This window comes from Ruditapes philippinarum, unplaced genomic scaffold, assembly GCF_026571515.1.
Source record: "Ruditapes philippinarum isolate M1 unplaced genomic scaffold, ASM2657151v2 ctg720_1_1_1_1, whole genome shotgun sequence".
NCBI classification, from domain to species: domain Eukaryota; kingdom Metazoa; phylum Mollusca; class Bivalvia; order Venerida; family Veneridae; genus Ruditapes; species Ruditapes philippinarum.
This window is the reverse complement of record NW_026851871.1, coordinates 65,039-137,127: the sequence shown is the minus strand read 5'-3', so window position 1 is coordinate 137,127 and position 72,089 is coordinate 65,039. Positions and strand designations below refer to the sequence as shown.

Genomic DNA, 72,089 nt, shown 5'->3' with positions numbered 1-72,089 from the left:
ATTAACTGCAATAGAATTAAAAGATGCAAAGTTAAAAATAAAAACAACAGACATTTAATGAACTTGATCCCTTAAAAATGAGTGACTAGGCTAGGTAGTTATGGTATGAAATTGTTATTAGAATTACACGCCAATCTGTGCTGAAGGTTCATATCTTTGTTAGGTACTTTGAATTCATTTCTTAAATGAAGTTATCCAGCTAGCTTGAAGGTCGGCGGTTCTACTAAGGTGCCTTCTCATGCTTGAAAAATGGATTTAGTGGTATCTGTCGTTATCTGCCAGTAAAGCTTGAATGTCACCATATGTTCTTCCAGTTGTCAATGTGACTGAAAATCCAACTACATGTATGTTTGATTAGGTTTGAGTCACACCAACACAATAAAGTTCATGGCAATTTTCAAGCTTTACTGGTGGAGCCACTGACCTTTTGTAAGCTAGCTGGATAGCTTCCTCACATTAAAATAATCTAAAATCTGTGATGAGATTCGACCCCATAGCCACAAGGGGCAAGTGGTGTTAAGTCTGCTACCTTTACCACTTGCACAGGAGTACCAGATCCAACTGGGAAAAAATAAGAAGTGTTTTACTGTCTTTTTTGCTAGAAACTATGTGCTAGAAACTATGTAAGTTTAAACACAAAACAGATAATTTTATAAATGGAATGAATTTCTGGAAATATATCTCTAATTTAACTTTTTTATATAATTTCAGATGAAAACCACTAGGAGATTATACCACTTTCTTGCTCCAGACTTTAAGACTGCTCAAGAGTGGATAGACAAAATTCAGAGTTGTATACAATAGTTATATATATAGTCAACTTATAATTTATAAATTATTCAAAACCCGAAACAAGACACAAGTCCAGAGTGCAATATACACAGCTGTGTACATGTACTTTCTGGCCCGCAATTTGGGAGGTAACTCTTGTGATATGTACAGAGGTGAGAGTTGGAACTCTTCATGGAGGAGGTGAGAAAAGTGACAATTGTTTGGCTCATAGTTACCTCCCCTGGTGATTCAGGATGATGTCGAAGGTGACGAAGACGGTAACAAGTGTTGGGAGTAATACAACAACTTGGGGCTAGACTAGCAAGAAACTGTATATATTGAAAGGAGTTTAGGATAGTCTATTTATATACTTTTGTTCAAATTTTTCTTGTTGATAGAGATCTAGATTGTTTTTTTATTCGTCAAAATCGTTGTGTTCATATTTAGACAAAAGATGCGCATAGAACGGAGACAAAGGGCAAAATATGACCGGATGTGGTGACAGGTTTTTCTTACGATAGTGACATTTGGCAGCTTTGATAGACATGAGGGCACATTGGGGCTGTTTCTGTGTACATCTGGTCCCCATTGGCTTTTTTTTCTGAGGCAGACTAAATACCCTGATTAATCCACCATAAAGGTGGATTAAATACCAAAAAGTAAGCATAATTGAAATTCTTCAAAGTGCAGTGGTTTTAACCCTAGATTAAAACTTAGATTTGTAAAACATTTTTGAAATTTAGGTAAAAGGTTTATTTAAATTATTATTATTTTTCATTAAATAATGAAGCCTGTATGTTATATGTTTAAAATGTGTCACAGCATAGAAATTATACATGTTTTTAATATAAAAATAATCACCTGAATGGAATATTAAAGGCCATTATGCCTCAAAAATGCTTTTATGTTTATTTCTTAAAAGCATTTAATGCACATCGACTTCATTGGCTGACTCAGAAACAAATTTTTACTTCCTTAGAAAGGTCAAACATGAATTTCATAACTTTAAGATAATGGTTATAGCGAAAGTTGCTTGTTACCCTAAGAAAGTAGTGAAAGATGTGAAATAATTTGTCATAAATGTAGCAAAATATTTTGACCTCCGTATAAAATACTACTTCACTATACATGTAACTGTACTTATTGCCAAAAAGCAACAGATAAAAAAGATGGTTCAGATAATTGAACAGTAAGTAACTTTTTATACACAATAAAAGTACACCAAAATTAAAAAGCTTTGAAAAATAAAAACATTTCTGGGGCATAATGGGCCTTTAAACAGAAATCAGGGTATTTGGATCTGACCACAGAGTTTTAAACATGACAATGTTCGTTTTACTTTGCTCATTTCTTCGGCTTCCATTTTTGCATTTATTTTCATACTAGAATGTTTTGATCTCTGTATATGAACAAGGTTCTGATGATACTGCATGACTGTGTTATTAGTATAGCATTGCTTATAGAAGATTGTAAAAGCATGTAATGTGGCAAAAGATGTTAAAAGTAAAAGAAAGGACATGAATATAAGAAAAAGACTTAGAATGGTCAAGTTGTGAAAATAAATTCATTGAAAAGTCATGTGAAGTTAGAAAAAGCTTGTATTCGGAGAAAAAAAGCATGTAAACACAAATAGTAAAATAGAACTTAAAAAAGAGTTGTAAACGCGAAGAGAGTCAGTAAAAAGCTTGTAAATTTTAATAAAAAAGATCTTGTGAAATTTCAAGTGAATAAAAAAAAGCTTGTAAACTATCAGGAAATGGAAAAGAAATTGAAATTGCTATTGTTCTAATAGCTAAGGACATTGCTATTGTTCTTATAGCCAAGGAGATAGTTTTTGTTCTAATAGCCAAATACATGACTATTGTTCTTATAAGCAAGGACATGGCTATTGTTCTAATTGCTAAAGACAGAATGATCATGGTTATAAAACAACTATAGTTAAGGATGTTTGATGATTAGTCAAGTAAAACAAAATGGCATTGGTAAGGTGGAATTGTTTTTCTCAGACGAGTAGATACTGAGTAATGTTGCAAAGTTCATGATGTTTTAGTCATGGTAAGAATAGGTAAACAATATTCTATGGCAATGAGAGTGTATATAAGTGAGAGAGAGTGTATGTCGGAGAGAAAACATGGATTGAAAAAATGAAACAGATAGTGTAATGGTGATGAAAGAAGTTGAGTAAGAGGGGACAAAAAAATTGTGTGTCTTGATTGTGAATATGAGAAATAGAACATCACAAAAACCCTGTTTTTTATCATTGTTTCTGTAAATATCTGCTTTTTATTATTACATGTACATTATTTTGTGTTTGTATAAATTTTTTAGCGAAAAACCACTAATTATTAAAGCAAAACCACAAATTTTTGTGGCAAAAACCACTTATTATTATGGCAAAACCACTAATTACTGTTGCAAAAACCACTAATTATTATGGCAAAACCAATTTATAGGTATATAAATGATTTTGATGATATTTGAGAATAATACAGAACAACTTCAGTAGAGTGAACCCCTTTGAGAGACAAATATTTTGGTTGTTGCTAAGGGGTGTTACTGTAGAGTCTTAGAAATTGACTTTCTAGGAAGTTTTACTTTACTAGGATACAGTTGTTTTATAAAGGTTATTGCTTAATAGGGGGCCCACTCTGAAGAAGTGGCATGCTAAAATTTAGGCCAGTGCTCTTTGACCCATTCACATAAATACTACAAAATTATTATCATTCGGGGGGCACTAATTTTTGTGGTTTTTGTGGATAGGTCAATCCACAAATGATTTCCTTTTTTAATGCTGTAAGATTATTTTGCATCACATTATTTAGATTTTATTTTTAGGAAAAAAAAACTGCACAAATTTAAGAACCTACAAACAAAAACACAAAATTTCAATTCCACAAAATTAAGTGAATGTTTCAGTCTTTTGTCCTTGAAATTACTAATTTTATATTGTAGAGAAAAATGATTTTTGATGGAATGTCTTGCCATTATAAACTAATAGAGTGACCTTTTAAAGTTTTTGTTTTTTTCTTTTCATTGTCTCAGGATTTTGTTTATTTGCTTTTTATCCCTTTAATGTTTTTATATATTTTGGCTAAGGAGAAAAATGGAATAATGGCAACTATAGAAATTGTGTACAGTGTTATGTAATATATATATATGACATATAATAAAATGCTATGCTGTACATATTGGGTGATAATGTGCAATAAAACGTGTAGAGCCGAAGTAAAAAAATAATTGACGTCTGCTAGAAAATTGTTTTTGTGTGTGACACTAAAGCGGCTAATTTTACGACTTGTGCTGCCACCTGTCTTTGATTTATTATTATGACTGTAGTAAATTTTTGTGCAACAATTTCATAGATACAAAAGAGTGTTTATTATTTCATTACTGAAGATGATATGAGAAAAATTTCTGTTATAGTGTAGTAAGATGTGCCTCTATGTCATTACCTAAGTGCAGTAATGGGCTAACTCCTTATAAAGTTGATAGGAGTTAACCTGTTTCTGCACTCTGGTGGGAATTTATTCATAGTCTTATCAGAACGTATAAAGTTATTGCTGAAATTTAGTATTTTCACATCCATGTTCGTGCCTGAAATAATGCACGGAAGCGCATCTGAGGTCTCCTTCTACCAGTAAAGCTGGAAAGTCACCATATGACCTATACTGTGTTGGTACAACATAAAAATCTAACAACAACAACAAAGAAAGACTTCCATGTGTGTAAGATAAATGGAGGTTGGTTGTACTTAGGTGCCCCCTCAAGCCTAAAATAATAAATTTATGGAGGGGCACCTGAGATCATCCTTCGCATGTGAATCTGGAAGGTCGCTATACAACATTTTAGGTGTAGATGTAACTTAAAATGCAAACCTCCAAAACTATAATATATGCACATCTTGTTTAAACATACAATGGGTAATGCCTTATTCTAAGCAATCTTTCATATCATTTAAATTGAGGAAGGGAAAGGTTTAAAAAGTAGAGTACAAATTTCATATTTATCATCGTGAAGAATTTTGATTTTATCAAGCATTTAAAGGAATTATTAAACGAAAAAATCTTTTGTTTGTTTTATGACATTGTGGCTATATTTTGTACTATTGACAATGAAGATACAGATCTTCCGATGCCAGTTATTTTTTTCTTCGGCTTACTACACTTAAAACATTTTTAGAATATTTTCATCCCTGTTATTTTGGGATGGAGAATGGATAGCGAAGTTTGTTTTTCTATTGTTGCCGCATAATTCATGACTATAATTATTGTAGTGCATTTTATAAGTGATAATAAATCAACCTGTTACGACAGGATATTGCATTTCATAGAAAAGATATGGAAATTTTAATTTAAAATTGAAATTTTATTCATATTGTCATATGACTTTTATGTAAAGGCATTATGATTCATTCTGATACATTGTCAGTTGATTTTGAAAATGTTTTGTAACAATTTGAAAAGATTGTAGTAACGTTTTTGTTATTATTTTGAAATTTTGGTAATTTTTTTTCTTTTCTGAATTTTTGAATGATATAATTTATGTTTGGAAATGATGAAATATTAACTTATTGGGATGGTAATTCGAATTTGCGTTTATTGATTTTTAAAGAGCTTTCAATTTAATATTTACGTGAAATTTCTTACGATAAAAAAATTGGCTTTTTCTTTAAACAACTAGACAAAGGCTGACGTCTAAACTGGGCTTGCTTTCGTATAATTATTCAGATGAAATTTCTGTATTAGGGATTATTAAAATGACATTTCACCTTAATTGATGGTAAATTTTTACTTTTGAAGGCAATATGTACAGTTTGTGTAGGTACTATTATGTATATTGTATGCTGCAAATCCATTTTGATCATTGTTTTATGCATTTTGTTTAAACCATAGATGTATGCTTAACCATGATGCAATAGCTGTTCTTTGTTGTGTGCTTTTATATGCCTGCAAACATTTTTTTTTTCTATAAAAATCTAATCAGCTGCAAAGCATTGATACCATGAATTTCTAAATAAGCACCCCCCTTCAGTTGATTAAATCTCTAATAAATGCCCCTTCAGAAAATACAATCCCTAATAAGCGTTCTTTTAGGACAGTTGATCCCTAGTAAAAAAATTATGACCGTTCACTCCCTAATAATCACTGTTATGTCATAGTCCATTCAAAAAACGCCCAAATGATGTTTGAATTTTCTCAAAGAAGTGTAGGAGTAAACAGCTTTTATTAAATCACAATAAAAGGGAAATAAACATTGGTTTTATAAATATAAAAGTTGTACTCTGTTCATGAATTGCAACAATCAAAATAAAACAACAATGCAATAACAGGGCTTGTTATTATTTTCGAAGAAAAAAGTTTAAAAGATGACAAGTAAGGGCAGTGTTTGTAGGAGTATATTACAAAACATATTTATTATTTTACATTTTTTTAACTGTTTGAATGCTTTTGGCAATAATGCAAACCTGCAAAGGCCGCCCATACAGAGTCAGACAGTTCTGTATATAAGGCCTGACTGATAAGCCCCTAAGCTCAAGTTTTATTATTTAATACTGAAATCCTTTCTTTTACAAAATGGACTGTTCCAGGTTCATGGAAAACCAAGTCCATTTAGTAAATTTTGGTAATTTATAAAGTTTTTATTTGCTTGACTAGTTAATAAATGATATACATTTTACACAGAACTGTGCATAGTGTAAAAACATTTTGATATATATTCAGTGTTTTCTTTTCATCATTCAAAGTGTCAAAGCCAACCAGAACTTCCTATTACATATATGTATTCAGAGTTGTTTCCCTTGAGAAAAGATTTTTAGTTAAAATAATGATAATCAGATTCCATCAACAAAAATAGATATTCAGACATACAAGTTTGACTTTTTGATAAGCAGAATGGTTCTATAAATTAAGTGATCAAGTAAAAAAATTTATCTTTGAGGCAATTGAATTTATGGTTTTTTATTGTTGATTGATTCGAGTTTAGTACTGTTCACTATTTAAGGGAGATAGTGTGTAAGCAGCCGGATAAGCTCGATCAGTAGAGCGGAACCCTATTCTGAGGGTCTAGGATCTAGATTTTTATATTGTAGTAAACTTCTTTACATATTTTGAATCTGAAATCCCTTAAACTATAAATGGACTGTTCCAAATTGAAAGCAGAAGTCCATTTTTACAAAATTAGGAGGGTTCAGATTAAATTTAAAGTTTTCAAAAACTTATTTCTTTTGATTGTTTCTTTTGACTGTTATAGAAAATATTACAGTTAATGTTACTACTTGAAGAAAATAAGACCAAAGTTCATTTATACTTTATCTTCTGTATTATTAATTGTTGTATGAAATGATATTTGATTTACATAAAACCATAATACATCTAGTATTTTATGTTCAGTCTCTGTTATAATAGGTTTTATGGATGATAAACAATTTGGTGCATAAAAGATTTTCATACCATGACATTATTATAAAATTTATGAAATATACTCTTTATATTATTAGGTGTATGCTTTTTACTTGCATAGATTACTGCTTAACTAAATGCCAGTATTGCAAACGTGTATATTAACAGGTGCTTTTTTCTTTTCGGGATATTCTATTTTACGGGATGCAGTGCTAAGTGCCGACAGTTGGCGCCATGTATTACAGCTCGCTTTAAATCGACACTTCTTATAAAATCTGTTATTTGTTATATTCATTATTCAATGTGAAATCTGTTATTAAAATGTAGAATTCCTGTACGTTAAATTATAGACGTTTTGTAAATATTTCGAAACTGTAGGTGACTGTACAATACGACTAGCATAATTTATGTAACACACGGTTGTAAATTGTTCATATCTATGTCTTATTTATAATTAGGCCAACCAAACAAATATGTTTGTTTTCAATGCTTTAACCACTGTTATAGTGCTCTGACAAATAAACTACTGAATGGAATAGGTTAAAACTTCAAACACTTATTTAGGAGCATAATAGAAATTGACTCTTCAAGGCCCATAACTATAACATGGAATTTGACTGAGTTATGGCCCTTTTTGGTCATGCCTTCAGTATAGATAATTTTCTGTCAAAGCAATACTGTGGACAGGACTGGCTTGGGGGCTCCATAATTGCTACTATTATTCTTAATTTCTATCAAAAGAAAAAAGATTTTATTTGTTGCAAAAAAAACTTGTAACAAAAAAAGCCTCAAAATAAAAATTGAATGATTTCTAATTCCTTTTGAAGGACTCTTAAGACCTATAAGATGACAATGAATAATTCTGTATGTCAAATTCATGGTGAAAAGAGTGTTTTTAACAAACAATTAGTTTGGTTGGCCTTGTCTTTGTTGTTTTTCATATTTTTTTTCTCTCAAGATAAAAAAACCCTTATCATTATGTCAGTATTTCTTATGAAACTGTTGAATCATAAAACCATAAGTGTAGTAATAGCTGTTATGTAAGTGTAATAATAGCTGTTTTGTAAGTGTTATAATAAAAAGTTCTGTAAGTGTATTTATAGAAAGTTCTATAAATGTGTAAATGTTTTGTTCTCAAAATGTTTTAAAAGCTGTTTTCAAATTCAAATAGGTGTTCTCTTGGTGAAATTTTTAGCTATCCTCTAAGTGTAATAATAGCTACTTCCTAAGCATAATAATAGCTGTTTCTTTACAGAAGTAATAGCTATTCTTTAAGTGTAATAATAGATGTTCCCTAAGTGAAAGAAAAGCTATTCTGCAAGTGTAATAATTCTCCTGAGTGTAATTATAGCTGTTCTCTAAGTGTTATAATACGGATATTCTGCAAGTGTAATATTTCTCCTAAGTGTAATAATAACTGTTCTGTAAGTGAAATAATAGCTGTACTTTAAGTGTTATAATAGCTGTCATAGATAGTGTTGTAATAGCTAGTTTTGGCAGTGATTTTAGTTAAAAATCATTATAATCAATTAATGAATTTTCTATATTGATAGGATAAACAAAACTGTTAGATGACTTTTAACGTTTTGAATTTTCAATATTGGCCTGATAAAGAAATCTTGGAAGACTGTTATCTTAATTAGATAACATAGACTTGATTGTTATTTTGGCAGTCTTCCAAGTTTTTCAATTCAATGTGGAATAATGGTATTTTAATTAGGTTGGTTTACTTTGCCCATTTTTTACTTAAGGAGAATTATTATCAGATTTGTATATCAGATACCAAAAATAATTTTTAGGTACTGGCAAAATAAAATTTTGTTTGAAAACAAGGGTATATCTTTGTAACTTAAAAGAAGGTTCCCTTTAATACTTTCTACATTGTTGAATTAAATAATAACTGTGTGAAAGTGGTGTGTTTATTTCACTTAATTACCATGGTCTGTGACATGCACTGATAAATGCAAAAGTTTAAAGAGGCTCCGCTGACATCAAAGAGCCTAAAAACGTAAATTTTGAAATTTTTAAATAGATTATGCAGAACACTTAAATTGAAAGTTATTCAAAGGATTATAAAGAAATGTACTCAAAATTCAATTGAAGATAGATTTTTGTGCTGTTGTTCTTAGCTCGATGTTAGATGTAAAGAGTTTCAATGCTTTTTATTACTGGGTCTTTTTGTACAGTAAAACGTATTATTCTGGAAAAACGGGGTGAAGGAATGATCTGAAATTTTGGGCTAGACCTACATCAATTGGTACAAAAATTTCGGAAAAAAATTTCAAGTCCCGTCAAGTCAAAACACTTCAGTGTAGTCCCTTTAAGGTTTTATGTTTAAAGTTGGCTCTATTGTGCGAATATTGTGTGCAATTACAAAATAATTTAGGTGCAATTTCACCTCCAATTACTTGAGCAATTTTATTTTACATTAAGTGTAAAAGAAGAAAAACAGTGTCATAGTTAAAATTTGACGTGACACTTTTCTTCACGGGCTATTTGTAAAGTAAATTATATAAATTAAAGGATTGTTTATTATTATATAGGAATAAATAAACCATGAAGTATGTCTTTGTAATTTTGAAATTGCAAGGTCTTTTTGTAATTTTAATGATTTCATTGAAATGTCAGTTTACATTTTATATTGTGACATGGCGTGGCTCATTTATCAAATTTCTTTGATATTCTTTAAAAAAAATATTGTAATTTTTAAAAAGTACATGTATTAGAACAGTTATTTTTCAGTATTGTGTTAGAAGATAATTAAAATAACCCTGTATTTTTCAAATGTTACCGATGTGAATGTTTTAATGTGTTATATGTATGGTTTTTTATAAGAGTTTGTTTTTCTTGATGATAATGTCATTAAATCCCATATTTGTATCATTTCTAAACCTGCAATTATAGATTATGATATGTGATGGATAAGTCTTTGTGTTTTTTATCTCCTTTTTTAAAACAGAGGCATCCGTGGCCAAGTGGTTAAGGTCTTTGACTACCAAAATACTTGCACATCACCACTTGAGGTTTGAATCCGCGAAGGTACTTTGAATTCTTCTTTCAGGTAGTTTATAGAACATCGGTGGTTCTACTCATGTGCCCCTGTTCGTGGCTAAAATATGCACGAAGGAGCATCTGAGGGCAAACAAGTCTATATGCATAGGACAAACAAGGCTATATGCTTAGGACAAACGAGTCTATATGCCCAGTTAAAAAAAGAGTCTATTCTCCTAGGACATAAGTGTATATGCCTAGGACAAATGATTATATATGCCCAGAACAAAAAAGTGTATATGCCTAGGACAAACGAGTGTATATGCCTAGGACAAAAGAGTCTTTATCTCTAGGACAAATGAATATATATGCCCAGAACAAAAAAGTGTATATGTCTAGGACAAATGATAATATATGCCTAGGACAAAAGGGTCTATTCTTCTAGGACAGACGGGTATATTTGTCCAGGACAAAAGAGTGTATATGCCTAGGACAAAAAAGTGTATATGTCCAGGACAAATGCTTATATATGCCTAGAACAAAAAAGTGTATATGCCTAGGACAAATGAGTGTATATGCTCAGGACAAGAGAGTCTATATTATTAGGACAAATGAATATATATGCCCAGAACAAAAAAGTGTATATGTCTAGGAAAAATGATTATATATGCCCACAAATGATTATATATGCCTAGGACAAAAGGGTCTATTCTTCTAGGACAAACAGGTATATTTGTCCAGGACAAAAGAGTGTATATTCCTAGGACAAACGACTATATATGCCCAGAACAAAAAGTGTATACGCCTAGGACAAACGATTATATATGCCATATGTTCCTACGGCAAATGAGTATATAAGTGTATGCCCAGGACAAAAAAGTCTATTCTCTTAGGGCAAACGAGTATAAATATCCAGGACAAAAGAGTGGATATGCCTAGGACAAATGATCATACATGTATATGCCCAGGACAAAAGAGTTTTATTCTAGGATTAACAAGTATATATGCACAGGACAAAAGAGTGTATATGCCCAAAACAAGTGTCTATTCTCCTAGGGCAAACGAGTATAAATGCCCAGGACAAAAGAGTGTACGAGTATATACCTAGGCGAAACGATCACGTATGCCCAGAACAAAAGAGTCTATTCTCCTAGGGTAAACGAGTAAATATGCCCAGGACAAAAGAGTGTATATGCAAGGACAAACGATCATATATGCCCAGAACAAAAGTGTCACTTATCCTAGGTCAAACGAGTATATATGCCCAAGACAAAAGAGTGAATATGCTAGGACAAACGATCATATATGCACAGAACAAAAGAGTTTATTCTTCTAGGTCAAACGAGTATATATGCCCAGGACAAAAGAGTGAATATGCTAGTACAAAAGATTATATATGCCCAGAACAAAAGAGTCTATTCTCCTAGGTCAAATGAGTATATATGCACAGGACGAAAGTCTACTCTCCTAGGCCAAACGATCATATATGCGCAGAACAAAAGAGTCTATTTCCTAGGTTAAACGAGGATATACGCCCAGGACGAGAGTCTATTCTCCCTCCTAGGCCAAACGATAATATATGCGCAGAACAAAACAGTCTATTCATTCTCCTATGGCAAACTAGTATATATAACCAGGACAACAGAGTCTTTTCTCCAAGGAAAAACGAGTATATATGCCTAGGACAAAAGAGTGTATATGCCTAGGGCAAACGATTATATATGCCAAGAACAAAAGAGTCTATTCTCCTAGGTCAAACGATTACATATGCTTAGAACAAATCTATCTTGACACGGACAAACTTGTTTATATGCTTTGCAAATCAGTCTAGTATATGCATAAACATCAAAGATGTAAAATAAGAAAAAGCAAATGGCTCGAAGTCAATTAGTCTTCCAAATCTATATTCACCGTTAGATAGATCGTGGCTTATATTGGTATATTACTCCAATGGGCATTTAAAAGACACAATTCCCTTTCATATACACATGATTTCGTTATTAATGATCGAAATCTGATCCGATTTTAAATATCGTATCTTGCGATACTGAATAAAATTGCATGTCTGTTTACGAATTCCTTTTCAATAAAGAAACATTTGTTTGGGACATGTTCATGCCCTGTTTTGATTTTTGTGATAAAATATCAGACTTTTTATTGAAGAAGAAAATTAATTACTGTTTCCTTTTAAACGTTTTGTCAGTATTCTTGTTAAACAACAATAAACCATTTTATTTTTCCTAATAGACCATTCTATTTTTCCCAATATGTGCCCTTGTTCTTGACTGATATCAAGGTGTTTTAGTTTTTTATTAGATAACAGACAAAAATCTTTAAATACTTAGACTACGTTTTTCTGACATGGTAATTAAGATATTTAGGGCATTTTTGATAAAATCTAAATATTTTGAAATATATTTTTTATTAGAGGCCATCGCTATCAATATTCACTATCAATACATTCTTCTATGTGGTCGATGTGTCTATGATAAAACTATGCTACAAATGTCAAACCATCTTAACGGTTTGTTATAGAATAAGATTGTAAACTTATAAAACTTATCTTTTAATGTTTTGATTATTTTTGACAAGTCCATCTGAAAAAAAAAATGTTTTTGGCATACCCATTTTTTATAAACATAACGTGACGGGGCATGCAATTCATTTTAATAGTTGACGTAAATGTTCTCTGTAGTTAGAATTATCCGTAAAGGTCTATAGTTTTCAGTTGTTATCATCTCCCTACACAAAGAAGAGTTGACCTTACATGCCAAGTCGCCGTGTCCTCTTAGATTTCACGCAATTGGAAGTGTCGTCCAAAGACATGAACAATCTTGTGGCATAAAACGGATAACGTATTGTCAGATATTTAAGATATTTAAAACAAAAAAGTCATGGCATATTACAATCAACGCCATAGCAGAATTTTGAAAAACGACGTAGCATAACGATCAACGCCAATGCAGAAATTGAAAAACGTCGTGGCATAAAACGATCAACGGCAATACAGACATTTTACTAGTTAAAAGTTATGATTTAATAAAAGAATATAGTGATCAACGTTATAACAAATACCTATCAACGTCATGGCAGATATCGAAATACGTCATTGCAAGTATTTAACGCCATTGTAGGTGAGGTTTGACGTCATGGTTGATATCGATCAACATCATGAATGATATCAATCAACGGCATAGTAAAATTTAAGAAACTATATGAAAACTCCCGAAAACGTCCTTAAGTCGAATTGGCACAAGAAATTGTGTTTCTTTTTTTTTAATAGATAAAAAATATAAAAGTGTGAACTAAAGCATTTTTAAATCATTTCTTATCTGTTTAACCTGTAGAAACTATTAAACTCTAGAAACTATTTGCTTTCGGATTTAGAAAATGTGTCAGTTTGACACCCTTGGATTATTCATAACCCCTCATTAGACAGCCTGGATCAATGGGTTTTATTGAAATTTGTACAATAACCCACACATGTGTTGACCTCTTCATGACATGCAATACTTTACCTAGCACGCCTTAAAGATTTGAGATAATTTTTTATGTGGATGGCGATGAAAATGAAAGAGTTCTAGATTTGTTATAGGGACGAGGCTTTTAACGGCTAATGCACAACTTTTTTATCACATACCCGTACCGATTTTGCGACTCCGTTAAAATGATATTGCACAGCCGTGCATATAATTTGACGTGACGTCATTTGCATCATACAGTCATAGCGTAAAGACGCGCTAAATGTTAGCGTTATACTTTAGGCGCGTCAATGAAAAAAGGTTCTTTTTCACTCCAAACGGTCTTTATTCTTGGAATGTGATAAATAGAATATTAAATTCGTGTAAGTTCAAACTTTAAACTTACACTCATTCAATATCCTCTATATAACACACGTTTTCTTGCAAAGACTGTTATTTTAAATTTTGTTAAGACATTCGTTTAGTATGTATATTTTATATAAAAGTACACTCTAAAAGTACTTTTTGTTCGACAAAAAAACCATAATTTGCTAAAGATAACCAAAGCATAAAGTGCAACGAAAAAACATGATCGTTTATGATTCATAGTATAAATATCCGCATTAAGTGTTTGAACATGGCTGGTGGAGCCATGTTGTTAATTTGCTCAAAGATTTGTTACAAGATTTACAGTGTTACTTTATTTGTTACAAGATTTACAGTGTTACAGTGTTGAACTTTTATATTAAAGGTGCGATCAATTAAACATCTAATATTCTTTATCCTCGGTAATTATATGTTCTTAAAACATCTTTGTACACTTTCATTATCCTTCCAAAACATTTTTTTGCATTAATGCATTCCGTACCATCGCAACTTATGTAACGGGGAGTGCAGTATCTTTTATGACGTCATCCTTTATTTATTAATACGCATTGCATAATTATAAACTTATTGTGATTTAGATGACTCTCCCACCGTAGAGTTATAGATCAAATTCTAGTACATGTACAATAATAAAGAAATCATTCTGTTTAAGAAATTTTGATATTTTATTTCACAACTTTAAACCCTACGGTTTAAAGCGTCGCAGAACTAAAAAATGAGAAAAATAGATTTCATATGAAATTTAACGTCAGAGGCATTTAAATCAATCTGATCGCCTCGGCTATTATGGTGCGGAAAAAAACCTGTAAAGAACATAATGAGGCGCCAAGTTGGAACTACTTCAGTCACATGATTCTGTCATATTTATTTTTATGTTGTGACGTTAGTTGTAAAATTTGACTCGGGTCAGTTGAAAAGAAAAAAATACAGAAGAAGGTATCGCAAAGATAGATACTTTAATTTCTAAATACTGAGGTTGTTTGTCCTCGATTATAACCCGGGCGAATTGCGTTTGTATATATCCGTGTTATACGAACGAGGCCTCTAGCTTATCCGAAATATACAATATTTTGAGAGTGGTCAACGAAAACTGCAGCAAAAATGTTCCCTTATAGAGTAGATTTTTATAAAGGGGTGGGGGGTTGGGCTGGGATGTAGTGGGTGAATATCAAATTATTTTACATTATCATGGCATGCACTGTTCGCCATTCAGTCAGTACCTATTTTGAATTTTTCCTTTGTTCCAAAATGAAAGGTGGGCAAGTTCTTTTAGCGTGGTAAGTGTAAATGACGAAATAGCGATAAATACTGTTAAATGTTGTCTGAAATACATGTATATTAATGAAAATGCACGAGAAACATTATCCAATATCGGTCTTTACATATTGTTAACAGATAATTCGTACCTAATTACCAGTTAGCTTTACTGCGAACACGAGGCAACAGGTGCACTTATTTGGATTTTTTTCCAATGGTCATTTATCGATTTTTTGTTTCGAAGTTCCTGTTGGCGGTGCAAGGGGGGGGGGGTGCAAGTGGTTTCAAGTAAGCTTAACCACTCGTCTAAATAGGCTTCAGATAGTAATAATTATAATTCTATTTTTTATTAAAACTAAAATGTACGCTACGAGTGTGTTGAATTAAAATTTAAAATAACGACAAAAAATTAAAGACGCACTCAACAAATGAGCCGTGTCACGACAAAACCAACATAGTGGGTTTGCGACCAGCATGGATTCAGACCAGCCGGCGCATCCGCGCAGTCTGATCAGGATCCATGCTGTTCGCTTACAAACCCTATAACAAGTAGAGAAACTGATAGCGAACAGCATTGATCCTGATCAGACTGCGCGGATGCGCAGGCTGCTCTGGATCCATGCTGGTCGCAAACCCACTATGTTGGTTTTGTCATGACACGGCTCAAATTTAATATTTTTTTTATAATTTTGTAGCGCTTGTATACATATAAGCAAAGACATTCTGTGTCTCAGACTGATGTGCACCGTCTCCTAACCAACTGATCACACATTTTACACATTATATTACAAAACATCTTTATACATGTATATTATTTCGACCAGGTCAACTATCTCATCCATTAAACGTTTTGTTTTTGTTTATTTCAATTTTGAAAATGTTTTTAATAAAACAATCCCTAGAGCATATTTGTAAAGCATTGGTATTTGAATTTTACAATACAAATGCTATTTTAAGAAGAAAAAAACGAGAAAAAAGAAAAACAACAAAAATTCTAACAAACAAACAAACAAATTCCCCCAAAACATACATATACATAAACGTACATGTACATATAGTACATATACTAATGAAACTCAAAGAAGAACTGAGGGTATCACAGTCGCGGTATCTGTGTTCGGTTTGTGTCACACAGTTTCATATATTTGGCCTTATGGCGAGTTTCTCTTTTGTCGGAAACTATATATTCAGCGACCTTCGACTCCAAATTAACCTTAATTCCCTGCCTAAACGTGGCATGAAGTACATAATATTATACAAGTAGTTATCATGTAAATTGTAAATATTCTTGTCTTTTTATACTTCATCTTTTAACATGTCTAAGTTGTTAGAGATACAAGGTTATTGTGCCTAGCGATAATTTTAAAGAACATCGATGCCATTATTTGTTTTATCCAGCTTAAAACTTCAACAGTACTGTAAATAACTGTAAAAGTTTGACATCTAGTGATCCCTATATTTTGATAAGAGATCCTTGAGAGCGGAAACTTATGTTTTGTAAATTACGTTGACGGCATTTGTTTAGTATTTTAAGATTAAGTAGAAAGTTATCTCTATTTAAGGTGTCCTAGAAAATAAAATAGGACGTTACAAAGACCCTTTTAAAAAGATAGTATTTTGAACAACTTTGGTGAACATAGAAAAAAAGTATTTTCAAATTCATCAAAGAGGACAAAATCTTATTAGTATTCTCATTTATTGACAAGTTTGTTTTTGATTTGGCATCGTTTCAGTCTGTAAGGATATTTTCGGACAGTTACGTTAACATGTATATATATTTCTTTGTATATTTTGTTAAATATTTGTTCGTTTTCTTATTCGTAAGAAATTGATAGCCCTGGAAATCAGCAATAAAGTACGAACTTTGTTTGATATTGATATCTTAGAAAAGAAATACAGATGACGTGTCCAAGACTCGAACCCACAGGGCTACGTTTCGTAGAAACGGGCAAATCCGGGTTTCTTAAATTTACTTTTGGAATGTTGAAAAACACGACAGTACATGGAAACCACTGTTTGTCAGTCATTATTTTTCTTATCATCAGATCCGGATTATAAAAAAAAATGAATACAAAAAAAACTTCACCAGTTCCGTTAAGTTATCGTAAAGTTATCGTATATTTCCGGTAAATTACGTGCTTTTTTAGATAAGACAAAGCACTTTGCTCCTGTGCAAATCGTAATTATCGACAGGGCACTTCAAAAAAGATTAAACAGGATTTACATTATATGTACATAGTTAAATTTTTTGTAAAATGATTTTTTTTGTCTGTCTGAAACACTCATTTTTTATGCGCTGATAAGAAATCTCGACTTCAAATATTTGCACTGTATTTGGCAATGTATGAGGTGGTTTTTTGTTTCTCTTTTCTCTCTCACTTCAACTGTAATTTGTATACTATACAGTATTCGTATGACATCTCACAAAATTTTAATATTCTAAATCTGTTTTTAGTGCAATACTACACTGTAACATCTAAAACTAGTATCTTTACGAATACAATCAATGAAAATCCATGACATGAAATTAGATTGACAACAATTATATTTTAATTTATTTGGTATATTCGTTTTTAATGGCTTTTGGTAAAAAAGTTGTACTGATTCTTAATAAGAAAATGTTCCGTTTTCTATATGTTACTTGAACAGTTACAGGTAATATGTTTAGTGATCGGCGCGCTGTTGTAATCTGCGTTGCCTTTGAAAGAGCAGACGTGTTTGTGCGTCCGGTCGCGTGCGCAGCCGTCACACATTTCATCCTCGCTTCTATATTTTACGTTAGAGAATATTAATCTTTATGAGATCTTATTAAGGATGAACAATTTATATATGACATCAAAATAATCTATCACGAGTTGCTCTACCCCCGGGGACAGTAGACTTCAGTCTCCATATTAAAATAGGTTTATGAATTATAAAGCAAGCGTGAACCGCGATTTTCAATCGTTCACCTTTAATTGCGTTGTTTTCTATCAAACCTTATCGGGTGAAAAGTGCGTATTATAGGTGTTTGAATTGTTCAATTAATTCCCAATTCACAAATAATGCCGAAATAAATAGCCCAAATACAGCGACTGAATTGCAATTTTCTTTGTACATTAAACAGGGTAGATCAAAATAAAATTAAACCATCCCCCTTGCGTATTAACACATGCACACTACCGTGTGACGTAGGGCTGTTTACATATGTATATATATAAACAGCAGAGAAATTATTGTAATATCGAACTGACTCCAATAAACAAGTAATTCATAGACGGTGACCATTTACGTTAAATCACATTACTTCTGCTTAACTGCTTACTTATACGTACAAAAACATATTTATATAAAGTGATTTTGGAGATATATTGAAATATTAATAGACACATATAGAAATCACTGGTTTAAAACATGTACGTACAAGAGACGTTAGTAGCGACAGTGTCGGTTCTTGCTGGGTTTTACGGAGCACTGACGTTATACAGGTACCTCCAACACCGGAAGCAGCGGCGTTCCGAGGGGCCAGTCGGGTACCCTTTCTTCGGAATTCTTTCTCAGATTGGAAACTTTAATGTTATTCACAAAACTTTAACTGCGATCGGACAGCGGTATGGACGCTCGTTCCAGTTTAAACTTTTAGGGAAGAAAGTGGTAGTTTTACGTTCTGCGAGCATTGTGCAAACGGCATTTAACGATGCTGATCTTGTCGACCGGAAGGAAACATTTTTTCAGCAATATGTTTTCAACGGAAAAGGATTTGCGTTTGCAAATTATAAAAATTATGTTCCAGAGCTTCGGAGCGTTTTTCAGTAAGTCTGTTTTTTCTTGTTTTTCTTTCTAATACACATACAAGTAAACAAATAATTACATTAATTGTTTAAACTTGGGTCATGGCAATAAGATGCGATGAGTGGTCAACTTGTGACCCGAAATTTTCTGTTAAGGTTTAGTACTATAAGTAGTATCGATACTGCACCATGTTAAGGAAATTATCATAATTGTTCAGAACTTTAAAGGTCCATAAAGCCTAAAAATGATATTATTGTTCTTTCTCAAAAAGTGCTTTTACGTTTTTGGCGGCCGCCTGTTACAGTTTTTTGTTTCCATTTTTATCATGACAAATTGTTTCTTATGTAGTGATCTACTTTCTTCAGGTGATCAGCACCTCATTTGTACTAAATTCATTATTACAACATTATGAAATACATGTTTGTCCTTATACAGAAAAAAAAATATTTCTTAGGTTTGATCAAATAAGCCTTTGACAATAGCACCGATGTCGAATAAAACATGTTTCTTGATCCTGTTTTATTTTATTTACAATTTTCTCATTTTTACTAACAACACATTTAATTGTATAATTATATAAATCAAGACTCTGACTCATGGGGTCGTGAACCTCTCTCTATTCAGAAGACACTATAAAGTTTACCCTATAATACCCATAGGCAGTTAAAAAGCCGTTTTGTACAGTAATTACAATAACAATTTCAATTATTTTCGTAAGTTACCGTTTTGTACATAAATTACATATGCCCATGCTTCGATATTATAATTTGTCACTTTTCACAACTGAAATAAAAGCTTTTCTGATGTAAATGAAAAAATTAAGCACGGAAAAAGAAACATCTTTGCGTTTTGGACATAGGCGACACATGAACTCTAATAGAGCCAAAAATATAACTTACATAATATGCTTTTTATCAAACTTGCCAAAAGTCAACGTGTATGTAAAATCAAATACATATCTGAGTTCTTAAAGTCCGATATGTGCGTTAAATAAAATAGATATTCGAGTTATCAGAATTCGACATTGACGATTGTGTGTGTTTTATTTCAGTTCTGCGATATATTGGCAGCGTTTGGAGAGAGAGAAAAATGACGTCAAATTGCTGAAAGAAACAAATGTAGCAGTGACGCAAATAACCGGAATGATGTCAACAAACTTTAGTCCTGACCCGGTCATCAAAGACCTAATGACAAGGATATTCAGTATCGAGGTAAGATTTGATAACTTTCTATTCGACTTTTCAATTTTGGAACAGCCCATTAATAAACAGAAAGTGGCGGCGTGGCCGAGTGGTTAACGCGTCGGACTAGTAATCTAAGGATTGCTGACCGCATGGTTTCAAACCCTGTCAGGGCAAGTCGTTGTTTCCTTGAGCAAGAAACTTTTCATTAATTGCTTAGTACTGGTTGGTTCCAGGAGCGGATTCGTGAGTGTTTCTATAAGCTGATAGTTTCCAACACAATCGAACTAAAATAAATTCGTATAATCTTAACTAATAAACTTATAGATTTTAGAATTGACTGGCCAATAGTATAGTGTCTGGTCAGGCTTGGATATCACCATACTGTCCGGATGTTTAAACCGGCTCGGCTTTATACTGGTTGCAAAGGCTTGTCAAGCATTAACACAAAGAAATATGTTTTGTGATTTGAAATCGATTCTTTGTGGCTTTCTATTTGAAAACTTGAAAATGGTTTATACATTACCTGTCGTCTGCTCGGCTCGTGCTAAACGCGTGACTTTTCACCCTCTGCATCATTTATTAGGCATCGTTCTGCTACTTTAGGCATTAATAATACATGTGGCTATTACAATATCTAAGTGAAATCGCGGTTGCAATATGCTTAGCTCCAAATAGAAATCTAATTACTGTCAAACCTGTGAAAGGCCATCCAAAAGCTGGCCTTTATAAACAAATGGTCTCTCTTCGAAGTTTACTCTGTTGTATTTAAAGCAATGAAGGTTTGTCAAAGAGTGGTCTTTTTAAGAGTGAAGTCCTTAAACACAGGTTTGACAGCATACAAATGATAATTGTGTTTTATAATAAGCATGCAATTACTTCCATTTTGTAGGATGCACCCGAGCGGGTTTTTTTCATCTAATAAAGATTTTGTGTAAGGTTACAAAGTAATTCCATCATCTGTTAGGTCTTTTTTGTCTCATACATGCGTTATTATCAATATCACCTTATACATAAACAGATTCTTAAAAAAAAGTATATAAGATTCGACTTAGAACATGTGACATGGTGAAGTAGCCTTAATAAGTTTTTTTAAAATAATTTGATAATATAATTTTAATATTATCCCATTTTGATCATATACAAGAAGCAATCACTAAGTGAAGTTTTAAGTGCATAAAAAGCATTAAAAGTCGAACACATGCCTGTACTTATTAGATTGTGACTGAGCCATTAAAGAGATAGCACTCCAACATACCGCTTGTGGCTCGAGCCATAAAAGAAAGCACCCCAATATACCGCTTGTCGCGCCGTCTCCGACAGGGACACATAAAAGTACTTTTTATACGTCCGTGAAACCTCGTTCAATCCTACCTCTCAAACTTGTCGAACTAATTTTCTTTTGATTCTCATATCGGTGGATCATTGAAATACATAATTTAATAATCAATCATTACTTTGGTAAGCTTATATGATTTAATCAAGCTTGCACGGTATACGAGGTTTATTAACATCGATTCAACCTTGACAAGTTAGGCAAGAAAATTTAAAAAAAAGATAGAACTACTCACTGATCGATATGTTTGTGTGTGGTGACTTGTGTGGTGTTTTAATTTTGTGGTTATTGAGGTTAAATTCAGCGCGCTTTTTGTGGTTTTATTCAGCAGATTTCTGAACGAACCCTATAATCATGGGATTAAAACAGAAGACACATTTTTAATCATATCTCAAAATTACGGTGTCCTTATCGTGCCATTTAGAATGTCGTCCGTCGCGTCTAAGGGTAGACACACGACAATGCGAAGTGATATCGCGACAATGCGAAGCGACGCTCGACAACGCGAAGCGATATGCGACAATGCGAAGCGACGCTCGACAGTGTCAAACGATATGTCGCACTGTCGCCTAGAAATGTCGCGGTAAAAAAGGGCGACATTTAAGAAATGTCGCTTCGCGTTGTCGAGTGTCGCTTCGCATTGTCGAGCGTCGCTTCGCGTTGTCGCGATGTCACTTCGCGTTGTCGCGATGTCACTTCGCGTTGTCGCATTGTCACTTCGCATTGTCGAGTGTCGAGGTTGGTAGAAGTGCATACCACGACACTCGACAATGCGAAACGACAACGCGACAATGCGATACGACGCTCGACAATGCGAAGTGACACTCGACATCGCGAAGCGACATTTTTAAAATGTCGAGTAAATGTCGCGTTATTTTTATGATTTTTACACCGCGACGCTCAACATTGCGAAGCGACACTCGACAATGCGAAGCGACACTCGACAACGCGAAGCGATACTCGACAACGCGAAGCGACACTCGACAATGCGAAGCGACATTTGGAATAATATCGTATCGCATTGTCGTGCGTCTACCGGTGCTTGGTCAGAATTTACTAACTCACCGACAAACGGTGCGATCATGGAAGGGGTCGCACTAAACTGCTGACGAATTAGCTGACGATATAGAATATATAGGAAACTGCTGACCAGTTAAACAAAGAAGGATTATCGAAAACTGCTGACCAGTTACACAAAGAAGGGAAACATTGAAGGTGTCAAATTGCCGTTGGTGATATTACAGGCGAGGTCGAGAAATACTTGATAAAATGTTTTTTCAAGATGTCAATATTACAAATGATACATATTAATTATAAAAAATTCAATTGATATATACTGTATATTTCTCAATTTATTTTGATATAATATTTTATTTAAGTACCTTAATGAATTTTCTTCTATGTGTTATATATTGGTTAAAATTTTAAAAATGTAGTCAAAATATAATGTACGAAAAATCATAATTTGTTTCAAGTATGTATAAAACTATGCATCATAGGTTAAAATATATACATGTACGTAATGTATATTTTAACAAAAATATAATTATTATGTCGTATTTAGTGCAAATATGAAATAAAGTGATTTCTGTTTCCTTATTTGTTGTTCGTATAATTGTATAAGTAATATTGAACAAAAATTAATAATGTGCTAATTGTTATAGTTAATAAGCTTTTATTACATTATAAACAACATGTTTCCACAGATATCCATTAAACTGATAATTTATCGAGATCGATATGGCCAAGGTCATATTAAAATCGATTTCACACGCGACGTGTCATTCTTGATTTATCTATGACAAAATACAATAAACAGTCAAAAAATATGTTATTAAAATGCTGACCATATTGTAGAATCTGCTGAAAAGTTAGATATATAGAGAAAAATATATTTAAAATGCTACGAAATTGTTACTCATTATTTGCAAATTTAATATATTTTATAAAATAATGTCGACATTTAATTAAGTAAAAACACTGCTGACCAATATAATGTTAATTCAAATTGATTTAAAGCCCGTAAAACTCTCTTATTATATATGGTCAGCAAATTTAACGCTCTTTACATTCAGGCGAGAAAATACTGACCAGTTAAACATATAGTAGAATCTGCTGACCAGTTAGATATATAGGGAAACTGCTGACCAGTTAGATATATAGAGAAAAATATATTTTGCCGTGAAATTGTAATTCATTTTATAATGTATGCAAATTCAATATATTTTATAAAATTATGTCGACATTTAATTAAGTAAAAACACTGCTGACCAATTTAATATTATTTCAAATTGATTTAAGCCGTAAAAGTCTTCTTATTCTATATGGTCAGCAAATTTAACGCTCTTTACATTCAGGCGAGAAAATGCTGACCAGTTAAACATATAGTAGAATCTGCTGACCAGTTAGATATATAGGGAAACTGCTGACCAGTTAGAAATATAGAAAAATATATTTTGCCGTGAAATTGTTACTCATTTTATAATGTATGCAAATTTTATATATTATATAAAATCATGTCGACATTTAATTAAGTAAAAACACTGCTGACCAATTTAATGTTAATTCAAAAATTGATTTAAGCCGTAAAACTCTTCTTATTCTATATGGTCAGCAAATTTAACGCTCTTTCACATTCAGGCGAGAAAATGCTGACCAGTTAAACATATAGTAGAATCTGCTGACCAGTTAGATATATAGGGAAACTGCTGACCAGTTAGATATATAGAGAAAAATATATATATTGCCGTGAAATGTTACTCATTTTATAATGTATGCAAATTCAATATACTTTATAAAATTATGTCGACATTTAATTAAGTAAAAACACTGCTGACCAATTTAATATTATTTCAAATTGATTTAAGCCGTAAAAGTCTTCTTATTCTATATGGTCAGCAAATTTAAACGCTCTTTACATTCAGGCGAGAAAATGCTGACCAGTTAAACATATAGTAGAATCTGCTGACCAGTTAGATATATAGGGAAACTGCTGACCAGTTAGATATATAGAGAAAAATATATTTTGTCGTGAAATTTTTAATTCATTTTATAATTTAATTAAGTAAAAAACACTGCTGTCCAATTTAATGTTAATTCAAATTGATTTAAGCCGTAAAACTCTCTTATTCTATATGGTCAGCAAATTTAACGCTCTTTACATTCAGGCGAGAAAATGCTGACCAGTTAAACATATATAGTAGAATCTGCTGACCAGTTAGATACAGAGGGATGTCCGGAAAGTTTCATATACATATCTTCATTTTTTATTGTAAAACAATACATACGCTGTACAATTTTGTCAGCATAAAAATACATATCTAGCGAACACATTTATCAAAAATTACTGAACTGTGACTAACGTTTGTATTTTAAAAGTATTTACATACAACATATATACATGATCATGGAGCACTTTGACAACGTCAACGGCGTCAAATTAAATTCATGTTTACCAACTATTTAATTTCTTCCGATTTCAAAAGCCATCATGGTACCTGTCTGACGTATACTTAATACATGTTATTGCTTCATACATTTCATATTTAAAATTATTATTTTAAAAATAAAGATTTCACTGGTTCCCATACTGTGTGTAAGATGTCTGCCTTTTTTCAAAAAATGTTGTAACGCAATCTACGATATTTCAGCCATGCTACTTTTGGTCACTTCTGGAGCGTTTCTTATACAAATATCCTGTCATCACCGCTTCTTTATCTTGTTTGACATTTATTCATTTAAATACAAGTTGCCTTTAACATTTCATGGTTAATTTTGTTTTAAAGGTAAAGATTATAATCTCAGATGGCGCCATATTAGCGTTGCTATGAAGTTAAATATCATTACGTTGCTCCGTCCGTTAATTTGACGTCATTTTTGCAACACAAAATGTACGCACCTTCATTGCCTATATCGCCGTAAACAAGCTGTTTATTTACGTATGACATCATAATTTACACTGAATATCATGTTATACTATCCTATGATGTCACAAAATTAAAACGAGAGATTGCATTAAAATTACATCTTTTTAGCAACTTTTTATTCGAGTAGCTATCATCATGAAATCAAAGTGCTCCGTGGTTCGTTGATCATGTTGCCATGGTGATCGGCGCTTTGCGAATATTACTTTTATCATGTTTTTTTAATTTAGAAATATGTAGCAGATAAATACTTAAGTAAAGTATTAAATCATCATATTGATATGTCTGCTTAAAATAATTTTATAGCCTTGTCTACGAACTTTCCGGACAGCCCTCGTATATAGGGAAACTGCTGACCAGTTAGATATATAGAGAAAAATATATTTTGCCGTGAAATTGTAATTCATTTTTATTATGTATGCAAATTCAATTTATTTTATAAAATTATGTCGACATTTAATTAAGTAAAAACACTGCTGACCAATTTTAATGTTATTTCAAATTGATTTAAGCCGTAAAACTCTTCTTATTCTATATGGTTAGCAAATTTAACGCTCTTTACATTCAGGCGAGAAAATGCTGACCAGTTAAACATATACACATGTAGTAGAATCTGCTGACCAGTTAGATATATAGGGAAACTGCTGACCAGTTAGAAATATAGAAAAAAATATATTTTGTCGTGAAATTTTTAATTCATTTATAATGTACGAAAATTCAATATATTGTATAAAATTTTGTCGACATTTAATTAAGTTAAAACACTGCTGACTTATTTAATATTAATTCAAATTGCAATTATTGCTTTTGAAAATACATTTTTTTTCCGTTACAAGATTTTTCTATTGAAATATCACTAACAAGAGATTTTGATAAAACTCATAACATCATAATTCTTTATAAAACATTAATTCAAATTTTTGCATATTTTTAGAGGTATAAAAAGCTGTTTAATATATCCTTTTAAAATCACGGATTTATATTACATGTAGTAATGTAAATCCGTGTTTAAAATGTATGATATTATGGTACTTTAAATGTATATATTAATTTAGTTTATAAACATAGTCATATAAATGCAAAAATTAAAATATAATTAAAAGAATAAAAGTAATTTCCCATCTTTTTATTACCCCCTACGGCGTGTTTATATAACTTCACACCTTCAATGTTTCCCTTCTTTGTGTAACTGGTCAGCATTTTCCGATAATCCTTCTTTATTTAACTGGTCAGCAGTTTCCTATATATCTATATCGTCAGCTAATTCGTCAGCAGTTTAGTGCGACCCCTTCCATGATCGCACCGTTTGTCGGTGAGTTAGTAAATTCTGACCAAGCACCGGTAGACGCACGACAATGCGATACGATATTATTCCAAATGTCGCTTCGCATTGTCGAGTGTCGCTTCGCGTTGTCGAGTATCGCTTCGCGTTGTCGAGTGTCGCTTCGCATTGTCGAGTGTCGCTTCGCAATGTTGAGCGTCGCGGTGTAAAAATCATAAAAATAACGCGACATTTACTCGACATTTTAAAAATGTCGCTTCGCGATGTCGAGTGTCACTTCGCATTGTCGAGCGTCGTATCGCATTGTCGCGTTGTCGTTTCGCATTGTCGAGTGTCGTGGTATGCACTTCTACCAACCTCGACACTCGACAATGCGAAGTGACAATGCGACAACGCGAAGTGACATCGCGACAACGCGAAGTGACATCGCGACAACGCGAAGCGACGCTCGACAATGCGAAGCGACACTCGACAACGCGAAGCGACATTTCTTAAATGTCGCCCTTTTTTACCGCGACATTTCTAGGCGACAGTGCGACATATCGTTTGACACTGTCGAGCGTCGCTTCGCATTGTCGCATATCGCTTCGCGTTGTCGAGCGTCGCTTCGCATTGTCGCGATGTCACTTCGCATTGTCGTGTGTCTACCCTTAGACGCGACGGACGACATTCTAAATGGCACGATAAGGACACCGTACAAAATCTATAAACATTAGGCATACCTTGAGATATTGTATGTTTCCACTCCCGCTACATGTGTACTCGCAAAAGTCATTGCTTTTAAAGAAAAAAAATCATAAAGAAAATATATTTTTACAAAACTTTAAAATCTATGAAAATCACATCTTTATATCAGTCTGATGTTTTTGCATAGTAAACAAATAAAAAATAGGCTATTAATACGTATTTTGAATGAAACGTTCAAAACTGTGGTTCAAAACTTCAAGCAGATGCTAAATACTTGTATTTTTTTTCATATAAAGAAGATTTTATGTGAAAAAAGAAAAAAACTTATTTACATACCAAACACAAAATGGCGTGGGTCGTGGGAGGGAAAACAAAGATAGAATTAGATGTCTACTTTTCAATTGCCTTTATCGAATACATAGATCGATTTTTATGCTCATTGCATTTTGATAGCTGGTCATCGCAAACACTTTCCTCAGGTCATACCTTGAGTGGAGAATGTATGTCATCTACGAATAATTATATTACATTCTTTACTGATGGCTGAATAAATTTGATTTCATTCATACATTACGTAAATACATTGCCCCATACTCTAAATTGAATCATTAAGTATATACATGCACATAATTTATCTTAAACGGAGGGCGGGGAAGGACTTAGGGAAACGCCATGTTTGATTATGATGGAAGCTAGCTACACTTGAATCCGTTCCTGGACCCAAACCAGCACTAAGTAAAGTTTCTTGCTCAAGGAAACAATGGCTTGTTCCACACAGCCACTAATCCTTGGAGTACACGTACTATAGAAATATTTCTAGTTCATTTTAATTAAGAGAAATTAACAGAAGTTATGGATATATACGTACTGTCGCGCTTAATCTAAGTTAAGATACGATATGATAAGATAATACGATGCGATGTGATACGATAAGATAAGATAGGATAAGATAATACGATACGATAAGATAAGACAGGATAACAAAAAAGTGTTATATGATAAATTTTATTGTTAAAAATAATTCAGACAATACTAGTACAATATTGCCGACGTCATTGTTGTCGATAGAGGGCGTTTTCGTCAAGCATCATAACTATACATCTTGTAATATTACAAAACATAGAATTTAAAGGATTGAATTTAAACATTTTATTATAATTCATAACTGAACACCGAGAAAAATGCCATCCACCCACGTCTTGCTTTTTTACTGTATAATTTACGGTCTTTTAATAAATCATATTCTTTCAGATAAATATTTAAGAAATAATAAAAGATAATGATAATGGCAAAAAATATATCAAACAAACGAGCCCTTTGGATGCGGTAATGACAATCAGATATAGGTGTAAAGATATTATAGGGTGGTGCGGTTAACAATTATTTGATCAAGGTTGAATTGCCACCGCAATTATTTACCCACCAAAAAAGTTGACAATACTACTATGTTGCATTTAAATATAATATGTAAAGATAGTTTAAAGGCAGGGATCGACCTGATAATATTATTTTAATCTACTAATTCTAATCTACTTTCTAATGATAATAATAGTAATAATAATAATAATAATAATAATAATAATAATAATAATAATAATAATGATAATAATACTGATAATAATAATAATAATAATAATGACCATAATAATAATTATAATAATAATTATAATGATAACAATAATGATGATAATAATAATAATAATAATGACCATAATAATAATTATAATAATAATGATAATAATAATAATATAATAATAATAATAATAATGATAATAATAATAATAATAATAATAATAATAATAATAATAATTATCATCATCATCATCATCATAATAGTAATAATAATAATAATAATAATAATAATTATTATTATAATTATTATTATTATTACTATTATTATAATGATGATGATGATGATGACGACGACGACGATAATAATAATGATAACAATAATAATAATAATAATAATAATAATAATAATAATAATAATAATAATAATGATAATAATGATAATAATAATTTTCTTATTTCAAGCAGGTTACATATAGGTGCATACAGTTTGAATGAAAACTACAGAAAGAAAAGCATATTTTCATATGGCCTTCCAAAGAAAAAAAATCATTCACAATAATAACACTAATAATAAAGAAAGCATGTCATAAGCTACGAAAACAACAACAACAGTACTTAAGTAAGAAATCACAAACAAGTATAGATATATTCAACAATTAATTTTGTTTAATTTTAAATAAATAAAACTCGTATCAAATTTTGTATGATTTTATTTTGTTTCATGAATGATAATTATAGTAGACAATTTCTTCTTTTTTGAGTAATTAACAAATACGGAAAGTCGATGTGTGTCTTTAAAAAAACTCTAACCGCATTATCCTTGGCCCACATATCCCTACTATACCAGTAATTTTGCGGGCTTGTCAGACGAATTTTAATCTTTTTAATCAGCGAAACCTCATTAACTTTACAAAAGAAGAATGCTTGCAATGTACAAATTTGTTCTTCATGGTCAGAATTTACATACATATTCAATTATTTATACTATTGATCGAATCTCTTCGATTTAACAGATATGGTTTCAATTTTCAACGGGTTACACTAATTACTGACAGAGGTGTAATGGCTTATATGTCTTAAGAGAAAAAATATGTTAAAGCAAATGTCCGCGCAATATTCATACGAATCTGTCGACATATTAAGGAGCGGTACTCCTTGAAAAGTCGGTTTAAACTAGCCCATTTTAAATATTTCAAATATTTCATTAACAAATGCAGTTAGATGACACATATTGAAAAAAATAAATATATTATTAAAAAATTTTTTTTACAGAAAGGCTTATTAGATAGAAGTTTCGAATTTTTCTTATATTAAAATTGACTGTCACTCAAGCGATAGACGTTCTGTGTCTAATTCAGAATGGATATACCCTTTTAAGAATATCATAGAAAATCTATAAACCTGATTTTTTAAAATTTATTTTCAATTTGCTCTAAACAAGTAAGCTTGCATATATAAACAACTTCAAGGATCGCATGTATAGTATACATACCTTAACGGATAGATTATCGTGACCACGTGGAAAGCATTACACACGCGGTTGTTTTTATACGAAATTTATACTTTTATGCAAGAATAGCGTTTATGCACCTTTTTTAATGCAACAACATCCACAGTAGATATCGAACTCGCCCTGCTGGCTCGGACTTTTAATGCGTCTTCGTGATACTGCAGATGTTAATGCATTAAGAAAGAAATTATTATAAATTTGGCCTTAAACAGTTTAAACTGATTAACAAATTATTTCAAATGAAATTAAACAAAGATGTATTTTTTTTCTAACCAAGATTGAATAATCACTTGACGGAAATGGCTTAAGTGTTGCGATTTGTTCGTACAATTGTTTGGAATGGTTGCTATTATATTACTGTAGAGTTTTACCTTCAGAAAGACGATACGCTTAGGATCCTTTAGAACTAATTCAATTATCCTTTTGTTCATTCTTTAAGATAGAACTTCAATTATCTTTTAGAACAAAACTTCAATTATCTTTTAGGACAGAACTTCAATTATCTTTTAGGACAGAACTTCAATTATCTTTTAGGACGAAACTTCAATTATCTTTTAACATAAGATGACTTTGGACAAGTTTTTTTTACATATTCACGGGTATTTTTTCATGAATCAAAACTTTAGAGTTTACATGTCATATGGTGGTTACAATTTTAAGCTTTCTGCTAAAAAAATTGGAAAAGGAAATAATTTTAAGAACAGATTGACCTAAAACATTCTTATATTGTTCATCACAAGATATTGCAAAATAATAGACATTCCTCTATGAACCATTTCACAATTGTAAGGTAATATTATTATCTCTTTGTATTCATAACTCATGTTAGTCTCTTGTACTTGGCGTTAATTTCATCGTTTTATTATGTACAGCCTTTAGAATTCATATTTGTTTTCAAATTTAAGTAACTGAAACAGCCCACTTGCATTCTACTCGATGAATTATCGCTAACATACTTGTGAAAAAGATCTCTTTTAAACAGATTGGATTACACTCTCAACTGTTACAATAATATAAAACGTGACATTTCATGAATAGTTTGAGCATACATATTTTAGTCACTGAAAATATATACAAAATCTCTTCATTTCATGACGAAGTGTACTGCAAATATTTGCACAACACTAAATGATAAAACAGACTTCAACACATATCTACATGTATCGTAAACGATTATTTTATACTTAAATAAATCATTAACGATAATGTAATCTTTTACCGCATACATTAAATGTATCGTAAATTGTGATAGATTTTGCTCACGCAAACGGCAGATCTAATCGATTGCCGCACACAGTTTATGTATCAAAGACGGTGAATTAATCGATTGTCGCACACAATCAATGTATCGAAAAAGGGAATTCTAATCGATTTCTGCACACAATAAATGTATCTCACAAAAAGGTAAATTAATCGATTGCTTGCTACAAATATTTATAGTGTATGTAATGATTATATCGTAAACGATAAATTAACCAGTTGCCGCAACCAATAAATGTAATTTTTACTGCATTCAATTTATCATTAACGATACCCTTATCGGCGTAATGTTTATTTATGTTCGTGAAGTTGGCAGCCTAGCAGCCTAGCAGCCTAGCAGCCTGAAGTTGGCAGCCTAGCAGCCTAGCAGCCTGGCAGCCTGAAGTTGGCAGCCTAGCAGCCTAGCAGCCTAGCAGCCTGGCAGCCTGGCAGCCTAGCAGCCTAGCAGCCTAAAGAAAACTAAGAATAGTACATACATGAAAACCGTCTGAAATACATTAGTAGCACTTCTTTAGATCATTCCACGCCTTTTTCAATATCGTGATCTTTATTTTTTAAGATGTTGAACTTTATCGTAACATATTTTTTTCATTCTGACGCTTCGAAATTTGAAGTTAGCAGCCTAGCAGCCTAGCAGCCTGGCAGCCTAGCAGCCTGGCAGCCTAACAGCCTAACAGCCTAAAGAAAACTACGGATAATACAAACATGAAAACCGACGGGAAATGAGTCGGTAGCACATACTTAGACTATTCCACGTCTTTTTCAGTATCGCGAACTTTATTTTTTTAAATATTGAACTTTGCTTTTTTTTTTAATTTCCTCTTCGAAATTTGAGCAGCCTAGCAGCCTAGGCTGCCTGGCAGCCTTAATAAAACTAAGAATAGTACAAACATGAAAACCGTCGGAAATACATTAGCAGCACTTCTTTAGATCATTCCACGCCTTTTTCAATATCGTGATCTTTATTTTTTAAGATGTTGAACTTTATTCGTAACATATTTTTTTCATTCTGACGCTTCGAAATTTGAAGTTAGCAGCCTAGCAGCCTGGCAGCCTAGCAGCCTAGCAGCCTAGCAGCCTGGCAGCCTAACAGCCTAAAGAAAAGTACGGATAATTCAAACATGAAAACCGACGGAAATGAGTCGGTAGCACATACTTAGACTATTCCACGTCTTTTTTCAGTATCGCCAACTTATCTTTTTTAAATATTGAACTTTGCTTTTTTTCTTTACTCTTCGAAATTTGTGAAGCTATCAGCCTAACAACCTGGCAGCCTAGCAGCCTGGCAGCCTAGCAGCCTAGCAGCCTGGCAGCCTGGCAGCCTAAAGAAAACTACGGATAATACAAACATGAAAACCGACGGAAATGAGTCGGTAGCACATACTTAGACTATTCCACGTCTTTTTTTCAGTATCGCCAACTTAATTTTTTTAAATATTGAACTTTTGCTTTTTCTTTATTTTACTCTTCGAAATTTGAGCAGCCCTAGCAGCCTAGCAGCCTGGCAGCCTAAATAAAAACTAAGAATAGTACAAACATGAAAACCGTCGGAAATACATTAGCAGCACTTCTTTAGATCATTCCACGCCTTTTCAATATCGTGATCTTTATTTTTTAAGATGTTGAACTTTATCGTAACATATTTTATTCATTCTGACGCTTCGAAATTTGAAGTTAGCAGCCTAACAGCCTGGCAGCCTAGCAGCCTAGCAGCCTGGCAGCCTAACAGCCTAAAGAAAAGTACGGATAATTCAAACATGAAAACCGACGGAAATGAGTCGTAGCACATACTTAGACTATTCCACGTCTTTTTTCAGTATCGCCAACTTATTTTTTTTAAATATTGAACTTTGCTTTTTTTCTTTACTCTTCGAAATTTGTGAAGCTATCAGCCTAACAGCCTGGCAGCCTAGCAGCCTGGCAGCCTAGCAGCCTAGCAGCCTTAAGAAAACTAAGAATAGTACAAACATGAAAACCGTCGGAAATACATTAGTAGCACTTCTTTAGATCATTCCACGCTTTTTGCAATATCGTGATCTTTATTTATTAAGATGTTGAACTTTATCGTAACATATTTTTTTCATTCTGACGCTTCGAAATTTGAAGTTAGCAGCCTAGCAGCCTAGCAGCCTGGCAGCCTAGCAGGCCTAGCAGCCTGGCAGCCTAACAGCCTAAAGAAAACTACGGATAATACAAACATGAAAACCGACGGAAATGAGTCGGTAGCACATACTTAGACTATTCCACGTCTTTTTTCAGTATCGCCCAACTTATCTTTTTTAAATATTGAACTTTGCTTTTTTTCTTTACTCTTCGAAATTTGTGAAGCTATCAGCCTAACAACCTGGCAGCCTAGCAGCCTAGCAGCCTGGCAGCCTAGCAGCCTAGCAGCCTGGCAGCCTGGCAGCCTAAAGAAAACTACGGATAATACAAACATTGAAAAACCGACGGAAATGAGTCGGTAGCACATACTTAGACTATTCCACGTCTTTTTCAGTATCGCCAACTTAATTTTTTTAAATATTGAACTTTGCTTTTTTATTTTATTTTACTCTTCGAAATTTGAGCAGCCTAGCAGCCTAGCAGCCTTGGCAGCCTAAAAAAACTAAGAATAGTAACAAACATGAAAACCGTCGGAAATACATTAGCAGCACTTCTTTAGATCATTCCACGCCTTTTCAATATCGTGATCTTTATTTTTTAAGATGTTGAACTTTATCGTAACATATTTTTTTTCATTCTTGACGCTTCGAAATTTTGAAGTTAGCAGCCTAGCAGCCTAGCAACCTAAAGAAAAACTACGGATAATACAAACATGAAAACCGACGGAAAAATGAGTCGGTAGCAACATACTTAGACTATTCCACGTCTTTTTTCAGTATCGCCAACTTATTTTTTTTAAATATTGAGTTTTCCGGTATTTTCTTTACTCTTCGAAATTTTTGTGAAGCTATCAGCCTTAACAGCCTTTGGCAGCCTAAGCAGCCTAGCGCAGCCTGGCAGCCTAGCAGCCTTAGCAGCCTTAAGAAAACTAAGAAAAAGTACAAACATGAAAACCGTCGGAAATACATAAAAATTTGAAGTAAGCAGCCCTTTACAAGCCTGGCAGCCTAGCAGCCTAGCAGCCTGGGCAAGCTAAGCCCAGCCTGGCAGCCTAACAGCCTAAAAAAACTACGGATATTTCAAACATGAAAACCCCGACGGAAATGAGTCGGTAGCAAGCATACTTAGACTATTCCCGTCTTTTTTCAGTATCGCCAACATTATTTTTTTAAAATATTGAACTTTGGCTTTTTTTTCTCTTACTCTTCGAAATTTTGTGAAGCTATCAGCCTACAGCTGGACAGCCTAGGCAGTTGGCAAGCCTAGCAGCCTAGCAGGCCTGGCAAGCCTAAGCAGCCTAGGCAGCCTTAAGAAAACTAAGGGAAATAGTACAAACATTGAAAACCGTCGGAAATACAATTTAGTAGGCACTTCTTTAAAGATCATTCCACTTCCTTTTTTCAATTTATCGTTGATCTTTATTTTTTAAGAATGTTGAACTTTTATCGTAACATAATTTTTTTTTCATTTCTGGGACGCTTCGAAATTTTGAAATTAGCAGCCTAGCAGCCTGGCAGCCTAAGCAGCCTGGCAGCCTAACAGCCTAAAGAAAACTACGGATAATTTACAAACATGAAAACCGACGGAAATGAGTCGGTAGCCACATACTTAGACTATTTCCACGTTTTTTTTCAGTATCGCCAACTTTAATTTTTTTAAATATTGAACCTTTGCTTTTTTTTTTATTTACTTCTTCGAAATTTGAGGCAGCCTCTAAGGCAGCCTGGCAGGCCTAAATAAAACTAAGAATAGTAGGCAAAGGAATGAAAAACCGTCGGAAATACATTAGCAGCACTTCTTTTAGATTCATTTCCCACGTCTTTTTTCAATAATCCTGATCTTTATTTTTTAAGATGTTGAACTTTATCGTAACATTTTTTTTTCAATTCTGGACGCTTCGAAAATTTGAAGTTAGCAGCCTAGCAGCCTAGCAGCCTAGCAGCCCTTAGCAGCCTGGCAGCCTAGCAGCCTGGCAGCCTAACAGCCTAAAGAAAACTACGGATAATTCAAAACATGAAAACCGACGGGAAATGAGTCGGTTAGCACATACTTAGACTATTCCACGTCTTTTTTTCAGTATCGCAAACTTATTTTTTTTTAAATATTGAACTTTGCTTTTTTTCTTTACTCTTCGAAATTTGTGAAGCTATCAGCCTAAAGCCTGGCAGCCTAGCAGCCTGGCAGCCTAACAGCCTAAGCAGCCTGGCAGCCTAGCAGCCTTAAGAAAAACTAAGAATAGTACAAACATGAAAACCTTCGGAAAATACATTAGTAGACTTCTTTAGATCATTCCACGCCTTTTTCAATATCGTGATCTTTATTTTTAAGATGTTGAACTTTATCGTAACATATTTTTTTTCATTCTGACGCTAAGAAATTTGAAGTTAGCAGCCTAGCAGCCTGGCAGCCTAGCAGCCTGGCAGCCTAACAGCCCTAAAGAAAACTAAGGATAATACAAACATGAAAACGCCCGGAAATGAGTCGGTAGCACATACTACTTAGTATTCCACGTCTTTTTTCAGTATCGCCGAACTTAATTCTTTTAAATATTGAACTTTGTTGTTTTTTTTTTTGCTTTTTTTTTTACTCTTCGAAATTTGTGAAGCTAGCAGCCTAAACAGCCTAGCAGCCTGGCAGCCTAACAGCCTGACAGCCTAATCAGCCTGGTTAGCCTTGCAGCCTAGCAGCCTGGCAGCCTGGCAGCTAGCAGCCTGTTAGCCTAAACAGCTTAGCAGCCTTAATAGCCTAAAGGAAACTAAGGATAATACAAACATGAAAACCGTCGGAAATGAATCGATAGAAAATACTGAAGACCATTTCACGTTTTTATTTCAGTATCGCGATCTTCATTCTTTTTAAATATTGAACTTTATTTTTTTTTTCAATTCTGATGCTTTGTAATTTGCGGGGGATTTAACATTTGATTTCGAATAACGTAGGAAGTAGTCTAAGTCTTGGAACTTTTTCTCGGCTACTAATGTCCGCTGTCTATGGACAATAAGTGACGTCATCTGAGTTATTTATGATATGCTATTTTTGTATGGATATGTTTATAATGAAGTTGACGATGTTTAAAGCATATTTATTTAAGGTCTGTTAAGATAAAAATGTGTTGAAATGTAAAGAGATATATAATGGCATATGTTTTTAAACGAACACAAAAATGAACATAAAGATTATCTGAACTTAAGAACAATACCCGTACGACACAATCAAAATAATGGGGGGCGGTGTTGCATGCCTCTGTAATTGTTATGCTGATAATTTTCACATCAATATTATACATGTATAATTAATTTTCATTTTCCTCGATAAATGTTACTCCACGTAAGTGCGTTACGCAAACTACGCACCGGGTTAGGCTCTCGTGTTTTCAGCAAAAAAAAGTGAAAGAAAAAAACCAACAACAACAAAAAAAAAAAACAAAAAAAAACATGTATTAAATACATGTTGTTTTCATGGATCTATTAAAGATGTTTTAAAAGGTGATTGCTCCATATATGAATATTTAATTCCTTTACTCTGACTCCAGTTTATAGACTTATTCGTCACCGTTTTCCGGTATGTTACGGGTTTACCTCTACACCAAATAAAGTATAAACCACTATATATTTAACTTTTTCTATCATTTTTTCGCCGTTTAAGGTGAAAAAAACTTGTCGTGTTTGAAAGTTATCAATGTTTTATTAAAATTTGAATTCTTTAAATTGAAATTCATGAAATTAAAACAGTCGTTAGTGGCATCTTCAATAATAAATAACGAGAAAACGTGATTAAACTTATTCATTTTACTTTATTTTTGTAAGGAAATATTTCCTAAAATGATATTAAATTATTTTCCCTGCATAGTAGTATCTGTTAATTCAATAACTACCAAAAACGAAGATTTTGTTATTACACTCCATTAGCGGAATTTCCAACAGGAATGTAAAGAAAGTACCGGAAAACGGCGTTAAGCTATGTTAAAAAAATTAAGTTGGCGATACTGAAAAAAGACGTGGAATAGTCTAAGTATGTGCTACCGACTCATTTCCGTCGGTTTTCATGTTTTGTATTATCCGTAGTTTTCTTTAGGTTGCTAGGCTGCTAGGCTGCTAACTTCAAATTTCGAAGCGTCAGAATGAAAAAGATATGTTACGATAAAGTTCAACATCTTAAAAAATAAAGATCACGATATTGAAAAGGCGTGGAATGATCTAAAGAAGTGCTGCTAATGTATTTTCGACGGTTTTCATGTTTGTACTATTCTTAGTTTTATTTAGGCTGCCAGGCTGCTAGGCTGCTAGGCTGCTCAAATTTCGAAGAGTAAAATAAAAAAAAAAGCAAAGTTCAATATTTAAAAAAATTAAGTTGGCGATACTGAAAAAAAGACGTGGAATAGTCTAAGTATGTGCTACCGACTCATTTCCGTCGGTTTTCATGTTTGTATTATCCGTAGTTTTCTTTAGGCTGCCAGGCTGCCAGGCTGCTAGGCTGTTAGGCTGCCAGGCTGCTAGGCTGCCAGGCTGTTAGGCTGCCAGGTTGTTAGGCTGATAGCTTCACAAATTTCGAAGAGTAAAGAAAAAAAGCAAAGTTCAATATTTAAAAAAAATAAGTTGGCGATACTGAAAAAAAGACGTGGAATAGTCTAAGTATGTGCTACCCGGACTCATTTCCGTCGGTTTTTCATGTTTGAATTATCCGTACTTTTCTTTAGGCTGTTAGGGGCTGCCAGGCTGCTAGGCTGCTAGGCTGTCAGGCTGCTAGGCTTGCTAACTTCAAATTTCGAAGCGTCAGAATGAAAAAAATATGTTACGATAAAGTTCAACATCTTAAAAAATAAAGATCACGATATTGAAAAAGACGTGGAATGATCTAAAAGAAGAAGTGCTGCTAATGTATTTCCCGACGGTTTTCATTCTTGTACTATTCTTAGTTTTATTTAGGCTGCCAGGCTGCTAGGCTGCTCAAAATTTCGAAGAGTAAATAAAAAAAAAAGCAAAGTTCAATATTTAAAAAATTTAAGTTGGCGATACTGAAAAAAGAACGTGGAATAGTCTAAGTATGTGCTACCGACTCATTTCCGTCGGTTTTCATGTTTGTATTATCCGTAGTTTTCTTTAGGCTGTTAGGCTGCCAGGCTGCTAGGCTTGCCAGGCTGCTAGGCTGCTAATTTCAAATTTCGAAGCGTCAGAATGAAAAAAATATGTTACGCGATAAAGTTCAACATCTTAAAAAATAAAGATCACGATATTGAAAAAGGAGTGGAATGATCTTAAAGAAGTGCTACTAATGTATTTCCGACGGTTTTCATGTTTGTACTATTCTTAGTTTTCTTAAGGCTGCTAGGCTGCTAGGCTGCCAGGCTGCTAGGCTGCTAGGCTTGCCAGACTGCTAGGCTGCCAGGCTGTTAGGCTGATAGCTTCACAAATTTCGAAGAGTAAAGAAAAAAAGCAAAGTTCAATATTTAAAAAAAATAAGTTGGCGATACTGAAAAAAGACGTGGAATAGTCTAAGTATGTGCTACCGACTCATTTCCGTCGGTTTTCATGTTTGAAATATCCGTAGTTTTCTTTAGGCTGTTAGGCTGCCAGGCTGCTAGGCTGCCAGGCTGCTAGGCTGCTAGGCTGCCAGGCTGTAAGGCTGCTTACTTCAAATTTATGTATTTCCGACGGTTTTCATGTTTGTACTTTTCTTAGTTTTCTTAAGGCTGCTAGGCTGCTAGGCTGCCAGGCTGCTAGGCTGCTAGGCTGCCAGGCTGTTAGGCTGATAGCTTCACAAATTTCGAAGAGTAAAGAAAATACCGGAAAACTCAATATTTAAAAAAAATAAGTTGGCGATACTGAAAAAAGACGTGGAATAGTCTAAGTATGTGCTACCGACTCATTTCCGTCGGTTTTCATGTTTGTATTATCCGTAGTTTTCTTTAGGTTGTTAGGCTAGGCTGCTAGGCTGCTAGGCTGCTAGGCTGTCAGGCTGCTAGGCTGCTAACTTCAAATTTCGAAGCGTCAGAATGAAAAAAATATGTTACGATAAAGTTCAACATCTTAAAAAATATATTATCACGATATTGAAAAAGGCCGTGGAATGATCTAAAGAAGTGCTGCTAATGTATTTCCGACGGTTTTTTTCATGTTTGTACTATTCTTAGTTTTATTTAGGCTGCCAGGCAGCCTAGGCTGCTAGGCTGCTCAAATTTCGAAGAGGAAAAAAAAAAAAAAGCAAAGTTCAATATTTAAAAAAATATAAGTTCGCGATACTGAAAAAAGACGTGGAATAGTCTAAGTATGTGCTACCGACTCATTTCCGTCGGTTTTCATGTTTGTATTATCCGTAGTTTTCTTTAGGCTGTTAGGCTGCCAGGCTGCTAGGCTGCTAGGCTGCCAGGCTGCTAGGCTGCTAGGCTGCTAGGCTGCTAACTTCAAATTTCGAAGCGTCAGAATGAAAAAAAAATATGTTACGATAAAGTTCAAACATCTTAAAAAAATAAAGATCACGATATTGAAAAAGGCGTGGAATGATCTAAAGAAGTGCTACTAATGTATTTCCGACGGTTTTCATGTTTGTACTATTCTTAGTTTTCTTAAGGCTGCTAGGCTGCTAGGCTGCCAGGCTGCTAGGCTGCTAGGCTGCCAGGCTGCTCGGCTTGCCAGGCTGCTGTTAGGCTGATAGCTTCACAAATTTCGAAGAGTAAAGAAAAAAAGCAAAGTTCAATATTTAAAAAAAATAAGTTGGCGATACTGAAAAAAAGACGTGGAATAGTCTAAGTATGTGCTACCGACTCATTTCCGTCGGTTTTCATGTTTGAATTATCCGTACTTTTCTTTAGGCTGTTAGGCTGCCAGGCTGCTAGGCTGCTAGGCTGCCAGGCTGCTAGGCTGCTAACTTCAAATTTTCGAAGCGTCAGAATGAAAAAATATGTTACGATAAAGTTAAACATCTTAAAAAAATAAAGATCACGATATTGAAAAGGCGTGGAATGATCTAAAAAGAAGTGCTGCTAATGTATTTCCGACGGTTTTCATGTTTGTACTATTCTTAGTTTTATTTAGGCTGCCAGGCTGCTAGGCTGCTAGGCTGCTCAAATTTCGAAGAGTAAAATAAAAAAAAAAAGCAAAGTTCAATATTTAAAAAAATTAAGTTGGCGATACTGAAAAAAGACGTGGAATAGTCTAAGTATGTGCTACCGACTCATTTCCGTCGGTTTTCATGTTTGTATTATCCGTAGTTTCTTTAGGCTGCCAGGCTGCCAGGCTGCTAGGCTGCCAGGCTGCTAGGCTGCTAGGCTGCCAGGCTGCTAGGCTGCCAGGCTGCTAGGCTGCCAGGTTGTTAGGCTGATAGCTTCACAAATTTCGAAGAGTAAAGAAAAAAAGCAAAGTTCAATATTTTAAAAAAGATAAGTTGGCGATACTGAAAAAAGACGTTGAAATAGTCTAAGTATGTGCTACCGACTAATTTCGTCGGTTTTCATGTTTGAATTATCCGTACTTTTCTTTAGGCTGTTAGGCTGCCAGGCTGCTAGGCTGCTAGGCTGCCAGGCTGCTAGGCTGCTAACTTCAAATTTCGAAGCGTCAGAATGAAAAAAATATGTTACGATAAAGTTCAACATCTTAAAAAATAAAGATCACGATATTGAAAAAGGCGTGGAATGATCTAAAGAAGTGCTGCTAATGTATTTCCGACGGTTTTCATGTTTGTACTATTCTTAGTTTTATTTAGGCTGCCAGGCTGCTAGGCTGCTAGGCTGCTCAAATTTCGAAGAGTAAAATAAAAAAAAAGCAAAGTTCAATATTTAAAAAAAAATTAAGTTGGCGATACTGAAAAAAAGACGTGGAATAGTCTAAGTATGTGCTACCGACTCATTTCCGTCGGTTTTCATGTTTGTATTATCCGTAGTTTTCTTTAGGCTGCCAGGCTGCCAGGCTGCTAGGCTGCCAGGCTGCTAGGCTGCTAGGCTGCCAGGCTGCTAGGCTGCCAGGTTGTTAGGCTGATAGCTTCACAAATTTCGAAGAGTAAAGAAAAAAAGCAAAGTTCAATATTTAAAAAAGATAAGTTGGCGATACTGAAAAAAGACGTTGAATAGTCTAAGTATGTGCTACCGACTCATTTCGTCGGTTTTCATGTTTGAATTATCCGTACTTTTCTTTAGGCTGTTAGGCTGCCAGGCTGCTAGGCTGCTAGGCTGCCAGGCTGCTAGGCTGCTAACTTCAAATTTCGAAGCGTCAGAATGAAAAAAAATATGTTACGATAAAGTTCAACATCTTAAAAAATAAAGATCACGATATTGAAAAAAGGCGTGGAATGATCTAAAGAAGTGCTGCTAATGTATTTCCGACGGTTTTCATGTTTGTACTATTCTTAGTTTTATTTAGGCTGCCAGGCAGCCTAGGCTGCTAGGCTGCTCAAATTTCGAAGAGGAAATTAAAAAAAAAAGCAAAGTTCAATATTTAAAAAAATAAAGTTCGCGATACTGAAAAAAAGACGTGGAATAGTCTAAGTATGTGCTACCGACTCATTTCCGTCGGTTTTCATGTTTGTATTATCCGTAGTTTTCTTTAGGCTGCTAGGCTGCCAGGCTGCTAGGCTGCCAGGCTGCTAGGCTGCTAGGCTGCTAACTTCAAATTTCGAAGCGTCAGAATGAAAAAAATATGTTACGATAAAGTTCAACATCTTAAAAAATAAAGATCACGATATTGAAAAAGGCGTGGAATGATCTAAAGAAGTGCTACTAATGTATTTCAGACGGTTTTCATGTATGTACTATTCTTAGTTTTCTTTAGGCTGCTAGGCTGCTAGGCTGCCAGGCTGCTAGGCTGCTAGGCTGCTAGGCTGCCAACTTCAGGCTGCCAGGCTGCTAGGCTGCTAGGCTGCCAACTTCAGGCTGCTAGGCTGCTAGGCTGCTAGGCTGCCAACTTCACGAACATTGTTTATTTGCGCATTTTTAAAGGTTTTATTTGTCCGAATAATCTTAAGGCACCGTCAAACTGCTGTAAGAAAGTCACTGTGTTGGCATGAATTAAAAATTCTACTACCATACTTATTAACTATTATTTATTCATAAATGTGTGAAGTTTCAAGTTACGCGTTACCAAAAAGCAAAATAAATACAAGTCGCGTTCAATAATATCATGAATGAAAAGGTCAGGGCGGGAACCAAAGCTCTGAAAGCGCTGTCAATCATAAATTCATTTAACACGTGTGCCCTTCAAAAACAATCTTTTCAAATGAACATCGTCTTCTTAAATAACGAAATCAAATTCCACTCGTTAGTTTTAAACCGTAAATTGGTTTATAATATAAAGCAAATTGATTTTTCTTAATATGTTATTGGATTTAAAACGCTGTATATAGCTTTATGAAATTGGATCTAGATAGATTAATGCTATTCTATTTATTTAAAGTATTTCGCAAAACGTACATTTGTTTTCTTAAGAAGTAACATTACGTTAAAATTTAAATATAACCTAGTCGGAACTACTCGGTCAGAAGTTCAATCAATTAAAAGAAACTCTTAATTATTTTAGTTTTGATGGTTGCTTACAAGGAGCGTTTAGTGCCATAGTAACGTTTAAGAATAACAACCGAAATATTCCAACTATAAACATGCTTGATTCTATTTGGATATTATTTTCATAAAATATATTTAATCGAATTACATCGTCTATTGGTTTTAACTTCAAGAGCAAATATTTTAATGAACAGAATACCTTTAAAATTTTGTCAGTTTAAATCGACACTTGATTACTTAAGGATATTGAAAGTGGGACATTTACAATATATTTGTTTTATTTGAAGTGGGTATCGTTTTTGTCGTATATAAAGCAATACACCTGCTTTACCAGTATGACAGTGTCACTTAATCTTTTGTGAGAAAGTACAATAAGAAGACACTGATTTCGATATGACATCTTTCGTTAAAACTTTAAGAACTTTTTGTAAACCGAAGGGAACACCGTTCTTTGGATTCAAGAAGGAGGTGTACTCAATGTCAAGCGTTGTCTCGAATTCGGATATTCCGAACAATTGTCATAAATCGAACACATATGATGTAAAGCTGACTGACTGCAACGGACCGGAAGTGCTTTCACTAAAGGAAGTGAAACGAGGCCGGTTACACATGTACTTTCATCAAATTAGTCGGAAATATGGTTCAATAACAAAATTTAAACTTTTGAGAAAAAATATTTACGTGCTGAATTCATTTGATTCGGTGGAGAAGTTGTTGCGTGTGAACGAACATGCGAACGGACGATCCAGTCCTTTCTTCCAGAACTATGTGTTGCTAAATAAAGGATTTTCGTTCAGTGATTTCACAAAGATTGGCGAAAAACAAAAAGGAATTTTAAAAAGTTGGTTACATTATGAAATTATTCATTCAACAAGCATTGTACTTGACGAGATAAACAGTTTCAATTCCTCTCTGTTAAATCAAAATGGAAACCTTAACACTGACTTGTTTATTAGACAATTCCTTAGCAACGTTTTTAGCAAACAGGTAAAATTATTTTTATTTTGATCTTAGAATATATTCACATGAACATTTTGGGGTTTTATGTGTATTAATTAAACATGAGCGTCTTGTAGTTTGCAGTAAAATATCCATGGTAAGAGTTTGATTAATACATGTATCTCGAAATATGTTTTTTTAACCATTAGTTTAGTAACTGTACATTTGCTTTACATGTATGGAATGATTTTATTTTTCGATTGCAATTCAATAGGCTCGATAAGTGAACCAAAAGTTGGCAGTTCTGTCAAAGTAAGTCTTATTCTACTGAAATATACTATACATTTTCCTCCGACAGTTTGTCGCTTTGTAAATTAAGTCGTATCAAACAACAACAACAACAACAAAAATAATAATAATGAAAACAACAACAACAACAATAACAATGATAATGATAATAAAACTAATTCTAATAATAATGATAATAATAATAATAATAATAATAATAATAATAATAATAATAATAATAATAATAATTATAATAATTAATTATAATAATTCAAACAACAACAACACTCGTCATCACTTCATCAACGAAAGCATATAAGAAATTACATTATATTGCAAATTACCCATTTATACCGAACGTGAGATTTAATGGTTAACCAGGGTTTTTCAAATAAGTTTTTGAAGTTCTCTGGAGTAACCAAAAATTTGACCTGGATTAACCAAACATTTGACCTACTTTAAAAACTTAACGTACTGAATAAACATTTAGACTTTCATAATAATAAATCTTTAAATGATTAATCTTTTAAATAATTATTTAATTTAAATTATTTGAGAGGCGTGTGAAAATTAATGGCAACAATAGGAATTAAGTTCCGTAAGAACTTTTGTCCCGACTTCTTATATATGCACTGAAATAACATTCTTGGAGATAGGAATTACGACACAAAAGGCAAATTTATAACATTGAATAGGACGCGATTGTTAAGTATTATTCGTGATATTTTGTGTGTGCAAAATTTCGAAATATTATTAACACGAACACTGGATATCTCGAATTCTCACACGCAAGAATACACTTATTTTTCAATAAAGTATAGTTCTTATCTTCGTATCAAATTCCGGTGTGACATAAAGTATAACAGGACCTTAAAAGTACACAGATTTTGAGAAATGAAAATAAAATCATTTCAGAAGAATAATGGCATTATCCCTGACATGGACTTTTTCTGCATTTAATTCAAAATAGTAAATTATGATTTTTGTGTAAGAAATATGAAATTTACCGTCCGACTGTGTATTTGTTATAGGTTCTTCATATCTTTATATGCGCTTAAATAACGATAGAAAAACTAATACTTCACCACCATCACCACCACCACCTCCACAATTTTTAACAACAACAGCAACAACAACAACAAAGGTAGAAGCAGCACCGCCGACATTACTACAATTCCCACAGAAACAAAAGCAGCAAAAATATATACAATGCACTATATGTAGTTAATTATTTTTCTATCATTCTTTGCATACGTGCTTCCACAGAAAAATGGAGAAATATAATTGCGATATATGTATATATGGTCGTTAAATGCATTATTTTGTACATATCTACTTAAGATTAACACAACCAAAATAATTTGAAATCGGAAATTCATGAAGTATGTATCAACTTTTCAGACAAAAGACATTTTTGTGACATTTTTATTTAAACTTCACTCTGGTTTGTGTATATATTTTTTTTTCAAACAGTCATTTGATATTGTCGAAGCGAAAGAAATTTTTATCATACTTCTTTAAAGATGGTCAGACATGATATAAACTAATATATATGAAATGAGTGTTTGTTGCTTTGAGAACATAAACAAAACCGCGTGGTTCAATTGTCTTTTAAACGAAACCGGACACTTAAGAGCGAAATGGAACTCGTTTAAACGAAATGCGAGTCGCGTGTGACTCTAAGTTATTTTGAATAAATTAAATAATTTAGTTTAAATTCTTTATTACATGTATGTATTAGAGCACTCCTTTGACCCAGTGAACCGATCCGTGTAGCGCCATGGTTTATTTATTTATAGATATGACATTAAATGTATTAAGAAATATACTATATATATATATATATATAATATATATATATATATATATATATATATATATATATATATATATATATATATATATATATATATATATATATATATATATATATATATATATATATATATATATATATATATTGCTAAAGGTAATTATGTAAATTGTCAAGGGTAATGTACCCGTAAAGAATTTAGCGTGGGTGTTTCGTAGTCGCGTGTATTTTTTTAAGGATGGAAATCATTTTACATTTTCGATTGATTTTAAACGTATTGATCTCAAGCGGAAAGAAAAGTGGGACAGACAGTGTGCACAGCATTAGTCGCTCCCCTAAGTTTAAAAATAGATTAATCACGTGGTATGTTTTACAATGTACATCACTATGGCGCCATAATGATGTTGCGAAATTTACATTAAAACATTGTTTAGATAATCTCTTTTCTCCTTCAGTAAATGGAAATATGACGGTTTTTTAAACGATCAGATGTTTTTTTTTATAAACTTCTTGATTTTGAACTAAACATTTTTTTGATGTTTGAGAATGGAAATTAAAATATACATTATATTTGTAAATGACCAACATTTCTGCTTATTCAAAATAAAAGTTTATTCACACGCTTTCGCAAGCTAAAATGGCACTCGACCTATTGGGTAAAATATTTATGTAAGTTCGATATTGCGTTCGTTTGGACCACTTTCTTCGAAATCCTTTACACAAGTAATCTCCCTTGGATATTGTAATGGGTGAATATTGTTGCACCTTTAATGGGAGGGGAGAAATATGACCATTATCGAAAAGAGGACTTGAACCAAACGTCCAGGCACTTTAATAACGAAAGACATTGTATCCTTATCACCCATATTCCGGCCATTAACGATGTTTTCACCCTTTTATGTTCAAATTCTATATGTATTGTTAAAGATCTGTAAATGTCATTACAAAGTACAAAACGAAAAGAAAAATGACACTGTACTTAAATAGAGCGGTGAATTTCGGTTTGATAAAGATAATTATAAAGATATAAAACAATGAAATTCCTCAGTGTTAAATGTACAATTAAGTAAATAGTTATTAAGTATATAGTTGTTTATTCGAACATTTCGATTATAAACCAATTTAATTCAATAGATATGAAAAATCACTATAGATTAAAATACATTATTTTATAAAGTTACGTTGCTAACAGTGACATTATTCTAATTTATGAGTTACGTTGCTAACAGTGACATTATTCTAATTTATGAATAACGTTGCTAACAGTGACATTATTCTAATTTATGAGTTACGTTGCTAACAGTGACATTATTCTAATTTATGAGTTACGTTGCTAACAGTGACATTATTCTAATTTATGAGTAACGTTGCTAACAGTGACATTATTCTTATTTATGAATAACGTTGCTAACAATGACATTATTCTAATTTATGAATTACGTTGCGAACAGTGACATTATTCTAATTTATGAGTTACGTTGCTAACAGTGACATTATTCTAATTTATGAATTTAGATTTGGACGTTACTTGCCAACAACTTCACTGCGTTGAAATAGTAAATGGGACATTAATTATAAAAAAAGTATAGTTCTTAAATAAAGCTCACTTAAAACTGCAGATTTACAACCGATAATTAAGTTTAGAAAAGGGGCTACACTTGATTATTTTCTAATTTGGCAAAATACGTTTTTAGTTTGCCATGTTCAACCGCCTTCCCAATATAGATTTATTTAAAACAAATTAGTTTGGGAAATTTAAACATTAATATTCGTTTGTATAAATGATATACGAATACGCGTTTATCCGTCTCTGAATACTACATACTTGAAAGCGTTACGCACGTTTATACTCGTACTATATTTCTTATAATAGTTATCGCGTTACGTTTACGTCTGACATAGGCACGCGTGACCGAAGTTGAATAAGTAGGACCATGGTTGATCATGATATTGCAAATTATGTTATTATATATAACTAATTACGTTGTGGTTGAACGCACCCTTTCACGTTTCGGCTACAATCAATGCATTTAGAAAACATGTGCTTTGGCAATTATCTATTTTTGCCTTTGTTCAATTTCTTAAGCCAATAAGCGTTTATAGTAATAGTAGAAAATTACTATATCGTCTTTTGAAGTCCTAAAATAGTGAGGTTAATCTAAAATGAACGAAGTCAAAATGATTAATTTAAAAGAAATTTTATCATTCAAATATATCGGTCGCGAATCAATAGACCTTTGAATTGAGTATAACCTACGTATATCGATCTAATGAACCACACTGAATATTTTATAACAAAGAAACTGGGCGTTAGGACTTATGTATATAAACAAACCGCGTAAACACTTGCATCAGTTCAGTCAACAACTGACCATAGCGTAAGAGCTCTCTTGAAACGGAGGAAAATCGTTGTAGAGTTATTGTGTTAAATTTTTAGAGCGAAAGAATGATTCCCGGTGTAGCATCTTCATTGGCGGAAACAATTTTTTGTATGAACAAATTTGGACCTTTAGTGTCTTTCCTTAAGCCAAAGAAAATTACACTTCCGGGCCCAAAAGGGCTCCCTGTTATCGGAAATATTCATCAAGTGGATTCTAGTCAAATGGAAAAAACGTGTACAAATTGGAGTAAAATTCACGGAAAGTTGTTTCAATTCAAAATGTTCAGAAAACCTGTTGTTGTAATATCGGACGCTGATCTGTTACGTCAGGCGTTTACTAGTCAATCTTTACATAAGCATTTGAACGATAGGTCCGAAAATGCAACAAGTCACGTGTTCAAAGGCAGACGACATGTCGGATTTGCCGATTTAAACGAAAAGACTGATAAATTGCGGAATGTTCTCAGGATTAAGGTCCTTCAGTATCAAATGAAAGACAGTCATTTTCAAAAATGTACACTAACTGCGTTAGAAAACTTTTTAGTACAATGTAAACAAAAATCAAATACAGACATAAATCCCGACGTTCATTTAAAGGAATTCTTATCTGATTTGCTTTCAATAATGGTAAGTTAATTGGAAATAACACCTCTCCATAAAAGCCGCGGAAATTTAATTAAGTTTACACCTTTTGATTTTCATAAAATTATTCATGTGAAAATCACTTCAAATATTAGTATTCAACAAAATTCGTATTCGGTTAATATCAAGCTACACCGCAATTTTTAGTTAAGAGTCGAGGATACCAAAGATTTTGTTTCTCAAAAAATTTTACGACATTTCCATAACGTTTTTGCGACACAATCTAAAATGTCCAATTTTTTAAGTTATGAATTACATTGTTTGTATTTTCTTTCTTTATGGTGATATTTACATGTTTGAACATAATATATTTTCAGCTGATTGGCGAAACTGTGCCAGCAGACGACCCAGACTCCCAGTTGCTATGGGAACTGATAGACCATTTGTACACCCTACTGGAACCAAGCATAGACGCACCGTTGAGGCTGCTACCATTTCTGAGATTTCTACCAGGCAAATATGGAAACATTTTCCGGGAAACGATTAAGGCTCGAGATGGAGTTGCGAGAAGATATTTCGATACGCAAAAAGTATGTCTGTAATTATAGATCTATGCGATAAGTTTGAAAATTGGAATTATTAAATTTGTACCCATCAGAAAATTGGGAAAATTTAACAAATCTATTAAATATTCAAACTTATCCTATGAGTATACACATATATGTTTAAATGGCGTTTTTCTTAAACACCAGTATGCTTAAAACATTGGGTTGAAAACAGGATATTTTCACAAATATTAGACCTTTCAAATGTGGATTTTTTAAATGTCCGTAAATTAGGCAAATATTATCGTCATTTGTCGAGCACATTGTTTTGTAAATTGTCTCAAATATTTATTTCAAATTATACATTTATAGCATAATTATCGGGTAATCGAGAAACTTGTGAGATTATATGAATGTGTTTTAAATATTGTATGATAAACTTTGTCCTAACAGAGCACCTACCAGGAAGGTCGTGTACGGGGCTTGGTTGACGTCTGCTTAAAATTACAGCACGAGGAGATGCAGACGAAAGGTGAAAGTTGGCTAACAGACGACTATATTAAAGGTCTTATGTACGACACTGTAGCAGCAGGTAACTAAATCCTTATTGGTTGTTATTAACGTGACGTAACGTAACGTAACGTAGTTAGTTTCGCTGCCCCTCCCGGGTACGCCTTTTGTACCTTTCCCGATATGTGTCTTTAGTTTCTGTCCGGTGCCCTGCTGTGCACATTTCCGGCGGTTTTGTAAGACTTGGTGTTTCGGGGGTACCTTTCGGTGAACCTCGCAACCGTCGATCTTTATACTTATATTTTATTCACAAATGATGCTTCCAGCTTCCAAGAAAATAATATCTAATTTATAAATATTATAAAAATAACAATGGCTGCATATGCAATTTTGATACTTATTGTTTTGAATATATCACGTGACCACTGACTACTAAAAGATTCAGATATCGAAAATTTAGTATGTTAATTGTAACTTATAATCTTGAATTTTTATTTTGCTTAGACAATTGAAAAAAAATCAAGCTAGTTTTAGTTGATCCTGTAACAAAACCATAAAAAACGCCAATGACAAGTTAGAGAGCGTTACCGGGCAATCATATTTTAATTTAAAAATCAAACGAGACTAAAATCATATATTAAGCTTATATCAAACATTTAAGACAGGTGTTCAAATATTCGTAAAACCACGAATCTAAATTTATACCTTGTTTAAGGGACTCCACAAAATTTATTGTTTTAATTTGAAGCCTCTATGTTAGATAAGATGATCTGAAATATCCGTGATATTAGAACATTATTTTCTACTTTATTATTTTATCATGTAAAAAGTATTTGTTTATAAAAAAAATATTAAAAAAAGAGAAGAAAAATGGTCTACTTCAATAGTTTAAGACAGACGCATTGAAAATTGTAAATTCAAACCCAATATTTATTGAATCGTTAAATCATTTTTATATTATCTTGCGTTTAAAGAATGTTTTAAAACTATCTACATGCCGTTGGTTGTTCTGTTTTAGCAATATATTTGCTACACCTCAATTTGGCCCTAGAATACGACAATACGTACATCTATAAAATCTTCTTTTTTGTGTGTCTCACATGTTTGTTAAAGGAACCCCACTGAGGCCCAAAAAGCCTAAAAACACAAAACTTGAATTTCTGACATAAATAAGCTGGGTAACTTAAAACAGAAAATGATTAAAAGATAATTAATATAAAATTATTTGTGTGTTTTTATAAGCCTGATGTAATTTTTGGTAATTTTTCACAATTAGAATAATCATTCTTGAAAAACAGAGTGAGTTAATGATTTGAAAGTTAGCACACAAGTTATTGGTCTAGACCTTCTTGAAATGGAACATCAATATCGAAAATTTATTTCCAGGCCTGTCATGTCAAAAAACCACAGGGGAGTCCCTTTAACTTTGGAAAACAATGTAAAATATATATTTCAATACTTTTCAGCTTAAATAATTGTATATTTGATAGCAAAATTGTTTTTCATATTTCAATAGCAAACTGATTATAATAGATTAAGACAATATAATTAGATATACGTAAAAGGTGAAAAATATGGATCAAGTTTAGAAAAAATGTCACAGTTAACTTGACTTCAGAAATATTATGTTACTATTTATATATATGAACATGTAATTTACTGTATTATTATCTATTTATAGATATATAGTTATCTTTATGGTTTATTAGCTATGTGTAAAAATCTGGCATGCATACTCGTATTTAATTTGTTGTTGCTTTTGAAATTGTACGAGTAATCCCCGTAGACACGTGAAAAGTAATAACGTGTTTCGTAACCATGTTGCTGCATTATGAATAAATGATTATTGTGGTTATTACTTTTTCTGTGTACGGTTCTAGACACTCCTACACCGTTTTTATAATTCAATCTACCACTCGGTAACCCAGACTATTTACCGTATACAAATGTACGTGTAACGTGGGTTCCGACGATGATCGAATTGTGTCGATTTTTGACATGGAACAACATTGGTTCTTTTGCTTCCTAATCTTCGTCGTTTGTGTCTATAAATTGATAAAAATCTTATCCATACTGGACTCAAATTAAAACCTCTCTTTTATCACCCCAGGAATGTCGGAGATGATGAAAAGCGTACGCATGCTTATTTTACTGATGTGCCATCACCAAAATGTTCAGTCACGTGTTCACACAGAAATCGATGACGTTATAGGTACGTCATCTATCCCATGCTCCTCGCACCGGAACCAGATGCCATACACGGAAGCAGTCATAATGGAAATGTTGCGATACGTCAGTCAGACGCCATTGGCTATACCCCACAAAAGCAACAAAGATGTCGTTCTTGATGGTCATTTAATTGAAAAAGATTCCGGGGTAAGTGGAAACGTAAAGCAATAGACCTTTTAGAAATCTAGAAATAAGACTTAATCTGGAAAGCATTTATATAATTTTACTGCACGCTGATAATTTGATTATTTGTTAGATCTTCCATAAAGATCTGCGTCATCCCGATATATACAAAAATCTAATATTACAGATTTAATGAAAGTGACTTTGCCAACATAAAGCTCGGTAAATAAAATCAAATATAAAGGAGCTCCACCGAGGTCAAAAAGCCTTTTTAAAAACATAAAGTTTAAAATTCTTACATAGATCAAGTATAAGCTCTTAAATGGAAAAATCTGCAAAGGATAATAAAAAAATATTCTCGAAATAAAATTGAATACAGATTTTCTGTGTGATACCTAGCCTGGTTTGTGACGTTGCTACGCAGATTATGTTTTGAAAGTTAACTGCTCACAAAATCGAAAAAAAGTTTTGGCAATCAAGCAGATATGTTTTTGTTATATAGGTCAGTCGATACTAACCATTTTGGACAGATTAACGTTCGAAAGTTATCATTATTATACTTTTTTCACTATTTTAGATTTTTCCCAACATATGGGGTATTCATCACGATGAGGCAGTATGGGGCGACCCTTGGGTGTTTAGACCAGAAAGGTTTTTAACGGAGGATGGTCAGCTTTTACCAGCAGATCATCAGTTGAGGCGAACGTAAGTGTTGACACAATATTCAAAGTTAAATTACTATAATTTATCCGAATAAATAAGTAAGTAAGTATATCCGAATACTTGCAAGTATTACGTCTGCTTACGTTTTCATCTGGGGGCAAACTCGTCAGTCTTGGTTCTGTATTGTAAAAAACATTTTTTCACTCATTTGATTGTGACGGTAGCAGAAACAAAATCATGTATAGCTATACATTTTCATTTTCTTTTCTTCAGGTTAATACCTTTCTCTGTTGGTAAGAGACGTTGTCCTGGTGAAGATTTTGCAATGTCAAGGTTATTTCTCCTACTGACGTCAATGTTACAGAGAATAGAGTTTACGCCCCCTGTCGAAGAGGAACTTCCTTCGGCAGATCCTAGGCTTTATACGAACAAATACCCCTTACAGTTACCGGTGTTTACGTGCAGAGCAGTACCAAGGGAGACAATTTGAGAAACAATAATTGTACTCTCTAATACGGAGTTGCGTTTTGTCATTGGCGGAAGTGGAGTTGCAGACGGCGTTTTGGCGGGCATTTTTTTCTGAGAATCAAAATAAATGTTTTTATATTGAACGTTCTCTGATCTCGAACACAGCTTGAAAGTCTTGATGGCGACTTTTTTTTCTAAAAAGTATTATTGTTTGTCATTATATTTATAAACATTACTGATGCATTCAACTACGCATTTTTTTGTCTTACGTTTTTGTGTCTATTTATTTATGTGTTTACTGCATGATTTTATATTTGCTGTATTATATGCTAACTTGTCGGAATGTTTCTGCTGATTTCGTTTGTTAACTTTATGAATGCATATCTCCAGATTTATTTTAAAATCGGGAAAACTGGATTTTTAAAAAACGTTGGTCTACATTTCCTTTTGTGTGGTTTTTAACAGGTAAAGAGTTATATTTCATTAAAAAAATTCCGTTTATAGTTACTAAGACTAAAGAAGAGATATTTATTTTATTAAATATTTTGTTTTATTTTATAAGCAGTTTGTGTATGTCCAACATTGTTATTGAAATGTATTAAAATCAAAATGACTTAAAACAGTCAATGCAATGATTTTTAAACAATGATATTAATGGCATATTGTCATTTATAGATATATTTTAATACAAACATATAGATCTACTTAAGTAAGTAATTCAATACATATTTTAAATAAATCTGGAGAAATGCTGTTTAAAGTTTTGTTTTCGGAGCAGAAACACCCGCTTAAAGTTTGTACAGCTTAGCAATTTGGTACACTTGTTTGAATAAAATGACTTCCTAGGTAGGGTTTTTTATTTCGAAGTTATCAAATTGAAAATAAACAAAAAAACCCTTAAAATATCAGTGTTGTCACCTTTTAATCAATAAAAGAGGATAATTATATTGATAACTTGATTTTGTCAAGGAAATACATGCATGTGTACTAATTAAAGATGTACTGTGTTATTTGTAATTTTTAAATGTTTTTTAAATGCCATGTCTTGGGCAATAAACAGTAAAATGTGTAAAAATTCTTTCCTTTTGAATTTCGATTGCTATTTTTGCCTTGAGAAGAGTATGATGTTCAAAGAAATTTCCCTGATGTGGACTGATAGTTAGCAGAGGTAAGTATCACAAATGATGAAATACTTAACTGTGAATTTTCTCGTGCGACAAGTGCAGACAAAGACCCTAGAAACGATGAGTGGTTTCATAAAGATTGTAAAATGGACGAGTCCATTTAAGATATAGGTTACAATAATGATAAAATTCACATATAATAAAAACATAGAAAAAATGAAATAAGAAATAGCCTAGTAATCGAGTAGTGTTTGTGTGAATTAGCCTTTACCCCTTTAAAAATATTGAACAGATCGAAATCGAATCAGAAGAAACCCCCTTCCACTTATACCTGCGGCATTTAGGTCAGCGCGTAAATTAGACATTAACTATTTAGGTGCAGTTTCAGTTAAGGAAACATAACTTGTGATTTCTTCACATATGCAAGATCTTTGAGTTACTTACCTTCTCTGTTAAAGTTGCTTGTCATTAAACTTTTTCTGCTGGCAGTTTAAATAAGGCCTGTGTAGTATTGAAATTCATTACAGTAAACTATCAAATTCTCAATTTAATTTGATAATGCCTTTTTAAAACGTTAACTTGAGTTTTTCGCACATTCTTGCTACATTTTTGTTATGTTGGCGACTTTTAAACTTTACTGATGTGGGAAGACCTTAGACGCAACATCGTGTATCATTTCAAGCTCGAACATGCGAGCCACAGACCTTTCGTTACATAGCTAGCAAAATAGTTTTCTGGCGTGTAAAAATCATAGTCCCCGACAGGAAACCGAACGAACAGCATCGCACCTGATTCGAAGTACTAAAGTATACTTAAAATTAAAAAATATTCACCCGCCCAATGGGCCTATATGTCATCATATCTTATGCAGCATTAAAACATGTCATCACAAAAAAACTAGTACTAACACTGTGTGAAACAAGTTGACGTCTGAAGGACTGCAGGCCTTATTGAGCATTTTTATCTGTCGCCATTTTGGTATTTCTAAGATAATAATATCACAGTGGAAAACACCCTCTCACGTGACAAAAGTACTAAAAATAGGTATACGAAAACGGTCAGCGGTTTCGTGTTTGATATAATGATTATACCGGACTTAAGTCGATATTTACCGGCTCATCATGATTCACATTTACTAAAAGAACAAGATACTAAGTGTTGTCAACTTCTTGGGACTTGTAAACTGACAATATTTTTCAACCAAATCAGCAATCTAACATTAAAAAGATAACAATGAAATCAGTTCTATCCAACGAATATATTCTTTTATTTTCCGATCAACGATCAATTTCAAACTGGACACCATCTATGACATTCGATTTCTGTCATAAACATGTTGTATTCTGGCCCTGCCTCCTCAAAACAACCGTTCATTTCAACACATTTCTTCAAATCGAGGTCGAAGGTCCAAATCTTTGTCTCGTCACAGGGAGGGTCAATTGTGGGCGGAGGCTCTAAGCAGTAGGGGTCAACTGTAAAATACATAGATATTTTATATGAAAACTGTGTACATATCAGCAATTGTGAAGAAAAAGGGTGCTATTTTCCAAGGCAAAGATTTTTGCGACATAAGAGTATGAACAGAAAGCTTATCTGAGTTCAAAACGTCGCGGGAAACATAAACAACTGAAAATCTGACATAGATCAACTGGAGCAGTTAAAATGGAAAAAGATATGAAAAAAATAAATATACTCAGAATTAAAGTAGAACAATAATTGCTAGGATTTTTAGTCCGGTTTGTGTTAAAGCATTTAAACACTTTTCATTTTAAGGTCATTTTGCACAGTTAAAAAGGATTATTTGAGAAACACGGAATGAGCAAAAGATCTGAAATTTCGTACATAAGTTATTGATAGAGAACTTTATCAACTGGTATAAAAATGGTAAACGAAGTCTTGAAAAAATATTTTCAGTTCCGTCAAGTCGAAAAACCTCAGTTGAGTCCCTTTAGGGAAAAGATTAAAACAATTCTGTAAACATTCGACGATTTCTTTGCAACCTATGTGTTATTTGCCATTTCTACATCAATCGATTTATACTTTAACGGAGAGTTCATTCTGCTTAAATGGCATATGAACTTGAAGGAAAGTTAATTTCTTGCAACAATCAAAAAGTTATCAATACAAATAGGTGTTACAAATCAAAGATTGAAGAGCAGATAGATATATATGGATACAAATTTTCTAATTTCAGATTTCGATTTTAAAAACTGACTTTTTTGCACGCCGTCCTTTTACGATGGCAATGAAAAAATAGATACATGTATGACGTACAAGATATACAGTGAAATGGTTAATCAAATATATAACTCACGTTGTTCTGTTGAAGGTCCGGAGTCCGAGTCCTCGTCTTCACCAGCATGTACAATACCACTTATCATACAGAGTCCCAAAATAATCAGCTGAACTTTCATTCTGTCTTCTATTAATAAGAAATGTAAAATATTAATTTATTGACTACGATATTCATAATTTTACAGTTATGTCGACACATTTTTTGGCAATAAGTAAAGTAGTAGTGAATTAGTAATTTGTATTGAAGTCAAAATACTACTTTGTTCACATTTTGCTACTTTAACGACAAATTATTTCACATTCATCGCTACTTTCGTCAGGTAAAAAAGTAACTAACATTCGCTAAAACCATTACATTTATTTAATCATTATAAAGTGTATGTTTGCCTTTCTAAAGAAGTAAAAGCATATCTGCTCTGAGGCGTAATGTGCCTTTAATAATTTTACCGCTTACTCGACACAGTTACAGAGTAGGTCACATTAATATTGTATCTTTTCAAATCTGTATCGTGACATTTAATACGCTTGTTTCTTTTGTGTTTTATTTTTCTCAGTGAATTAATTTTCCATAAATATTCATTTTTTTTAGATAAATGAATTACCATTCAATCTTCAAGAAGTATTTACATGATTTTTAACAAGTTTTCTATTATCATGGAACAAATTTTTCATAAATATATAATGCATTTGATGTAAATTGATTAAATTACTTAGTGTATAAAGCGATTATATATATTTGCAACCTATATTTTACGAATTTATTATTTAAATAAAAAAAATATCATACTTATACAAATATCTGTATGAAAGGAAAATATTTGTATGATTCCTTGAAAAGCACATTTAAACGGTTGAAACCCTCAAACAATAGCAGCATTACATTCTATATATTAAAACTGTTTCGAAAAACAACCTTTTCATTATTTAAACAACATAATTTTATTGTTTGTAAATTTTATAAAAAGCATTTTAAGTTTCAACTTAATAAGGGTTATTCAAAATTCTTTTTTTTTTAATTTTCGTAGTGTTTTTTTTTTCATTTGATAAAAAGTGAAATAAAAATATGACAAACTATTTTAAGATACAATTAAAGAACACAACCAACCAACCTTTTATCTTTCAAATCAAAACTCAAAATAAACGTGCTTGAAAAACAAATCGGGACCAGCGGCAGATGCTACATGTACAAATGACAAGTTGTGTCTTTTTTATTTTTATTTATTATATACATGTGGGTAGATGAAGAATAAGTATGACAGATTAGCTGACCAATGCAACAGATTGTTTAAAAACCTTTTCGTTTTTCCCTTTTTCAAATATCGTAAGCATTGTTTTTAAAAAAATTTTCAAATTTTCAAGCGGGTTTTGTTTAAAAGAATTATAAAGGAAATGATTCCAGACTCATTAAAATAACAAAGGGTTTTTTCTCGATATTTTTTGAGCTTACTTTGTTTATGAGACTTTCACTTTAAAAAAATTAAAAATTTGATGAAACAGACAATTGTCCAAAATGAACTTAATACGGATAAATATCTTGAAACCCCAATTTGATTCAGAATATAAAAAACCTTAGATAAAATTTAAATAATGAAAAAATTTAATTTGAAAAAAACTAAATTTTAAGCATACACATAAAAAAATTTTCAATTTATTCTTACCTACATTAATTTTAAATAAATTAAAATTAAAAAAAATTATTGTTTAATTTTTAAAGAATTGAACTAACGAAATATATAATAATGTAATTTTTAAATATCAAACTTTTAAATTCTTAATTCATTTTGTTGGGGTAAGGATAAAAGGCAACTTCTTTTGAAAAAAAAATACTTTTAAACTCAATTAAAATTTATTTTTCTTTTACATTTTAAATTTCTGTACATAAGGAGACAATTTTAAATTTTATTTTCAATAAAAGTTTGTGTTGCACCGAAATTAGTTTTAAAAACACAATTTAATGGGGGTTTGCCAAAGGAAAATTTGTCTCAAATCAAGAATTTCACAGGACCTTTAAGTTCCCCAACCTTTTTCTTTAATAAGCTTTTTTCTTTTATTTGCTTTTCTAAAATTTTCGCCCTAAATTTTACATGTTTTCTTTTTTTTCAAAACCCATTGTTTTCGTATTTTCTGACAAGCGCCATTGACAGATTGTGCTAGAATTTAGCCAGTGGCGTCACTGGTAGCATCCTGTCAGCAGACGACATGTTTTTGACCTTATCATGCCCAACATGTTACAGTCACGTGGTCTTTCTGATGATGAATTAATCAAAATCTGACCACAATTGATGAGCGGTGGCACTTCAGCAGTTCATAGTGAGTACATTATTTAAACCATTTTTATTGAATTTTGTAGTTTTACAGACCTTTAAAAACTGATTGGTATATTCACTTACCATAATCTTTTTTTATTTAGTTTTCAAGGAATAAGAAAAATATTCTACATAAAAATTAAAATTTTGTAAGCAAATATTAGTCCATAAGCATTTGTTACACCTTTTTGGCTTTATTTTACATTTCTGTACAATTTTGACGCCTAAAGATGGCAAGTGTTAAAGGAAAGTAATGTAAATTACTGTTTAAATTACGACAATATATAATAACACGTATTTACAATGAAGATTGGATCTTTTACCATCCAACGTATCTATGTACGTTATCTCATATTCAACGCCGCCTTTCGCGCTTGTTGATCTTGTTTATTATTTGTGCATTTTCACAATAAGTACCAGACAATTTTTGACGCAGTTTAAAGACTACATGTATACTATTGACTGAACTGAATTAATTTTATTGGTGTTGGTGATGATGAATGATTATTGGAGAGATATGTAGATGGATAATGTTGTTGTTATTATTATTATTATCTTTTTTATTATTCTAGATAACTTGCTGGCTAATTAAAATAATGCTTTCTCGCTAATTCCCGTGAATGTATATATAAAATTATATGATATATTTTGACATAATTATAGGTATGTTGGGTTTTATCATTTTTCTCTGCTGTATATTGTATAAATATAGTTCTATTATTAATTCCCGCTGTATCTTTTTGATCCATATCTATTTGTTAATTACTTTACATTCACGTTTTTGCGCAAATTTGTCACGTTGACGTTGGCGTCCTAACGGACGTGACGTCAAATACTTTGTACGTTATTCTGATGAAGACAACAGTCGAAACTGGTAATTATTAAAGAAATATGTGTTGTTTTGGTATATTTTAACTGAAATAAATAACATAATGTTGAATGTGAATTTAACTACTTAAATTAAAATATGTTTTGTATTTCAGGAAAAAAGATAAAAGGATAAAAGGAAAACATGAAGATAGTTCTAGGAAACATTTTCATTCTGTGTTTGGTATATGTAATGCTGTCAAGTGCAATTGCTGGAGAAAAAAATGGTAATATATAAATATATATTTCGCTACTAAGAAAATATTAAGTTGTAGTAATGTTAGCATTAATCACTAGTTTGTACCATAATTTTACTGCTCAACAAATGAGTGTTACTTAGGTAGGTAGTTGGTACTTGAATATTCGAATAACCAACTACCTACTAGCTGGTTGTTAGTAATTGGTAATTCCCAAGTATTAAACAACTGGTCCTTGGTAATTATATCCACTATCAATAGCTTAAACATATCATACATTTTTAATCACAGAATAAAGGAGGGGACCTAGTTAGTTATTCACGCGAATTCCCAACTACATACCGGCAGGTAGTTGGTAATTTGAACTTAACATGTTTATATGACAAGATTGGTGAATTCTACCAAATGTTATCACCCTGACTACCTACGACGACCAGGGGACTTTGTGTTGGTAATTCACGTGAATTGCTAAAAAAATACTTTCTGAATTGAGGGGAAAACATTCAAAGTTCGATTTACCAATTACTTTTAAGTAGGTAGTGGTTAAGGTGTCTGCCTCTCAACCCAGAGATCATGGGTTCGTTCGAGCCCTACTCGGATCACGACCATGTTTCTTCATATGACACCAGTACTGGTTGGTTCCAGGAAGCGGACTCGAAAGTGATTAATATAAGTTGCAATAACTTGTTTCGCAATCGAGGTGAAATATATATGTTTAAACCAAGTAGGTAGTTGGGTATACGCGATAATTACCAACTGAGTCCCCTGGTTGACAAAAGAAGGTAAGGTGTTTTCATTTAAAAGAACAGATCTTTCTTGTTATATATCCGTTATTTTTAATCCGGAAATGTTCTTTTGTTTTGATGGACAACATGCAAAGTACGAATTACCAAATACCTTCCAGTTGGTAGTTTGGTATTCGCACGAATAACCAACTGAGTCCCCTGGTTAAGGGGAAATACCATCTTTCTTGTTATAAATCCGTTACATTTATTTTGGAAAGTATCTTTTAATGGGGAAAACATGCAAAGTTCGAATTACCAACTTACTTCTGGTAGGTAGTTGTTGATTTACGCGAATTACCATCTAGGTCCTTTGGTTGACATAGGGAGCCGAGAATTAATCCATTTTGCCATATATTTGTTACTTTTATTCTTATTTTTTACTGTTATTTTTGAATACATATAGTGTTCCAATAACCAACTACCTTTTGGATTGAAGTTGTGATACACGCGAATAACCAACTGATTCCATTATATGGAGACATATGGAGAAAAATGAAGAAACACATCTAATCTTGCGTTTGCATTTATTCTAAAAATACTTGTGTTTTTGAGGACAACATGTGGTGAGTCCTGTATGGCAGTGTGACATTAGTAACTGTGTCAGTAGTGGGCTCTATGTGTCAGTAGTGCCTGTGTAATCAGTGTGTTAGTAGTGTCCTGTGGTGTCAGTGGTGCGTCTGTGTTTCTAGGTGTGGAGTAAATGTCATGTCGTGTCAGGCCAGTGGGTGGGTTTTTTTTGGAAAAGTTTAAAAAGTTGTTTCCCCCCCCTTGTGTGTCAGGTCAGTGTGTCAGTAGTGTCCTTGTGTGTCAGTAGTGGTCCTGTATGTCAGAAGTGTCCTGTTATGTCCGTAGTGCCCTGTATATAGAAGTGTTATGTATGTCAGTAGTATACTGTATGTCAGTAGTGCCCTGTGTGTCAGTAGTGCCCTGTGTGTCAGTAGTGCCCTGTATGTCAGTAGTGTCCTGTGTGTCTGTGTATCAGTAGTAGTGCCCTGTGTGTCAGTGTATCGGTAGTGCCCTGTGCTGTGTCAGTAGTGCCCTGTGTGTCAGTGTATCGGTAGTGCCCTGTGTGTGTCAGTAGTGCCCTGTGTGTCAGAAGTGTCCTGTATGTCAGTAGTGCCCTGTGTGTCAGTAGTGTCCTGTGTGTCAGTAGTGCCCTGTGTGTCAGTAGTGCCCTGTATGACAGTAGTGTCCTGTGTGTCAGTAGTGCCCTGTGTAGCAGTAGTGTCCTGTGTGTCTGTGTATCAGTAGTGCCTTGTGTCAGTGTGTAAGTAGTATCCTGTGTATCAGTAGTGTCCTTTGTGTCAGTGGTGCCCTGTTTATCAGTGTGTCAGTAGTGCCCTGTGTATCAGTAGTGTCGTACGTGTTAGTGTGTTCTGTGTGACTGTGTATCAGTAGTGCCTTGTGTATGTCAGTAGTGGTCTGTATGTCAGTTCCTGTGTGTCAGTGTGTAAGTAGTAAACCTGTGTTCAGTAATGTTCCTGTGTCAGTAGTGTCGTTGTTTTTGTCAGTATGTCTGTGTGTCGGGAGTGCCTGTGTGTATGTCAGTAGTTTTTTTAGTAATTTTGTTAATTGTTTGGGTTACAATTGTTAGTATTTAGTAGGAAGTTGTTAGTATTTTTTAGTAGGCGGGTCAAGTGACCCTGGTGTCAGAAATGTTCCATGCCAAAGGCCCCTTGTTAATAATTTTTTCCCTGTTATCATTTTCTTGAACTTGAAATTGGCTGAAATTTTTTTCCCCCAAAAATTTTTGCTGTTGGTTAGTGTTAAAGTAGTTCCTGTCGTATATAGGTTTCAAAAAGGGTAGTTGTTTTGGTAGAAAAGGCCTGTTTGTAAAAAAAAGTTTCCTGTTTGTCAAATTGTGGGGTAATTCCTGTTTTTTAGGTAATGGTGAGTGTTTTTATTAATTAATTTTAATTTAAATATTACTTTGGTAAAAAGGAAAAGATTTTTATAGTATTTATTTAGAAAAAAAATTGTTAAGGGGAAAAATTTTTCGGGAACGGAATAATTCGTAACCTTTTAACCCGTATCAACAAAAAATGTAATGCACCAAAACCCGTTGATTAATCTTTTTGGGGAATCCTTTTAATTAAACCTTTGGAAATTGAAATTTGGAGAATGCATTGATTTTTAATAAATTTAAAATTTTTTTTTAAATTTAAAACTTTTAGTTGTTCCTAAAAAGTTCTTTCAATGGCCGCGCATTCCGGGTTGTTTCTAGGGGTTTATTATAAAGGGGTTTTACAAACCTAAGTATAAAAAAATTATTTTTTGGTCCAAAATAAGATATAATTAAACCTTTAAACTTTTAACCAAATAATCAATATTGCAAGACAAACAAACAACCCCAAAAAAGAAGGCCAGACAGATGAATTCTACCATATGATATCACCCCGCACTCTACGTCGACCAGGGGACTCATTTGATTATACGCATGAATCCCCAACTACCAACCAGAAGGTAGTTGGTTATTCGAACTTGGCAAATTTTCCCCTCAAAACAGAAAGTACGTTTCCGGAATAAATATAACGGATATATAGCAAGATAGATGTGTTCTACCAAATGGTATCACCCCGCACTCTACGTCGACCATTGGATTCATTTGGTTATTCGTGTGAATCCTTAACTACGTACCAGAATGAAGTTAGTAATTCGGATATTGCATGCATGTAAATGGTTAAGAAATGTTACCGTTATAAAACAAGATATGTATTTTCTATAATACGGTTACACCGCTTGACCATTAATCAGTTGGTTATTCGCGTGAATCAACAACTATCTACCAGAAGGTAGTTGGTAAATCGAAATTTGCATGTTTACCCCTAAAAACATATTTTTCCAGAATAAGTATGACGTATTTATAGCAAGATAGATGTGTTCTTCAACATTGAAACACCCTGTCTCCCTATGTCCTCCAGGGAACTCTGCTGGTTTTTCGCCTAGATACAAAACTACATACTGGGAGGTAGTTGGTTATTCGGATATTGCACATATTCCTCTAAAAACAAAGTATTTTTTCTGAAATAAATGTTACGGTTATATAACTAAATATGTGTTTTCCATAATATGGTAACACCACCTATACCAGAGATCGACCAGGGAACTCAGTGTGTTATTAGCGTGAATCCCAAACTACCAACCAGAAGGTAGTTGGTTACTCGATCTTCTGGTAGGTAGTCTCTAAAAATAGAAAATAATTTTTTACCAAAAAGTAATAGATATATGATAAGACAGATGAATTCTACACGCCTCCCTACGTCGACCAGGGGACTCAGTTGGTTATTTGTGTGAATTCCCAACTACCTACCTGAATGTAGTTGGTAATTCGAACCTCTGGTTGTTAGTTTGGTATTTGCGAGATAAACAACTAGGTCCTCTCCTTTATCTGTTAAATTGTTGGTAATTACGAATAACCAACTTTAAGCTATTAGGTAGTTGGTTATTCGAATATCCAACTACCAACTACCTACCAATTGACGTTCATGCTTTACAACCGCATATAATTATCTTACAGGATATATTGAATGATGAGCAAATAATTGTGCGGGTGTTTTCATATTTATTTGTTAACATCAAAGTTCAGTATCTTGATTCACTATAATTTAGTAAGGTTGAGCTTTTTATTGAAATAACTCGATGGAAACACTTTTGATATCATTTCTTAAGATGACAAAGTTTTATACAATGTTATTTGAAAGCACGCGCTGGAAAGCTGTCTGTTTCCTTTGTTACTAGACATAAACCGATATTATTGCAGAATAAAGATACGCACATTGCATTTATAGAGTATCAACGTTCTAAGCTTTAATATTTTGTGAAAATCATTTCTTTATTTAGAATTTGTTCCTTAGCAAACTTTAAATTTCATGTACAATTTCCTTTTTGTTTCTTCAGATGTATGATAAAATGTTAAAAATCATTTTTACTGTTTCAGGTAAAATGTCGATATTAAGAATATACCATATAACTATATAGAGGATATTTGTTTGTTTCAGTGTAAGATCGAAAAATATTTCACCGAGTGAACACCAGATGCAATATTTTCCACGAGTGGCGTAGCCACGAGTGAAAATATAATAGCTGGGGTTCACGAGTGAAATATTATTTGATCTTACATGTAAAACAAACAAATTTTCTGTTTATTTCATGATTTTTTAACGATTTTTACACCTTTTTACTGATTTTTGCCGCGTAACGTCATGCTCTTATCTTCATGACGTCATCAAATAATGACGTCACAATGTTGAAGCAAAATATAATTCCATGATTATTTTTAGATTTTAGATGTTTTTCAGCACAACGTTCGTAAATATTTACGAACTACAGTTATCACGTACATTTTTTATTATGATTGACTACATTTCCGCTGAAAAAACATTCATTAATGATAAATAATTTATTTTTACGCCAAATATAGTTCGGCTACTGTGAAATTATATTTGGTAATCATTACTGTGAAATTATCAGAATATAATTAACCGTTATAATTCAGTAATCTACTGCAAAACATGTAATAAAACTTATTAATTACTTTTAAAAATGAAATTAAAAGATAATGGACTCTGTAGGTTTTTCTAAATATGAAATAGAATCATTAGAACCATAATATTTATATACAAATCATAGACAACAATTTTCATACTTTACATATATTGTATATGTTCTACATTTTTTCAGTTGACGATTCTTGCTTGGAAACTGCTGAGGAAGAGGTTTCCTGTTTGTACAAGAACGCCATATGGACATATGACGTCGAACAAGAATCATGTGTAGCTAAAGTTGGTTGTTATCCGAGATATGCTCCAGAAAGTAACGTCTTCAGACAACCCGATCATTGCCTTTCATGGTGCATTAAAGCATAAGACAAGAAATATATGTTGAAGAGAACACCCTTTTCTCCTTTAGTTAAGAATAAATAAAACTGTAATGTTTCGTTAAATAAGATGACAATACTTCTAACACACTCTTTAAAATATAGAAACGATATAAAGACAAAAGCACTTTCAAACAAACATAATTATATGGAAATATTGTTTCTTTTACAATACAATATTAAGCTGAATAATTTAATCAATCTTAAAAATGTAACTTTGATTTAATAAAACTGTTTTATATTAGAAATGAATCTTTGTCTCATTCAATACCAGTTTTTTTAGTGCATCGTTATCATTTTATAAAATTTGAGTCAATGCCGATAAAACATATTATAGTGCATTCTTTGCAAGATTTCTTTCAAATGAAGCTGGTGGTTATGGATAGTCCAAACAATTTGTGCTACACTGTCAATGGTATGCTTATTTAAAGATGAATGTAACAGGTAGTCAAATGGGTAATGTCTCGAATATTCTGGAATACCTAAACCCCAAAGAGTAATAAAATGCCAGACATTTCTTATTTTTTATAACTTAACATTTTTCAGAGCCGTGCTGGTAAACTTTTAGCAGTTCGCAATAATAAGACCATAAGGTGTTGGTTCAATGACTATGAAGGAATTAAAGCGGTTCTAGATTTGTCATCGATTTTTATTGTCCCTCCACAAAAAAAAACATTTACAACTTTAGATAAACAATGCCCTGCCATACCGCCGTAAGCTGTATACCGTGCAATTGTGCTCCTTGTTTTATATGTCTTGGAACAAAAATGCGTTTGAAATGGACTTTATGTAGCTACAAATATCCCTTTGTTACATCCAAGAAATACATGATGGTTCCATGGAATATTGTAAATAAGAGTGTCGAATTATCATGAAATTTGAATTTGTACAATACAAAAATATACTCCTTTAGTTAGATCAGCAAGATGTTAAAAACTATTTTTCGTTGTTCTTATATCCCTATTTCATCTTATAATATAGAATAATAAGAATAAAGTTACCAACTTCCTTATTAAATCTGATTTAACGGCTCGGGTGATATAAAATCTTAACAGGTAATATATCCACATATATCACTCCAAAACCAAAATAATAATTTTATTACCCTTCCCCTGCCGAGTTTAGACGATTTTTTAAAAAATCATTGCTGTTTCAATTGAAACGTCGAAATAAGATTCCCTTTAGGATACCTCTTCGTCACAACATGACGTCACATAAAATACATGACGTATTTTTCCCGTACCTTACGAAAAGTAAACAAGAGAAAAGGAGTAGTCTATTGAACGCATTTTTTTGTAATTAATATCAACTTTCACAAGGTCATATTTGTTTTCGATACTGATGGTTATATGTATCATTACTCTATTTTGGTAAATATTTATCATTTGACAGTTAAAAAGTGCTTTTAAATCGGAATTTACACCGCGTATAATCGAACCGTACGCGCATCACCTCAGCGCATGTTGTTTACAACGTTGGGTACCAAACGGGGAAATTCAGTGTGTATATTACCCGTCTGGCTCGGTAATATCAATTTCTTTCGGGTGATCAATATCCAATCAAAAAGGCGGAAAAAATCTGGAAGGGTAATAAAGAATAATAAGAATAAAGTTACCAACTTCCTTATTAAATCTGATTTTATATATGTATTTATTAATTTTGTTTATGTTATCTTATCATTGTAAGAGACTTGCTCTCAGAACTTTATTTGCAAATGCAGTCTGTTGTACATAATCGTGCAGACGAGATTAAAGTAAGCAGAAACATTTTAAACGCGATCTGTGACAATTTGCTAACCTGTAATTTTCTAAACCAACCAATCTCCTACCAATTATGCATGCATTTAACAGTGTGCTCATTTAATCTCTAAAAGGATTTGTGATATGAAAGAAAAATACGCAAATTACCATTTCCCTTTTTGAAGATGCTAATGGTGATGAATGCGAACACGGCGGTATGGCAATACCGAAAAAATATCGGTCTAATAATTCAAAATTTCAGGAAATTATTTTTGAAACTTGTTATGGACAGAAAAAGAACAAGTGGCATTTCTGTACAATTTTGACTCCTAAAGATGGCAAGTGTTAAAGGACAGTAATGTAAATTACTGTTTAAATTACGACAATATATAATAACACGTATTAACAGTGAGATTGTATCTTTTTACCATCAACGTATCTATGTACGTTATTCATTTCAACGCCGCCTTTCCTTGTTGATCTTGTTTATCATATTTTCTTTTCACATAAGTACAGACAATTTTGACAGTTTAAACTATACTATTACTGAACTGAATTAATTTTATTGGTGTTGGTGATGATGATGATTATGAGAATATGTAATGGATAATGTTGTTGTTATTATTATTTTATTATCATTCTAGATAACAACTTGCTGGCTAATTAAAGTAATGCTTTCTCGCTAATTCCCAGTGAATGTATATATAAAATTATATGATATATTTTGACATATAGGTATGTTGGGTTTTATCATTTTTCTCTGCTTTATATTGTAGAAATATAGTTCTATTATTAATACCCGCTGTATCTTTTTGATCCATATCTATTTGTTAATTACTTTACATTCACGTTTTTGCGCAAATTTGTCACGTTGACGTTGGCGTCCTAACGGACGTGACGTCAAATACTTTGTACGTTATTCTGATGAAGACAACAGTCGAAACTAGTAAAGATTAAAGAAATATGTGTTGTTTTGGTATATTTTAACTGAACTGAATAACATAATGTTGAATGTGAATTTAACTACTTAAATTAAAATATGTTTTGTATTTCAGGAAAAAAGATAAAAGGATAAAAGGAAAACATGAAGATAATTCTAGGAAACATTTTCATTCTGTGTTTGGTATATGTAATGCTGTCAAGTGCAATTGCTGGAGAAAAAAATGGTAATGTATAAATGTATATTTCGCTACTAAGAAAATATTATGTTGTAGTAATGTTAGCATTAATCACTAGTTTGTACCATAATTTTACTGCTCAACAAATGAGTGTGGTACACGGTGATAGGGCGTTTACCACAACTTTTCCGCGCAACGTCAAAATATCATACTTCTGACCGTGACACCGTATATTTCTGGACAAAATATTAATGGCGGGATAACCAAATTGCAGGTTATAGCTTACAAAATATCTTACTGCTGGACGTTGCAAAATTGTTCCAATTGTTTATTTACTCCATGGAAGTTTTGAAACAATTTATCGTTAATCTAGCACAACACAATTCACAAAAAATTACATACTTCGAAGAAATAGTGTTTACAAAAGATCGAGTCTACCTCAACACTATTGTAAATATTAGGGAATATATGTTGAAAAAAGGCCTATTGACTCGAATATTGGAGCACCGTACAACACTGAATTCAAACACCGCATTCTTTTTCCGTTTGACCGATATATACTGGAACCGTTTTCATTTGCTCCGTACTTTATAAGTAACTGTTAATTAACCTGCTGTTATGTTATGTTGCTGTAATAATCATATGTTATTTTATGGAACACTTCTGAAGGTCTGGTCTTTGTAAATAATACCTGGTACCAGTTAGGTAAGTGCAATGGTATCTATATAGATATTTTTCGAACTTATTCATACGGATAAACCTCACATGGAAAGATCATTCTTTGATGAGGTTACCAAGCATAGATAAAATTGTTTCCGTGAAGAAAAAATGTTACAATACATCTCCATGGTCGTTACTGGACATCATGAGTTTCGGATAACCATTTAGAAAAAAAAAACATAATAAAATCACTTTACTGGGATGCAAGAGATAAAGCAAAGTGAATAAATTAAAAAATCAAGTGAAAAATATGATTCAGTTTAATAGTATATATATATATACACATGTACAAGGTGGTGAACCGATGCAAACTTTGTGGTTCTGTGCACGATTAAAAAACACTGAAATAACAAACTTTTAAAACACTCAGTAGAATTCATCTTATAATTTGCACCAACAATTAAATTCAAAAACATTCCTATAACCGATTTAATGTCAACCGATGGAGCCTACAACATAATTTTGGCAACATGCACGGCGGAATCATCTGAATCTGTTGAGAAATGATTATTATCACTTTCCACAACACAGTGCTTGGTAACCTCATCGAAGAATGATCTTTCCATGTGGGGTTTATCCGTTTGAATAAGATCGCAAAAAGAAAAGATATCGACTAACTTATCTATATAGATACCATTGCACTTATCTAACTAGAATTATTTACATAGACCAGCCCTTCAGAAGTTTTCCATAAAATAACATATGATAACAGCAACATAACATAACAACATGTCAATTAACAGTTACTTATAAAGTATGGTGCAAATGAAAACGGTTCCAGTATTTATCGGTCAAACGGAAAAAGAATGCGGTGTTTAAATTCAGTGTTGTACGGTGCTCCAATATTCGAGTCAATAGGCCCTTTGAAAAACATATATTCCCCAAAATTAACAATAGAAACACACAATTTTGTATGGAACTTGAATTAATGCCTAACCATAATGTATACACGAGCTCGTAAGGTCATAGAACAAATACATCGTCGTTTTAACACATGTTTTTGTGACAAGTACGAGTCATGTTGAGGTAGACACGATCTTTTGTAAACACTATTTCTTCGAAGTATGTAATTTTTTGTGAATTGTGTTGTGCTAGATTAACGATAAATTGTTTCAAAAATTCCATGGAGTAAATAAACAATTGGAATAATTTTGCAACGTCCAGCAGTAAGATATTTTGTAAGCTATAACCTGCAATTTGGTTATCCCGCCATTAATATTTTGTCCAGAAATATACGGTGTCACGGTCAGAAGTATGATATTTTGACGTTGCGCGGAAAAGTTGTGGTAAACGCCCTATAACCGTGAGGTAGTTGGTAGTTGAATATTCGAATAACCAACTAATTGGTAATTCCCAAGTATTTAACAACTGGTCCTTGGTAATTATATCCACTATCAATAGCTTAAACATATCATACATTTTTAATCACAAAAAAAAGGGGGGACCTATTTATTTTTCCCGCAAAAACCCAACTAAAACCCGGCGGGTAGTTGGTTATTTAACTTACATTTTTAAGCAAGATTGGTGTTTTAAAATTTTCCCCCGAACCCTAAAAAAAATTTTACTTATAAAAAAAATTTTTAAATTTGAGGGAAACTTTTCAAAGTTATTTCCAATTACTTTTAAGTAGGTATGTTAAAGGGCCTTCCCTTTCACCAGAGATCATGGTTGTTCGACCCCTCCCGATCACGCATTTTTTTCATATGACCATACGGTTTTCCCGGGAAGCGGACTCGAAAGTATTAATAAAGTTGCAAAACTTGTTTGAATCGAGGAAAAAAATATATTTTTAAACCCAAAGTGGGTATTGGGGTAACGCGAAAATTACCAACTGAGTCCCCTGGTTGACAAAAAAGGTAAGGTGTTTTCATTTTAAAGAACAGATCTTTCTTGTCATATATCCGTTATTTTTAATCCGGAAATGTTCTTTTGTTATGACGGACAACATGCAAAGTACGACTTACCAAATACCTTCCAGTTGGTAGTTTGGTATTCGCACGAATAACCAACTGAGTCCCCTGGTTGGCTTAAATAGACAGGGTGTTTCCATGTTGAAGAACTTATCTTTCGTGTTATACATTCATTAAGGGGAAATACCATCTTTCTTGTTATAAATCCGTTACATTTATTTTGGAAAGTATCTTT

The 72,089-nt window shown here is 32.8% G+C and overlaps 2 protein-coding genes and 1 long non-coding RNA gene across 5 annotated transcripts in view; all 3 read left to right on the top strand.

Moving 5' to 3' along the window:
- The window catches only part of LOC132741754 (myotubularin-related protein 5-like), a gene marked incomplete at its 5' end in the record, with an annotated part of 33,306 nt that extends 25,066 nt beyond the window's left edge, over positions 1 to 8,240 (top strand). Inside the window, one exon of the mRNA XM_060730017.1 lies at positions 712 to 8,240. Coding sequence (XP_060586000.1) covers positions 712 to 804 — 93 coding nt within the window. The remainder of the gene's footprint in view (positions 1 to 711) is intronic.
- A 10,224-nt stretch (positions 8,241 to 18,464) lies between these two features.
- LOC132741779 (cytochrome P450 2U1-like) lies at positions 18,465 to 54,996 on the top strand. 3 transcript variants are annotated; one of them, XM_060730058.1, is made up of 7 exons: positions 18,465 to 19,056; positions 20,088 to 20,247; positions 49,757 to 49,969; positions 50,378 to 50,516; positions 52,545 to 52,810; positions 53,364 to 53,491; positions 53,723 to 54,993. In XM_060730058.1, the coding sequence occupies exons 1-7, from the start codon at positions 18,659 to 18,661 to the stop codon at positions 53,937 to 53,939; spliced, it is 1,521 nt and encodes a 506-aa protein (XP_060586041.1). In that variant the 5' UTR covers positions 18,465 to 18,658; the 3' UTR covers positions 53,940 to 54,993. The 3 variants fall into 3 exon arrangements, with proteins under 3 accessions (XP_060586041.1, XP_060586025.1, XP_060586034.1); XM_060730042.1 differs by lacking the exons at positions 18,465 to 19,056; positions 20,088 to 20,247 and adding an exon at positions 43,240 to 44,364 and having other exon boundaries at positions 53,723 to 54,995; XM_060730051.1 differs by lacking the exons at positions 18,465 to 19,056; positions 20,088 to 20,247 and adding an exon at positions 48,819 to 49,424 and having other exon boundaries at positions 53,723 to 54,996.
- Positions 54,997 to 60,433: 5,437 nt separating this feature from the next.
- On the top strand, positions 60,434 to 66,626 carry LOC132741773 (uncharacterized). Its single transcript, XR_009627331.1, has 3 exons — positions 60,434 to 60,516; positions 60,626 to 60,736; positions 66,172 to 66,626. It is a non-coding gene; the product is annotated as an uncharacterized LOC132741773 (long non-coding RNA).
- The last annotated feature ends 5,463 nt before the right edge of the window (positions 66,627 to 72,089 follow it).

Excerpts from the sequence above, each read along its gene's own strand:
- LOC132741779 (XM_060730042.1), top strand. The coding sequence starts at position 43,771 with ATGACATCTTTCGTTAAAACTTTAAGAACTTTTTGTAAACCGAAGGGA. Across the intron at positions 44,365-49,756 it reads GCAACGTTTTTAGCAAACAG|CTGATTGGCGAAACTGTGCC; the intron begins GTAAAATTATTT and ends ATATATTTTCAG. Across the intron at positions 52,811-53,363 it reads TAATTGAAAAAGATTCCGGG|ATTTTTCCCAACATATGGGG; the intron begins GTAAGTGGAAAC and ends TCACTATTTTAG.